General features: G+C 22.9%; 11 protein-coding genes and 1 pseudogene across 11 annotated transcripts in view, besides 1 other annotated feature; 9 read left to right on the forward strand and 3 right to left on the reverse strand.

Moving 5' to 3' along the window:
• The window catches only part of PmUG01_08053100 (conserved Plasmodium protein, unknown function), a gene marked incomplete at both ends in the record, with an annotated part of 3,952 nt that extends 1,109 nt beyond the window's left edge, over positions 1-2,843 (forward strand). Inside the window, 2 exon segments of the mRNA XM_029004710.1 lie at positions 1-496; positions 510-2,843. The exon segment at positions 1-496 is cut by the window's left edge and continues 1,109 nt beyond it. Coding sequence (XP_028861372.1) covers positions 1-496; positions 510-2,843 — 2,830 coding nt within the window.
• Positions 2,844-4,658: 1,815 nt separating this feature from the next.
• On the forward strand, positions 4,659-6,977 carry NSF (N-ethylmaleimide-sensitive fusion protein putative; the record flags this gene model as incomplete). The annotated part of the gene is made up of 1 exon (XM_029004712.1): positions 4,659-6,977. The coding sequence occupies one exon, from the start codon at positions 4,659-4,661 to the stop codon at positions 6,975-6,977; it is 2,319 nt and encodes a 772-aa protein (XP_028861373.1).
• A 3,729-nt stretch (positions 6,978-10,706) lies between these two features.
• PmUG01_08053300 (exportin-1, putative) lies at positions 10,707-14,756 on the forward strand (the record flags this gene model as incomplete). The annotated part of the gene is made up of 3 exons (XM_029004713.1): positions 10,707-14,255; positions 14,411-14,503; positions 14,679-14,756. 3 exons carry the CDS (start codon positions 10,707-10,709, stop codon positions 14,754-14,756), a joined length of 3,720 nt encoding a protein of 1,239 aa, XP_028861374.1.
• A 3,456-nt stretch (positions 14,757-18,212) lies between these two features.
• On the forward strand, positions 18,213-20,151 carry PmUG01_08053400 (conserved Plasmodium protein, unknown function; the record flags this gene model as incomplete). The annotated part of the gene is made up of 2 exons (XM_029004714.1): positions 18,213-19,801; positions 20,079-20,151. The coding sequence occupies 2 exons, from the start codon at positions 18,213-18,215 to the stop codon at positions 20,149-20,151; spliced, it is 1,662 nt and encodes a 553-aa protein (XP_028861375.1).
• Positions 20,152-21,845: 1,694 nt separating this feature from the next.
• On the forward strand, positions 21,846-22,627 carry PmUG01_08053500 (CDGSH iron-sulfur domain-containing protein, putative; the record flags this gene model as incomplete). Its single annotated transcript, XM_029004715.1, has 3 exons — positions 21,846-21,914; positions 22,062-22,163; positions 22,340-22,627. The coding sequence occupies 3 exons, from the start codon at positions 21,846-21,848 to the stop codon at positions 22,625-22,627; spliced, it is 459 nt and encodes a 152-aa protein (XP_028861376.1).
• Positions 22,628-23,754: 1,127 nt separating this feature from the next.
• On the reverse strand, positions 23,755-27,642 carry ABCB4 (ABC transporter B family member 4, putative; the record flags this gene model as incomplete). The annotated part of the gene is made up of 1 exon (XM_029004716.1): positions 23,755-27,642. The coding sequence occupies one exon, from the start codon at positions 27,640-27,642 to the stop codon at positions 23,755-23,757; it is 3,888 nt and encodes a 1,295-aa protein (XP_028861377.1).
• A 1,742-nt stretch (positions 27,643-29,384) lies between these two features.
• On the reverse strand, positions 29,385-34,933 carry PmUG01_08053700 (cytoadherence linked asexual protein, putative; the record flags this gene model as incomplete). Its single annotated transcript, XM_029004717.1, has 9 exons — positions 29,385-30,638; positions 30,994-31,760; positions 31,965-32,123; positions 32,353-32,538; positions 32,724-32,855; positions 32,988-33,050; positions 33,151-33,204; positions 33,340-33,915; positions 34,138-34,933. The coding sequence occupies 9 exons, from the start codon at positions 34,931-34,933 to the stop codon at positions 29,385-29,387; spliced, it is 3,987 nt and encodes a 1,328-aa protein (XP_028861378.1).
• A 6,600-nt stretch (positions 34,934-41,533) lies between these two features.
• SRPK1 (serine/threonine protein kinase, putative) lies at positions 41,534-45,553 on the reverse strand (the record flags this gene model as incomplete). Its single annotated transcript, XM_029004718.1, has 1 exon — positions 41,534-45,553. The coding sequence occupies one exon, from the start codon at positions 45,551-45,553 to the stop codon at positions 41,534-41,536; it is 4,020 nt and encodes a 1,339-aa protein (XP_028861379.1).
• A 4,132-nt stretch (positions 45,554-49,685) lies between these two features.
• PRP46 (pre-mRNA-splicing factor PRP46, putative) lies at positions 49,686-51,687 on the forward strand (the record flags this gene model as incomplete). The annotated part of the gene is made up of 2 exons (XM_029004719.1): positions 49,686-51,383; positions 51,610-51,687. 2 exons carry the CDS (start codon positions 49,686-49,688, stop codon positions 51,685-51,687), a joined length of 1,776 nt encoding a protein of 591 aa, XP_028861380.1.
• Positions 51,688-52,825: 1,138 nt separating this feature from the next.
• Positions 52,826-53,944, forward strand: PmUG01_08054000 (conserved Plasmodium protein, unknown function; the record flags this gene model as incomplete). The annotated part of the gene is made up of 1 exon (XM_029004720.1): positions 52,826-53,944. The coding sequence occupies one exon, from the start codon at positions 52,826-52,828 to the stop codon at positions 53,942-53,944; it is 1,119 nt and encodes a 372-aa protein (XP_028861381.1).
• A 4,924-nt stretch (positions 53,945-58,868) lies between these two features.
• PmUG01_08054100 (Plasmodium exported protein, unknown function) lies at positions 58,869-59,858 on the forward strand (the record flags this gene model as incomplete). Its single annotated transcript, XM_029004721.1, has 2 exons — positions 58,869-59,006; positions 59,199-59,858. 2 exons carry the CDS (start codon positions 58,869-58,871, stop codon positions 59,856-59,858), a joined length of 798 nt encoding a protein of 265 aa, XP_028861382.1.
• An 8,957-nt stretch (positions 59,859-68,815) lies between these two features.
• On the forward strand, positions 68,816-70,456 carry PmUG01_08054200 (annotated as a pseudogene).
• Positions 68,816-70,456: a sequence feature (PIR protein, pseudogene).
• Positions 70,457-72,089: the final 1,633 nt, after the last annotated feature.

Below are 72,089 nucleotides of genomic sequence, written 5' to 3' on the forward strand. Positions count from 1 at the left end.
GGGGAAATGTAGAGCTTATATATTTAGTAGTAGCTGTGAGAAGGAAGAGACAAATTCAAGAAAAAGAGAATTCTGGGAAATTTTCAAAAAAACCATGATAAACAAAACAATTTATGAAGATGAATTTAGTAATGATGGAAAGTGTCCAGAATATTCAGATATATTTAGTATAACTATAATGGGAGATAAAGGTAAGGGAAAAAGTTTTTTGGTTATTAATTTTATAAATAATTTATTAAATTATTACAACAGTGTTTTTTTGCTAGATATTGATATTGGACAGCCGATCATAGGGGTAAGCGGCTTTTTATCCATATATAAAATAAAATATTCGTTACACAGTTATAATTTTTTTGAAAAGAAACCAAAATGTATTAAGAAAATATTTTTTGGAGGTTGCTCTATCAATGAAAATATAAATTATTTTATTAAATGTTTGGAATATCTATATAATTTCTTATTCTCTGTGTATTTGAAAAAAAAAGAGGAGAATAGAAAAAAAAAAAAAAAAAAACAATAATTATTGCTGTTATCCAATAGTTATTAACACTTTTGGGTGGGTAAAAGATATTGGTTTATTTTTGTTAAATTTAAATATTTTGTTAAGCAAATGTAATTTTATTGTTCAAATCGATTCTCTTAAAATTAATGAAAATGTTAAAAAAAATTTAAGTAAAGAAGAATTTCATTCATATGTGTTTAATGATTTTCTCCTGATAAAGCAAGGTGAAAAAGATAAAAAAAGCAAGTTTACCATTTTGAATTTGAACAATAAAAACGTTTCTATAACTGCTAAGGGACATTCAATTTTTAATATTATAAGTGAGTATAGTAACCTAAATGAGAGTAATTTTTTTTTCTACGATTTTTCCATGTCCTTTCGAAAGAATGACAAAAAAGAAAAGGAAAAGGGAGGAAAGAGTAAACAATATTCTGCCCTGAACATGTCAGGTAATTTTTTAAGAAATGACACAACTGAAAAATATTTGGGAGAATTCAAAAAATCGGACGACGGTAGGGGCAAATTAAGAAACAGCGATTTTAATGGATATGGTGACAATTACTGCAGTTATGGTGATACATATAACTATAGGAACTGTAATAGTTATAATAATTATGGGAGTTATGACCGTTACGACCATTATAACGATCGTAATAAATACGGAAGCTTCAATAATTACACGGATCATAGTAATTATAGCATTCACAATAGCTATGACAACCACGGTAATTATACCAAGCACAATAGTGCCCCTTACATATACCATTTAAATGATAGGAGAAATTTTAGCTTTTTCAGTAATAATCTTAACGACATGAACAGTAGTATTTATCGTTTAAACAACAATGTACATAAAATAAAATACCTAAATTTTAACTGGGACACGCTGTATTATATTACAAATAATAGAGACAGGTGTAATAATAACAAAGGAGATTTTATGGAAAATAATTTTTATCGTGAAAGAGGAAAAGCCTCTGAACCCAAAAATGATTATGATGTAGAAACAAATAAAAATAACTTGAAGAATGGGAATGAGTCTGAAATGAAAGGCATTGAAAATTACGATATTTTTAAAAAGAAGATGGATAATTTTTTTGAAAGGAACTGTATGAGGATAATAAATTTTGTGAGTTATAAAAAAATTTTATCCTATGAAAATGTGAATAAAAATACTAACATGAATAATAGTAAGACTAAAATTTTCTCCTTATTACCAAAAAATTTAAGATCATATAGATTTTTTTGTCATTTTTTTTCTAAATTTAAGAAAATAATTTTTTATATTCACAGTTATTCATTTTATGATGGTCTAAATGACTTTTTTTTAAAACATGAAAATTGTATGAACAGGCAGAGAATGCTGGTATGTAACGAATGGAACAATTGGCATTATAGTAATAACTTATATGAAGAAAATAATATGAATAACATAGAAGGGATACAATTTAATGGAAATAAATTAGAAGAAAGATACAAGAAAAAGGAATATGATGTTTTATGTATACGTGACGATATATATAAGGATACAGAAGAGAGTATTGTTGATTTAAGACGAAATAAAAATGGCGTAACTAATGATGATATTAAAAAATTAACTACAAATTGTAATCTACAAGTTAGAAATATTTTAAGTACAGATAAAAGCGAAGAGACAAAAGAGGAAGTGCCTGAGCGTTCAGATAAAATTTACAAACGTTTATGTAACAGCCTTTTATTTACATGTGCGATATTTTATTTAAGAAATGTTAAACTGAGCAATATTCAATTTAAGAATAATAATCCTGAAATTTATAAGAATGATGATTTTTTTGCATATAAATACTTCTTTAACAATATTATATGCTTATGTAATGATAATACATTACCAATATGTGATGAAAAAAAAGGAGCTAATAATAATGATGACGGTTATAGTGATGATAATAATGATGGTTATCGGGATAATGATAAAGAGGTTAAGTATTACATTGACCATTTCCAAATAGACGCCTATTTTGAGAGCGTAAACTGCATTATTAAAAAGGAAGATTTAAAAAAGAATAATGTAGAATTAGTTCCAATATGCGAATATTTTACTCATATATTAACAGCCTATGTAAAACTTATTGATGATATGAAACTTATAATATATTTACCGTACTGGTTTAATAATTTCGATTTACTTAATAATGTGAACACTTTTGTGTCTGGAACGAATCTCATACCTCATAACATAAATGATATGATCAAAAACTATTCCTTCTACCAAGATATTGTATGTACCAACGATGTAAAAACGATTAAGTTCCTAAAAAGGAGCAAGTCATTTGTAGATAAAGACTTAAATATACCAAAATAAAAATGAAAAGGGCAGAAAGGTCATTATACTTAAAAAAGTACAGCTAAATTAAGGGAAGGATTTACATGAGTGGGGGTGGGGGTATAATTAACTAACACTTGTATTCCTACACACCCGTTTGTTTTGAGTATGCTTATATGTGCGCATATAAATATACATATTTATGATTATATATATATTTATGCACATTGTTCAGCAATACTTTATTTACTGCTTTACATAATGGTAGTCGTATGTTGAGGAACTTTTTGAGTAACGAGTAATTAAAAAATATGCACATATTTGCTCATATTATATATATATATATATATATATATATATATATGTGCATAATGAATGATTATAAAAGCTATACATGTAAAAAGTAAAAAAAAAAAAAAAATGGTATACCACACGTTTGATAGAACTGACTCAGAAGGAAAACAAGAATGACTGATTTAGCTCGTTGTTATATAACCACATATTATTGTACAAATTTGTATATAAAAAAAAGTGTGCTATGTTTTTTTTTTTATTTGATGTTCCGTTATTTTAAATATTTTTACGTTTTTTTTTTGTATACTTATTTTGAAGAAAAAAAAAGAATAAAAAAATATATATACATAAAAGTGTATATATAAATATATATTTATACATACAATAAAACAAAATAAAATATTTAGAGTACATAAAAATTAATTTTTTTAAAGAGGTCTTTCCTATATCTTTTTTATTATAATATTCATATTTTAAAAAACTGTTTATTCTCGGGCGTACACATAAAAAGCATGTTATTTATGGTAGACTTACTGTGTTTTTTTTTTTGTATCTACGTAATAAATACATTTAAAAGTACAAAAAAGGAAAATTAAAATTAAGTATGTTATACTACTTGCGTTTATACAGGTAAAATGTACAAATAAAGCTGATACCAAAATTAGCAAAAAAAAAAAAAAAAAATATATATATATATATGTAATATATATGTGTGTATCACAAACATATTTCTTATACAAACGTTTTAACTGCGCGAATGCTGCTAATCAACGATAAATATTCATTTTTAAATTGCTGTGCTCCAAAATAAAATAAGAGCAAGAGGTGCAAAGTAAACAAATAAATGTAAAAAATAAAGGAAATTAATACATGTACAACTTTATATATGTTGGTACGTAGCATAACAGTACGAAGAAAAAAAAAAGATTTACATGCATATATATATATATATATAAGTATATATCACATAATAATGGAAAAGTGCTCAATTAAGATTAATGTGGCACACAAGTATATAACAAATTATAAGTAATATTATGTTCTAAAAGATAAATTTTAAAGAGAGAAAAAGATAATAAAAAATTCAAACTATTTTAAATACATAATTGGTTATAGATATACATGCTATCATCATTGTTTTCAAAATAAATGACATGATCGTAATAGCAAACGGGATGAAATAATTTTTTTTTTGTGGCTAATATTTTCATACTGTAGATATATATACGTACATGTGTATGCATGTGTAAGCTTGTAAGTCAGACAGGCTTCCACTATTTCTTAGCGCTATTTTACCAATTAAGCGCATATAATTATTGATTTTTTTAATAAGAAGCAATTCAGGAGGATTATAGTAAAAGAAAGAAAAGTCTGCAAAGAGGTCAAGGGTGATATTTATACAATTTGTATATATATGTGTTACGCATGTATGTATGAACAGATACATATGCAAATGCAGAGGAAGTATTACGCAGGTAGGAAAAATACAGAACATATGACAATTGACCAATAGGGAAACCAAAGCAGGGTAATGCATATATTCAACAAGAGACAAAAAAGATGATAACAACTAAACTACACTGCTGTAAACTACAATCCCAAGAATTAGCGTTGACAAACTTTGGTTTCATTAATAATGGTTTGTATACTAATTTAAAAAAGAACACAAAAGGTAGTGAATTATATGGAGAAATTTCGAACTTAGTTTTAATATTAAAAGGTGATGGGAACATAGGAAAAGATGAAATTGCTCTAAATACATGTCAGAGAGAATTTTCAAGAATACAGTTAAAAGAAGAAATTCAAATAAATATACTTGAAAAGGAAAATAAACGAGATATCTTGCACTTTATTCCTATTGATAGTATAGAAATAGAGGTAAATTTATTTGTTAAACCTGATCGATTAATTGAAATGGGTGATGAAATGTTAGAGGAATTTTTTAAAAAGTATTTTCTTAATCATATATTAACGAAAGGACAAATATTGGCACTAAAGTGTAATGATGTTTTATTTAAGTGTATTGTAAAGAATTTGAAAACAGCCGAATTTGACGAAATTAAAAGATTAAATAGAAATCGTTCTAATTTGAGCTCTTATTTTAAAATGAATGATAATGAAATGAATAATAAGTATAATAAAAATAGTATGGACGAAAGAGGTATTTTGTTTGAAAATACAGAATGTGTATTTACAAGTATAAGTGATGGCAAATTATTTATAGAATCCAAAAAAGTATTAAAAAAAAATATTATAAAAAATAATTTTAATTTTGAAGAATTAGGTATAGGTGCATTAGATGAAGAATTTAAGATAATCTTTAGAAGAACCTTTGCAAGTAGAATATATCCAAATTATATTATAAAACAATTAGGTATAAAACATGTGAAGGGAATTATATTATATGGACCACCAGGTACTGGAAAAACTTTGATTGCTAGACAGATAGGAAAAACGTTAAATGCTCGAGAACCTAAAATTATTAATGGTCCAGAAATATTAAATAAATATGTAGGACAATCTGAAGAAAATATTCGAAATTTATTTAAAGATGCTGAATTAGAATATAAACAAAGTGGAGAAAATTCGTTGTTACATATAATAATATTAGATGAAATAGATGCAATATGTAAACAAAGGGGGAATGCTTTTTCAAGTGGTACAGGAGTCAATGATAGTATAGTTAATCAGTTATTATCTAAAATTGATGGTGTAAATAGTTTAAATAATATTTTATTAATTGGGATGACAAATAGAATTGATTTAATTGATGAAGCTTTATTAAGACCAGGTAGGTTTGAATTACATATAGAAATATCTCTACCTAATAAGGAAGGTAGGGTTCAAATATTGAATATTCATACAAAAAATATGAGAAACAGTAATAAATTAAGTCCCGATGTTAATATAGAAGAATTAGCCGAGAAAACCCCTAATTTTTCAGGAGCAGAAATTGAAGGATTAGTACGAAATACCGTATCTTATGCTTTTGAAAGACACATAAATTTTAATGACTTAACAAAACCAATTAATGCAGATGATATTATGATAACTAAGAATGATTTTTTAAAAGCATTAAAGGAAACGAAACCTGCTTTTGGCGCAGAAGAAGATATTATCGAAAATTTACTGTCTAATGGTATCATTAATTATGGAAAGGAATATGAAAATATTGAAAATACTTGTAAATTACTAATCAAACAGATAGTAGAAAATTCTAATACTAATTTAATGAGTGTTTTATTATATGGAGAAAATGGTACAGGTAAAACAACTATTGCAGCATATTTAGCTAAATGTGCAAATTTTCATTTTACGAAATTTATAACACCTGAAAATTTAATTGGTTATTCTGAAATTAGTAAGATAAATTATATAAACAAAATTTTTGAGGATGCATATAAAACGCCACTTTCTTTAGTTATTTTAGATAATATTGAAAGGTTAATTGATTACACACGTATAGGACCCAGATTTAGTAATTCTATTTTACAAGCTATTATGGTTTTAATAAAAAAAAAACCGAAAAAAGAAAATCAAAAAATTTTAATTATTTGTACTACATCCGAATATCAATTTATGAGGGATGTAGGGTTGATTAAAAATTTTTATGTTAATATTGAAGTACCATTATTAAATTGTTCTACTTCAATTAAGAACGTTTTACATAATAGAAATGAAATTTATCATGATTTCCCAGAGAAAGAAATAGAGCAGGTTATTTCATCCAATGTAATAAAAAGCATCGCAATTAAAAATTTACTTATGGTTATTGATATGGCATCAGAAGCGTCAAACGATAGGATAATTACCAGCGAAATTTTTTTAAAAGCATTTAATGACTGCGGTATTTTTTTTGATGATGAATCGTATGAATGAGGGACGCTCCGTTTGTAGTGGATATAATTTAGCAGCTTTATTGTAGCAGTTTGAATATAGCAGCGTTAATGGAGGTGGGGGATGTAGGGATATTTCAGCAGAATAAATATCATTCGTGTTTGTGCGGCTTCTACATGAAAGCAGGAAAACGCACGAGCGTTATATATATATATATATATATATATATATACATACATATATGCGGGGGTAATTTGCGGTGCACCTTTTTGTCACCGTGCTCGATGTTCTCAAAAAGGGATATAAGTGGACGTCTTAAAAGTTTAGGTTTCCACGTTTAATAGTGCATCAAGTTCGCGAGCATTTAGAGAAGCGATATATATATATATATATATATATATATGTATATTTACGTAAAAACATACATACGTATATATATATATATACGCTCATGTGCACACATGTTTGGCCGTTTCACTGTGCATTTATGCATGACGTTGGTATATTTTTCCCCATTTTCTATTTAAGCATGCGCTTTTTCTTTATTAAAGTATTTATTTCCCCCTCTGTGCTGATTATACAGGTATGTATAAAAAATGTGAAAAAAGAAATTTCAGTCATTTTCCCTTTTGTCTTTATATATGTGTATGTACTCATATTTATATGTTGCTATTCTAAGAACAATATAATCATAAATTAAAAGCCAAAAAAATTATTTCGCAAAATAATTAAAATAGAACAGTTAATTAAAGATTATATTTTAAAAGTGTCTGTTACCTTGTCGTTCACATTTTGTGGATGAGAGATGGTGGGCGCGACAGTTACGCTAGTTTAAGATACACCAATAAGTGGAAATACTGTTACTGGTAGGTCCACTAATCTCACCACTGGAGGGGAATACTTTTAGAAAGCAAATATAAATAAAAATTACGTATCGTGCTAAATTCGAGAAGGAATTTATAAGAGTGATAAAATAGACTAATCTTACATACTAGCAAAAAATGGTAAACTACTAATAGTATTTAATATAGATAAAAGAGAAAAGTATTTAACGTAATAAAACTGCAAATTACAGAGAATGGTAATGTGTCTTATCAATATATAACACTCTACATCTAAATAATTTATTTTTCATTTAAATTTTACAAGATCATGTAGTTGGGATTTTTGCAATCCTCTTTTATTAGCTGAGATATATCTACGTTAAGAAAAAAAAAAAAAAAAAAAAAAAAAGTTAATTGTATTTAATATATCATAAAATAATCTACATTTTTCTCTATAACACAACTAAAAAAAGTGCATATTCTGGTGAACTTTAAAATTTATGAAACTCCCGTAGGTTTATTTTTGTTAAAAACGGAAATGAAATCAATATTTTTTTTTTTTTTTTTCCTATTATTTTTTATACATTTTGTAAAAAAATTTCGAATTACATATAACTACTCAATATGGTAACTTATGAGTTACCTTTCTTGTGTTGTAAATGTTCAATTGATATTTTGTCATGTAATAAAAAAGCATGGACTTTTTGTGCAAAAGTGCCATTAAGTACGTGTATATTATTATTTAATGTTTGTATAATAATATATTATATATATATATAGATATATATATAGATATATAGATATATATATAGATATATAGATATATATATAGATATATAGATACAAGTATATTTTTTTTTTTTTATCATCTTTAAGAATTTACATGCACATTTTACATTTTTACGCTCTGCTTAACAACGTGAAACACAAAAAACTTTTTTTGGTTCGACAGGACATGGTGTATCAGTGCAAACATGTTCATAGTATGGCGGTTTTTGAAAATGAAAGAATTATAGCAAGTGTACATAGTTACAATAAGCAAAAGCAAAAAAAAAGAAAAATAAAGCAACAAATAAAAAAAAAAGTATAAGAAAATAGTAGCTTAAGAAGAATTGTCGTTGTAATATATCAAATGAAAATTCTGATAAAAAAAAAAAAAAAAATTACTTGAGCGTATCACGTAGCTTTAAAATATACATTAAGTAAAAATACACATATAATACTCTTATAACGTATATGCATATATTTATATAAGCACACAAGTACATATTATATATATAAACATACGCATAAGCGCTTATTAATATAACTTTTTTAAATATTATTTTAATGTGCCTTTACCTTAAATTTTATTCTATGCACTATACACTATTTTCATGTTTTTATTTTATTATATATCCCCTAGAAGCCATTTAAAAAATAATGCTTATTTAGCAAAATATACCATAATAAATATAAGGCCATAACAAGCAATTAAGTGTTAAAAATATAAGCAGTCATAGAATGCAATCACTTCTTAAAATAATGAAACAAACATAAAAGAATGAGTTTCATAAAGTTTATAAAAATTTTATACATTTAGTATATGTACAAATTACATATTTTGAAAAGATGGAATTTACATTTGCATTTATCAGTACTTATTTAAAAAAGGCATTACTACGTTATTAGAATAAATTTCCTTTTTCCTACGTTCACTTTTTTTTTTATTATTGTATATATATATATATATACAAACGTATGTATATTGGTACTGTAAGTATGGATATATATATATTTATGGATGAACATATGTATGTATGGATATAAGTATGAACATATGTATGGATATATGTATGTATGTATTTATGTACAGTACAAAATAATCAATGCACAATATGTTTATGCATGTTTATGCTAATTTCTTGACTTGCAAAAGCAGAATTTAAAAATCGTAAAAAAAAATTTTAAATGATGTTTCATTTTTGCGAGTTATTGTTTTCATTATTATACGTCACATAATGAAATACAATACGAAGTATTTTGTAGCAAATACTTAATATATATATATATATATATACATATATATATATATACGTATTACATATATATAATATATGTATAAATCTGAAATATTTATACGTATATACTCATAAATTGCATGTTTCTTTTCCTTTTTTTTTCTTTTCTTATTTTTTTATAACTGTATAGTTCAAAATTTATACTATATAAAACACATTTGAAGAGTATGAAAATAAATGCCTTAGTTTCTTCATACGTATACATATATAATGTGCCAATGTACAAAATTTAAATGTGCTTAATAATTTTACATTTATGATATGAGTATGAGTTTCGGTAAAAGGAAGCAAAGAGAAATTAAGAGAAAAGATAAACACAGGAGAGAAGTTAAAAACAGGAGAAAAAAAGAAAGAAGTTGAATTACACATATGAGAGTAGTTCAGGGATAATCTTCGCATTTGCACGATATATACGAAATTAAAAGTAAATTAAGAAAAAATAAGGATAAATAAGGATAAATAAGGATAAATAAGGAAAAATAAGGAAAAATAGGAAAAATAAGGAGAAATAAGAAAAATAAGAAAAATAAGAAAAAAACAAAATAAAGAAAAAAAAGAAAAAAAAGGTTTGTTATTCCCATTTTGTATAAACTATAAACGAATTACACTTTTGCGTTGCTGTATTGGTACACTGAACTGCCCATTTTGTACAGATAATAAGGAAAAAATAAATCAAACAAAAATACCGTGCAAAGAGGAAGGGGAAGTAGAATCGATCATATAAGTTATAATTCTGGTAGAAGCAAACGTAAGATATATACATATATATATATATATATATTGAGGTATAATTTTTTCGGGCATTACTGGAAAAGAATCAGACAAAGACGCAGACTCTGACTAAATAAGGGGCAGACGATTTTCCCAAATTTGAAAAGGCTGAACTGATGAAGATGGAAAATGAACCGTTCAACCCTTTATCCTTGTTAGACAAAAACCAACCCTTTGATGCAGAGAAATTAAAGTTGTTAGATAATGTTGTTGAAGCACTCTTAGATACGAAAGATAAGAATAGAAGAGACTTTGCTCAGAATTTGTTGAATCAGTTTAAAATGTTAGATAATTCTTGGAGGTCTGTGTCTATTATATTAGAGCATAGTGAAAATGTGAATACCAAGTTTTATGGGTTACAAATATTAGAAGATTGTATAAACAATAAATGGAACATATTACCAGGTGAAGAAAGAGAAGGAATGAAAAATTTCATAGCTTGTTTTACGATAACGTTATCAACAGAAGGAACAACTGTTGGAGTAGACAGACATTTATTAAATAAATTAGATGAAACATTAATTCAAATTGTGAAAAAAGAATGGCCTGATTCTTGGTCTAGTTTTATACCAGATATAGTAAATTCAGCAAAATTAAATCAAAATGTGTGTGAAAATAATATGAAATTATTGAATATGTTAAGTGAAGAAGTCTTTGAATTTGGTAATGAAACGTTAGTTAAAAAGAAGAAAGAAAAATTAAGAAATGAATATGCTAGTCAATTTCAAGAAGTATATAATTTATGTTTATATATTTTAGAAGCAAATGTATGTAATAAAAGAAGTACAAATACTTCTTTAATTAAACAAACTTTAAATTGTTTGTCCAATTTTTTTAAATGGATCCCTTTAACGTATATATTTGATAAATATAAATTTAATGATAATAATATACAAATAATAGATCTCCTATTTGATCATTTTTGGGATGATATATCTTACAAAATAGAATGTGTTAAGTGTATACAAGAAATAGTTATGTTAAAAATTGATGAAAAGAATATTATATATTTTGATAATGTGTTTATAAATCTATGGTCCAAATTAGTAAGCAAAATTAAATTATTGCCAAATGCTAACGAAATGAAAAATATTCCACCTGAATTGAAAATTTTTTGGGAGCAATATTTTTTACAGTTAAGTATTTGTATTACTAGTTTTTTAAGAAATTATAGAGAGAAAATTGTGGAAAAAAATAATAATACAAATGATGTTAATATTGTTTTTAAATTTTTAAATATGTTAGCTAATAGTAGCATGGAGGAAGTATTTTTAATTATTATAGATTATTATAACATTTTTACAGAACAGTTGATTAGAGAATTAATAGCACGATTAGAACAAGAGCACAATTTGAAAAATAAAAATGGTTCAAACCCTTCTAGTGAGTTAAAAAACTCTTTAGGAATATCATCAATGAATATGTCAATGAATCTAGAAACCTCTTCCTTAAGTAATAGAAAAGCATACAGTTTTGCAACTATGAATAATGATACAAGTGTAAGCGGAAGTAGTAGCGTTAATGCAGTAATTAATATAAACGAGTACTCATCCATTTTAGACAAAATAGATTTGACACCAACAGATATTAAGAAAATGTGCCCTAGGATTAAACTCTACGAATTTATTTTAAACGATATAAGAAAAACAGTTATAGAAAAAATGGCAAAACCCCAGGAGATTTATATTTCGTATGATAACGAAACGGGTGAAGTGGTTAGAGATTTTGAACCGGATACGACAGAAATATCGTTGTATAATACTATGAAAACAACTTTAGTATATTTAACCTACTTAGGTTCGGAAAAAACGATGGAATTAATTGTAGAATTGTTAAATAAAGAATCAGAGAAATCATTAAAAAATACGAACAAAAATGAAGTTTGGAATAGTACAAAAACTAACAGAATCAGTTATGCTGTTGGATCTATATCTATGTGTATGACTCTTAAGAAGGAACAAGATTTCCTAATGTACATTTTAAGAATATATTTACACATGATTGAAGTCAAAAATGGAGAAGAAAATAGAGCTATTTTAGCTTCTTGTGTAATGTATATTGTAAGCCAATATCATAGATTTTTAAAACTTCATTGGAGATTTTTAAAAACAGTTATGAAAAAATTATTTGAATTTGCAGAAAATGAAAAGGTACAGGACATGGCGGCAGAGACCATTTTAAAAATTTGTAAACAATGTAAAAATGTTATAGCTAAAAATAATCATTCTAATGATAATAATGAATCTTTCTTTAGTACGTTTATTAAATTTCATAATAATATAATGCATAAATTACCTGAAAAATTAAATTTGTTATTGTATGAAGCTATTGCTCATGTTATCTCTTGTTTTCCTTATGAAGAAAAGCAGGAGAGTATCAAAATATTGATGAGCAAATTAATGAATTTATGGAATTCCTTAATTTATGCTAATAACGGGATTAAAGATATGAACAATCCAAATGCGTTAAATAATAGCACATCTAATGGTAACACTATGGATGATATGAAAAATTTAGAACATTTATGTACGTATGAAAATTCTAAGTTAATTATTACTTTTGTAAGAGTGAACTGTAGATTGGCTTATGCCTTGTCCTATTTCTACTATGAACAGCTAAATTTAGTATTTTTAGATTTTTTAAAAATCTACCAGTTATATAGCAAGTTTATAAATTTAGAAGTAGAAACAAATGGAACCAAACGAATTAAGCATGCACAATTCAGAAATTTATTTTTAATGAAAAGAGAATTTTTACATTTAATTGAAACAACCATAGAAAGAAGTTGTTATAATATACAAGAATTAGAAGCAGATTTATTAAAAAGAGAACAGAAAAAAATGAGAAACGAAATTGATGAATCAATGGATATTCCTCTTCCAACAGTTGAAGAAGCGAAACAAATTAATTTTCAGATGACAAGCAATATTTTAAATGTTTTATTAGAGACTATATTGGTTGATTATCGAGATAGTAACCCACATATAAAGGATGCAGAAGTATTTTCCTTACTTTCAACAGTATTTAAGAAAATTGAAAATGTTACTTGTCCTATTTTACCTACCGTTTTGAATTACGTGTTATTACCTACTATAGATATGATAAAAAACGACTTTTCATCATACCCGGAACATAGAGAGAAATTTTATAATTTTTTGGATGCATGTGTTAGACACTGTTTTGATTATTTATTTACTCTAGACTCTGAAATATTTAACACCTTCATTCAATCCCTTTTATGGGCTATTAAGCATGAACATCCATCAGTTGCAGATCATGGTTTAAGAATAACTCATCAGTTTCTTCATAATATTATTATAAAAAAAAAGGAATACTTAGAAGAGTTTTGTAAAGCTTTTTATTATATCATACTAAATGAAGTTTTTAAAACATTAACAGACTCTTTTCATAAATCTGGTTTTCACTATCAAACAATTATTCTGATGAACATGCTGAGGCTGCTTGAGTTTGAGGTAGTAAATATTCCACAAGTAGAAATAACAAAACCGCATATAATAAAACACGTGCAAACCTTTTTAACACAGTCCTTTGAAAATTTAAACCAGAAGCAAATTGAAACATTTTCAGTGGACTTATTTAATTTTTGTGTTGAATCTCCTTCAGCCTTTAGGTCATTTGTTAGGGACTTATTAATATCACTTAAGGTTAGAGATCACATATGTGCATTTACTCGGGAGGAGAATTGTATATCTGTATCAGCAATTTTGTGTAGTTTTTAGTGTACTTGATTGAATTTGGTTTTATATGCATTTATTTGTTCAAATTTATATTTTTTTTTTTTTTTTTTTTTTTACCGCAGGAATTTTCCACGAATCAAGACGAACTTTACGAAGCCGATAGGCAGGAAGCATTACAAAGAGCCAAATTAGCAGAAGATAACAAACTCATAAAGGTAAAAAGAGATATATATATTAGTACATATATCTATGTATGAACATCCACTTGCGTAAAAATATATGCGTATATGTATATACATTGCATTCAGTTGCTCATAATTAACGTGTTAAAAAACCATTAATTCATAATTAAATAAAAAAATTTTCACGCATATCTTTTTTTTATATCAGCTCAGAGGATTAATGAAAGAAGATGTACCAAGCTTTTCGGCTATTGACGTTGATGATGAATATATAAATGTAGAATAAATTTAGATGTTTTACTTTATTTTTCCCTATCTGTTTTATTTTCATTGTAATTTCCTTCTCTATTTTTTTTTTTTCCTTATACATTATTTTTTAATCATCGTTCTCGTTACTCCTTTAATCTTTATTTCATTAGCCATCTATTAATATTATATTTTTTTATTAACAAATTAGTATTTTTAGGTGCTTAAAGAAATGCATATAATATATATATATATTTATATGTGCGAAAATATATACATATAAATATTCTCATGTTAACTGTGTTGTGTATGTATAACAAATGATAAATAATTAATCGACTTCATTATTTCGGCAGTTTTATTATTACATAACTTTGCCCATTTGAAGATTTTTATCATAAAATTATTATGTGCATTTGCACACACATTGAACAATACATAGATATACATATATATATTTATATGTATATATATGTATTTACTTACATGTTTCTCCATTTTATACATTATGATCATTATTTTTCATAGTGAAATGCATGGTTTTAAAATTTAGAAAAAATATATACATTTTCTAATTTGAATGGTCAATAATTTTTTAATTATCAACATAATATCAATGCAAAGACTTCTTAATAGTTGCTTTTTCTCTATTTGTTCCTTTTTTTTTTTTTTTTTTTTTTTTTTTATATAATCTTAAAAAGAAACTAGTTGCTTTTTAAAAAGGAAAAAGTGTAATTAAATCTTTTACCAAGGTGTTACTGGTTTTTCATATATTTTGTGAAGTTTTAATTTTTTTAAAGATATTTAAATGTATTTGTATAAATTACGCTTTTAAATCAAACCATGAGCAAATACTATTTTAGAGGAATATTTTTACATTACGTATAGAACTGAACTGAAATACGTACGCAAATATAAGAAAATTAAAAAAAAAAAAAAAAGAGACTCCCTTAAGATTTTAAAAATACACAGAGATATTTTCATATAGCATCTCTAATTTTCAACGAAAAATATAGGAACTTGGAAGGAAATATTTCTTATATGAAGCAAATATAAAAAATTTTCAGCTTTTGAATATTAGGTTCCATTATTTTACGTATGATACCGAACGATGTAGTTCAAGCGTATATAATTACGTAAAGCACATTACGGAACGTAAATGTTTATATATATATATATATATATATATAAGGATATATACTAAAAATACGAGATGTGCATACTCAAGAACATGATGCAGAATTTGGAAAACTTTGTCACTGATCTTAACCGTTAAACTTTGCAAATTCATGGATTATTAAAAGTTTAAAATTGAAAAGTTTATTTTGTTGCTAATTTTTTTATCATTTTGGCAAATTTTTATCTTATGTGCAATTAAAATTAAGAAATGCTGAATAAAAGGGTGCTTAAATACATTTCTAATTAAACATCAATGCTACATATTATATTTACATATATAACATATGAATGTTAGAACAATATGAATTTATGTTTATACTATTTTTTTCTGCAAGCAGAAATTAGTTCCTCCTCGTTTATTCATTTCTATGCATGTAATATATATTTTATGTAACTTTCATATATGATTAAAGGCATTACATTAAAATATTTTTTGCTTGTTCGTAAAAATTTATTTATTTTTACGTTTACATATATATACTCAATATACTTTTTTTTTCTAAATGAATTTATCATTTGTACATTTTTTTTAAATTAACATCTTTATTTCATCTTTTTCTACTTATTTTATTTCATATTATTTTTTTTATTGATTTCATTTTCTTCACTGTTATTTTAATTTTCTTCTCTTTTTTTTTTACTTTTATAACTTACACTTTTTGTTTTTTTTTTTTTTTTTTTTTTTTTTTTATTGCCATTCGTTTGTTTTTTTATTTATTTTCAAGTTCACTTGAATTTTCTCATATGTTTTCTTTTGTTTATATTTTACGTTTGCACATTTACGATTTCTGTAAAAACGCATTTTATCCTTAAAAAAAAATATACGAGTACAAATTACAAATGTAAAAATGTCAATAATTATATGTATATATTATAATATACTATTTTTACATAAAATTAACCATACTATTTTTTTATTTTTTGTTAATTTTTTTGTAAATAGGCACTTTTACCATCTTGCTGCATAACCCTTGGGCCATTTTCAAGTACATATATGTTTTTTTTTTAAAGTCCAAATATTAACAATCTTTTACTTGATAATATTAGTTCTTTGTGCTGTATTATCGCATTATTGGTATATATATAGATAACACGTACGTTTATATATATATGTACATATTTATAAATATATATATGAAGGATAAATGTTAAAAAGTATATTACTATAGCTTTTTCCAAGGTAATAAGAAATATAGTAAATAAAGTAAATTCTATTAAAAAATAGAATACAACATGCACTGCATACAAAAACAATAAAATTATGAAAACTGATACATGTTAGTTCAAAAAATATATAAAATGAAAAAACAAGAAGGATAGTATATTTTTTGCACATGGAAAACACATTATTTTTACCTTTATTATGTAAATTTTTAAATAAATAAAAAAAAAAAAAAAAAAGATAATTTTTGTATCACGTATGAAGTTATCTCTTTTCGTGTGTTATATAAAAAGTTGCATTATTTTCTTAATTTGTTGGAACACAGCGAGCAGAATTTTATATATATATACATGTATGTATGTATCTATGTATGTATGCATTCACCTTTTGGAAAGAATAAGTAGTAGATAAATTAGTGAATCCATTTAATTCGTATTATATATAAACTAAATATTAAAAGAATAAGAAAAATTCCAAAAAATAAGATGTGCTTACTAAAGTATATATATATATATATATATATATATATATATATATATATATATATATGTACATTCACGTAAATATATGTATGTATATATATGAATAAGCAGTTTTTCCAATATATATGTTAAAGGAATATGAAAAATTAAAACACTGAGAAAGCGCATAAAAGGATATACATACATATATATATATATATATTTATGTGTGTTTATGATTATGTGTGTAAAATTTTTGAAAAATTAACGGAGGATTTTTTATAAGTATAGATATAATCAAATGAACAAAAATTGGTAGGTTCAGAATTAAAACGTTCAATTTTTGAATATTACCAGAAATACTCGAAATATATTTACAGTTAACATATTCGAAAAAAGGTGAAAAACATAACCTTTTGAAATATAGCTTAAAACTTATGTTCCATAAATTAAGAAAAAAATTAATTTCTTGTTTATACATTCTGATGAGCAATTGAATATGCCTCTTGGTAGGACAGTATTGCTCGAATTTTTTAATAAATTAAACACGCGCATGAATGATTCTAACTGTAAACATATATATATATAGATAGATAGATAGATAGATAGATAGATATATACAAATACATATGAACATTCATAAGCACGCATATATGTATATATGTAATTATAATAAAAAGACTACTTCTAAAATATGAATATCCACTCTTTTTTAAATCAACAAAAGAATCAGAGAGGTCCAAAAGACCAAAATAGAATGACAACACTAAATAATAACAGTTCAACAACAATTAGAGATATTAGTTATTACAGGAATAATGAAAATAGTAATGCAGGAAAAATGAATATGAATAATAACGTCCTAAATAATAATACAGTTAATAATAATAAAGTAATTAATAATACAGTGAACAATAATACAGTGAACAATAATACAGTGAACAATAATACAATAAACAGTAATACAATAAACAGTAATACAATGAATAATAATACAATAAACAGTAATGCAATGATTAATAATATGTATAATAACTCCAATAATATGAACAATAATAATTATTCATTAGGTTTATATATTGATAATCCTCAAAATGCATTTGTATTTGATGAAAATGATTTAAAAACTTTATTTTCTCATTATAAAGGGGCAAAAAATATAAGAATTTTAAAGGACAAAGCAGCTGCTCAAATAACTTTTAATGATCAGAATATGATACAACAAGTCAAAAAAGATATCAACGGATTAACAATTAACGACATTGGTACTATTAGATGTATTATACTAAATGAAGGAAAGGTAATCGAACAGTTTCTTCCCTTTTCAGCTAATGATCCTTCTGCAATTCAACAAAATTCGAGTACCAAACAAAATAGTGAAAATACAGTTAACATGCTAAAAAAATTGGCCAGCTTATTACAGCCGCAGAATAGTGCTAACAATAGTGGTATGAGCAGCATGAGTAATATGAGCAATATAAACAATATGAGCCATATGAATAGTATTAGCAGTAACAATGTTAACAGTGGTAGTAACGGTAACGGTAACAACGGTAACAATATTGCGAAAAAAAAAAATGACAATATGAATGTAATATTAGGAAAAAATCAAATGAAGAACAAAATTATGAATCATTCGAATTATAACAATAATAACAATAATAACAATAGTTTCAACGGTGCTCATAATAGTAAAAGTGATCAAAATGAGAATCCATATGCTACTAAAAGATTAAGTAGAATAGAATTAATTGATATATTTGGTTTTCCTACCGAATTTGATATAATGAAAAAAATTTTAGGTAAAAATAATTCTAATATAGTTTATATAAATGAACAAACAAATAACAGTGTATCTATTGAAATAAAAGGAAAGCCACTAAATGAAGCTCCAGTTGTTGAACGAATGCATATATCCATATCATCAGACGATATAGCATCTTATAAAAAAGCAATTGAATTAATTGTAAAATTATTAAATTCTATTTATGAAGAATTTTGTGATTTCTGTTATAATAATAATTATCAAGTACCAGAAAATTTATCTTTTAAAAGACATGAATATATGTATAATTCTGATGGCAGTACGAAATACGTAGGCTTTAAGGATAAATGGCATATAATGAAAGAAAATTATAAAAATGATTATACTTTTAAAAAAAATAAAATTGTACAAAAGAATGATAAGGAAAAAAGAATTAATAACAACGGATTTAATGCACATTCCAACTCGAACATTACATATAACAACCAAAATGCTTTCATGGGGGATTTCAAGGAAATGTAAGAAAAAATTGGAAAATAAAAGAAAAATGGAAAATATAAGAAAAATGGAAAGTATAAGAAAAATGGAAAATATAAGAAAAATGGAAAGTATAAGAAAAATGGAAAGTATAAGAAAAATAGAAATAACAAATGGAAAATATATCAAAAGTGGAAGATATAAGAATAGAATAAAGGAAAAATAGAAAACATAAAAGAAAAAAAAAAGGACTGAGTTACACCTAACATTTACTTTCCTTTTTTCATCTGTTTCATTTTTACATACTTTCTTTCGTAGGAATTACAGTGAACCCAACCATGGAAATTTTCGCAATATTAAATTAAATAGGACAAGAGATCAAATGTTATGAAAACATCTCATTAAAACTTTGTACCTTGGGAAGTAGCAACCTGATTTAAATTTTGTTTACAGAAAAAGATATTACGATATTTTAACTTTAACTTATTATATTATCAGATATGCATTATCAGAAAAAGTTTCTCCTCTTTTAGGTAAAAGTAAAATGTGTATATTTTTGTTTTTTCTTTTTTTTTATTTGTATATAATATAATTACATTTTCAAGTTTAATTATTTTATTTATATAAACACATATTTGTACACCGTCATAAATTTTTTTAGTAAAATAATTGATTTTACGGCTTTTTTATTGGACGTATAAGTATAGTTCGAAATAATATTTAAAAGTATTAACCTTATATTTGCAATGGGATATATTTTGGAAGCACTTTTCTGTTTTTTTAACTGACTGAATATTTTTATGTAGCATAAATGTAGCTGTGTAAGTACTGTCACAATATAAGGAATGTTTGTATTGAGTTTTATATTTCTTTTCATTTTTTTGCATTACTTTAATGGAAAAACAAAGTTTTATGATTTATTCGTATTTATGATATTTTTCAGTCCATTTTGTTGTACACACCTATTAGTGTTGTAATAATTTAACTAAAGGTAAATAAAATTTTTATATTGGTACACGGGGGATTATTTTTTTTACTGATATGTTTGGCCGTTTTTATTAGTATGTATTTTGGAATGACAAATCGGAGTGTTCTTTTTCAAAGTAGTTTACTTACGCAAGCTTAAATATGCATATATATATACGTAAGTATGTAGATATGTATTGGTATATGCATGAGTGTGTCTTCGTATTCATGCACCTTTTCACACAGTTTAAGGTCGTATCAGATGAAAATATTGTACCTTTTGTTCATTTATTATTTTAAAAACCTGCTTCCATTTTCTCTCTTTTTTTTCCTTTAAAAATAATATGAAAAGATAACTTTATATTATTGTTTTAAAGATATTAGATGTTTTGGGAAAAAATGAATCCATATAATTGCTCTGTTTAATTTGTTTAATTTTTACTTTTTCTAAAATGTTAAATTATTTCATATAAACAAAAAAAAAAAAAATTAGTTTGCTAAAAGCATTCCTTTAACCTTACAATTTGATTGAACAGCTTTAAAATAAAATATCTAGGGCAAAATGTACAAAAGAAAAAAGGTTCACATTTTTACAGTATATTCATGAATTTAAGATGTTTTACAAAAAGAATAAAGTATGATATTTTTTCATTTAAAGTAAGACGAAATAAAATGAATTTGCCTTAATAAAATACATATTTATGAGAAGGAAAATTTAAACATATTTTATGATCAGGAGTAAAAATTAAAACTTTACATATATTTTTGAACATAAAGTAATACCAAAATTTTAGTGTATATATTTTTAATAAACAAAATATATATATATTTGTTTATTCCATATCCCTTTTTTTTTTTTTTTTTGTCATCATAGTCATATGCTTTTACATACATTTTCAGCTTTTTAATTTCCACTCTGTCACTTTTTTCTTTTCTTTTTTTTCCATCCTTTTTAAGGATATATATTGATTTATAAGCTACGAAATAATGTAAGAAATTATAACATTTTAAAAATCAAAAAATAAATATAAAGAAGATAAGAGAAAAAAGGATAACTTACCCCTTTTATTTTATTATTATTATTATTTTTTTTTTATAAATTTCAAAAAGAAGGAAAATATGAAAGATCCTTGTGAATATCTTGATAAAATAAACTTCAACACGAAAAGATTTCCCCAATATACTCATGTACTCAATTATAACAAGTTCGACAAATATTTTATAAAACGTCCATTTGAAATGTTATATCTGCATTTTTATTTTATTATATTTTTATTTTTATTTTTATTTAATTATATATATATTTTTTTTTTGCATGTATATAATAAAATTTAGTTGATAGAAAGCTGTCCTTCTGAGAATGAAAATGAAAAGATTGTAAGAATTTGTCGATGTTGGCAATCATCGAAATTCCCTTACTGTGATGACACACATAAGGTTAAATAGGAAGCCATAAATGCATGAGCATACAGATACGTGAATATATACAAATATATATATATTTATATTATACATGAATGCTGATGTATATATTTTTATGTCCATACATAAGTGTATAGCGGTTTGTAAACATCAGCATTTATATACATATTCTATTTTTACCCCTTTCATAGATTTTCATTGAGAATGGAGACAGTGTTGGCCCTTATGTAGCAAAGTTAGTTAGCTATAAATTATCAGATGAAGAAAAATTGAAAAAGCAAAAATATAATGAAAAATATATAAAAATAAATAACAAATTGTCTTCTGATAAATCTTCTGTATTAAATGTGAGTGTCAACTGTAAACCGTACATAAATTATAAATTAAAGAAATCTGTTCTTCTTTCATTTGTTGTCCTGACATCAGCGTTACTGTATGGTAAAAAAGAAAAATTAATTAACATATATTCAACTAATTAAAACAGGGAAAGTGAATATTAAAAACGAAAATTTTTAATTATAACAAATATAATTTTCACATGATGCAATTATTTAGTGCAATATTAAGTATTAATTGGTATTTATTGCATACATTTTTGGTGTTATCGGATGGATGTAGATAATTGCATTTATAAATTTTTTTTTTTTTTGCAACATTTGTCTATATGCATAAGTATGTGTGTGGATAAATATATATATATATATATGTGTGTACACATATATTTTTGCATAACGATTGAAGAGTTTTCTCATGAAATTTGAATTAAAGAAATAACAGTCATGTAAATAAATAACATTACATATAGGAGGAAAGTAGATATATCCCATTAACATATACGGAATGGCACAAATTAAATTTTGTCAATTTTTTAAGTTTTTTGAAGTTGAATGATTAAAGAAAAACACATATAGTTATGTATATATATTTGTATGAATTCAAATATATATGCACTGAAAATAGTTAAAATATATAACAATTACATTTTGGAGGAAGTGTTAAATATAAAACAATTTAATTATTTACATGGGTATTAAAAAATGAATAAAAAAAAAAAAAAATCATCAGTTTAACTTCTCAAAATTAGTGAAAAACAAAAAAAGCCAAATAACACAGAAATTAAAGAATAATTTTTATGTTAAATAGAAACAAATAATATATATACGAATTACAATTATATAAATGTTTTATTGAAAAAGGACACATTAGTTTGGTAAATTTTTTATTTTTTTATTTTTTACCAAAAAATTAGAACATTTTTTGTAATGTTATAATTCATATTTATAAAGAAAATTAATATGAAAGTAGGATATGAATTATAACATATGAAATTCGAATCTTTGTATGGCATTTATTCGAATTTTAGTGACTGTGCCTTTTACCATAGAACTGCAAATAGAGCATGTGATCGATGATTTGCCGGATTTTACATACCAAGGATTTCATTTTTGTTTTAAGCATATCGGATGTACACTGTACATATGTAGATTATTAAGCCCATACAAATGGTCTATCACAATGTACATACAAACATAAAAATATATATATAAACAACTGCCCATACCAACAATTACGTACCCACCTACAAATTTAACTATTTACTTTCATGCTAAATTTCATTAAGCTTCTTGGCATACACACTGTTCCTGTTCTGTTCCAATTTCACTCTTAAACCTTGTTCTATAATTTTTCCATCCTTTAAAACATAAATATAGTCACATCGATTAATTGTCGTAATTTTATGAGAAAGATTTATTATAGTACAATTAGGTAAGTAGTTTTTAATACTTGAAAAAATTTTTAGCTCATTTACTGAATCCAAAGCATTAAATGCTTCATCTAATATTAGAATGTTCGGTTTTTTTATAATAGCTCTAGCTAAGGATATTTTTTGCTTCTGCCCGCCTGACAAAATTTTTTCATTAATATTATGAAAGAATTTGTTTTTGTATGAATTTATTAAATCATTTATACGAACAATTTTAGACACTTTTATTATTTCTTTATATAGTTTTTTTATGAAGTGCACTTTATATTTGTTATAACTTTTTTTTTTTCTCTGCTCTTCTAGTAACTTTGTATTTATTTCTTTTCCACACATTAGGCATTTTTTGAAATGTGAAAAATTGTTTTGCTCATTCATCTCGTTATTCGTAGAAATCTGTTCATTTATCTCGTTGGTACTAATAATTTGTTTGTTTAAACTTTGAGCATTCTTTATTTTTTTGTTTTCTTCATCATTTTCATTTGTAGTATTATCATTATCAGAAGAAAATAAGTGTACACAACTGTTTATATTAATTTTATTAAATTTGAAATTGTATTTTAAATAGGATAAATTCTTACTAGATTTTAATCTACAGTTATAGGAATAAAGTATGTTGTATATTATGCTATCACTAAATAAATATGTTTCTTCCTCTACGACTGATATTTTTTTTGTTAAAATATATTTTGATATATTCTCAATATTTTCATTATCCAATAATATATTTCCATAAGTCTTATTATATAATCTAGCACATAATTTCGATAGATCATTTTTCCCCGAATCATTGTAACATAAAATTCCATATGTATATTTATTCGAAAAGCGTAAATTAATGTTTGATAAAATTTTATTCTTCGGATATTTTGCAAAATAGAAATCCACATTTTCAAAAACTAATGTGCTTCCTTTTTTAGCATCTTTTATATTATCTAATATTAAATTTTCGTTTATGTTTTTATAATTTTCATCAATAAATTTTAAAATCTCTAATTCTTTGATAGCATTTTGGATTATATATGGCAATGCACTATTCAAATTTTTTGTTTTTTTGTTTTTTTTGTTTTTAGTTTTTTTCATTATTTCTTCCTCACTCATGCATGCATGTGCCGATGAGGATAAAGTTGTTTTTTCTCTCTTCTGTTCTTCCTGTTCATTCTGCAATTGAAATTCACTAATTTTATGTGTATCTCCGATACATATTCCAGTGTTATCATTTTTTCTCATATTACTATAAATGCTGCTGGAGCTATTACTTGTGCTATTACTACTATCTACAGTAGCATTTTCGTTTTTATCAAGACTTGTGGTCAAATCTATTATAGCAGTATCATTTAAAATGTCATTCATACTAATGTCATCTATAGTTGTATAATCCGCTTCACTCGTATTATTTCTGCTAGAGGTATTACTATTTCCAGATATGTTATTATCGGATATAATGACACCTGCAGTTTTCGACTTTTTTTCTACAATGTTTATAGGAGTTTTTTTTTCCTTCTTATAATAAAATTTGGAATAATTATAAAATAAGAAAGTTAGTAGAATAATATATAACGTGTCATTTGTTATGTTACTCAACTTTAGGATACTTTTTTTGTCTTGAATAGATAATTTTTTGAAAGAGCTAATGTTATCAAACATAAACAGAAATTCTTCACTTATGTAATTATATCTTTCTTCATATAATTTTAATATTAACAATATGATATTTTTTTTATATTTGGTTCTTAAAAAATTTATAAATTTTTTATCTAGCTTATATTTGATTATAAGTTCATGTTCATTTTTAATGAAATTATATATTTCTTGAATATTTATATCAGGTTTATTTTTTTTTAATATATTTGATATTTTTTCATTTTTATTATAGGAATTATCTACCGCTACATTTTTCATATGAGTTTGTGGTAAGTTACTAAATTGAACTTCCTCCTTCAAAGTTTGAGAAAAATCAACTATCGTTTTTTTTTCATCTAATGGAATTGTAAATTTTCCATTCGTTGAAATATTGTTCGTATTACTTTCTGTTTGGTGATAAATTCCCTCCTCTTTAATGTTTGTCTGTGTATTGTTAAGAGAATTTCCGTTTATATTTTTTTTGAATTGCCTGTCTTCAATAAATGCAAGGGAAATAATATTATCCTCTTTCAAACTTTTTCTGTCACTTATGAACAATTTGCATAAATTATTATAATTTCTTTCAAATAGTTTCAAATAATTAGGTTTAATAATATTGGCAACATATTCAGCATTTTTTTGAATGGCTTGAAATTTTTTTATAAGGGGGTATTTAAGTATTACATTTTTTATATCAACAAAATTGTAAAGATTTGTAAAATGATATTTATTAGAACTCAATTTATTCTGACTGTTACTCATAGATTCCTTTTCAATTAATTTTATGATATCCTCTGCATTACCTATAAGTTCTTGGACTCTTGAATATTGTTGTTCAATAGTGCATGACTGGGATATAATATTTTGCATGTATATAACTGAAGAAATAACAGTTCTAGAATCTGAATAAATATTATTTTTTAAGGTTCTTTTACTTAAAATTAGGGTTACTATAAGGGTTAACATATCAATCAAACGTATTAAAAGCTTTTCTATACTATATAATAAACCTAATTTCATTCTACACATATAAATATTATCTAAAGATTTTGTGAATTTTTCTATTTCTTTATTATGTGTATTGAAGGTGTTTATAAGAGAAAAATTATTGATGGATTCTTCTACAATATTATTTGAATATGCAACATCATTACTCTCTTCTTTTGCCAATTTACGAAAAATATTTGAAAAAAATATAGAAATATTCGAAATAGTTATAACGATAAGGAAGGAAACTATAAATAGGTGTACATTTATTTTATACAGAAAATAAAAAGACAATACCATTTTTATAATATTTCTTAACAGTACAATAATGTTAGTGGTAAATATATCAATTAATTCAGAAGAATCTAAGTTTAATCTACTTATCAATTCTCCTCTACCTTTTTTCTTAAAGTAGTTTATATGTTTATACAGCAATACTCTAAATAGATGATTCTGCAATTTGTTTGTACTTAAATATGCACATACATTAAATATATATGACCGAAAGGATGACAATAATATGCCTAATAGGGAAATTAATACATACTTATAAATAGGATTATTAAATTTAAAATAATTTATCAATGATATCATACATGGCGAATTGTTCTTTTGGACAATTGTTGAACTCCTATCCATTACATAAGAGAGCGTTTTTGATAAAAAGATAGGAATAAAAGAATCAACAACTGAAGATATGATGGTTAATAAAAATCCCACGAGAAACATGTATTTACTTTCTCGTATTATTTTAAATAGTCTTGCTACATCATTTAACAAGCTATTTTTGTATTTACCCTTTTCCAACATTTTCGAATATATACTTGCGAAAATATTTTTTTCGTCAGATATTTCATCCTCTTTTCTATTATGTAGGGAGAGAAAAAAAACATTATTTCTTTTGACATAATTTAATTTTTTTTTTTGGTTCCATTGTTTAATTCTTTTTCTTCCATTTAACAAATAATTTATTTTGTTAAAATGTAACTTACAATTTTTCTTTCTTTCTAGAACACATTTTCTATTTACGAAACTATAGAAATGATTTTTGTTTTGCTTTTTATTTTTACATTTTATACAACACTCGATGGAACAAACATTTTTTAGCTTATTCTGTTTCATACAGTATTCGTTTTTGTGTAACACATTTTTAGATAAACAACATTCGTAGGTTAAGATATAAACAAATAAAAAATTGTGTAAAAATTTCATGTTTTTTTATATTTTTTTTTTTTATGAACTACATATTGTCCTTTATATGTCCTGAAAATAGTTAATAAGTTTTTTATGTGTACATAAAAGCTTCTTTTATTCCTATATATTTTTTAACTGTATGCGTTTATCTTAGCTTGTTTACGTTTGCTTTACATTTAGATCCTTTTCTTCTTTTCTCATATCTCCTTATTTCGCCCATCTATAATTATTTTGTTATATGCATTTATTCTTTTTATTTTCTTTCCTCTGCTAACCTATTGTTTATAATGTGATTAATACTTTCTTATTTGCCACTTCTTGTATTTCCGGCTGCCGTTTGGACCTTCTTAAGCTGTTACAATTAATGTATAGTATGTGAAATAATCCTTCTTATTTTACTCATTTTTTTTCATTACTGTTGACAAGAAAAATAGCCTTTTTAGTACATTAATATTGACAGTGTTATTATTGACAAATCGTATGTGTTTAATATTCCGTAAGGTACCTTTTTTATTCTTATTTTTACACAATGATATGCAGTATATACAGCAAGCGAATGCTTACATGCATAGGTACGTACATCAGTACGTATATATATATATATATATATATATATATGTGTATAGATACATATATTTTGTGCTGGTTTTTTCTTTTCGTCGCTTCCTCTTCAAGAATTATGAAATGAAATTTTTTTGCGTAAAAAGAAATACATGGCAAAAAATACATTTACACTATATCTCAAGTATCTACATAAAATAAATGACTTTCCTTCTTTAATATTATAAAGCATCATTTATTTTATTTTTTTCTTTCCTTTTAGAAGAAGTTAAGCATTCAATAATATTATGTTTCAATAACAAGTTGTGATTTAAAAAAAAAAAAAAAAATGCGTACATTAAAAGATATTGACAGAAATTCGTGATTTTCGCAAAGAAGCAAAAAGTGCTATCTATAAGATATTCTTAGCGTTTAAATAAAAAATTTTTAGATGTATTTATTTGTTAGATTTTGAAATAAGATGTTTTAAAAAGAAAAAATTGTAATTAAAAAAATATTAGAAAAATATTAGAAAAATATTAGAAAAATATTAGAAAAATATTAAAAAAATAATAAAAAAATTATTAAAAAAAATATTAAAAAAATCAAAATAAACATCAAAAAAATAAAAAAAACATCAAAAAAAACATCAAAAAAAACAAAACAATTATCAAAATAATTATAAACAAAAACAAAAAATAAGTTTTAAGGGGAGACATATAAAACAAAAATGCATTTATTAATCATATTTTAAATATTAATTTAATATATATGAATTAAAAAGTTTTAATTTAAAAATTGACAATAAAAAAAAAAAAGTTATTAAAAAGTTAAATCTTACAATGTGCAATATGCAGTAGGTAATATTACTTGTATAGAACTACACTAATCAAGTTAATTTCACGGCACTTTCTGTTTTGCTGTACATTGTTATTTATTCTATTTTGTTATATGTTTACATATATGTATTTCATAATATAAGTATCATGAAATGTTGTGGGAGTTTTTTGTTTCTTTCTTCATTTCTTAATTTCTCTTTTCTTTTTTTTTTTTTTTATTTCATTTAACGTTTTTATGCCGTTTTTCCTCTTTATGTCGTAAGACTCAATATTTCTTAAAGATGATCTAAATTAGAGTTCTTCAGAATAATTAAAAGATATAGAATTTTTATCATTCAAAAATTTTTCATCTTCATCTAAACCATCGAAAAAAGAATTATCATCTACATATACTAAGTATGCATCTTTAAGCAAAGCGTCAGTTACTTGTGGAGATAACATAGATATATTTCCTTTAAAATTTTGTAATAAAGGATTATCACTATCATTTTTAGCTTGCAGTCTAGCTTTGATTGATTCCTCCATGTAACCAGTTCTTTCAATATTGATTAATTTTTTACGTACAAATTTTAAAACTTTATCGGTAGTAAATCTTCTAAATTGTGTCCTAACAAGGTTAGTGACATAATATTCGAATACACGGTAAAATCTGTGTAGAACACGAATATTATTTACAAATATATAAACGAAAGTTTGATATATAGCATATAATCGCATAAAATTAAAAAAAAATACTGTTCCTAATAAACCATTAATTACTCGTTTAATAGTATCAAATATTAGAGCATGAACAACTGGTTTTTTTTTTATAATTTTATATAAGTCATAATTTACAGATAAGCTCTTATTTGTTTGGTTACGCAAATTCGCGAGAAAAGATTCTGGGAATACAGTACCAGTTTGAATGAATAAATTGGACATAACATATGCTGTTATGAGACCCATAGGTTTGCCGACATCTGGCCATTGAAGTTTATTATATATAAAATTAAGTTCATTTGGATTACTATGAACATCCTGAATTCTCAATACGAAAAATGTTAAATTAAGACCTATATATTTTCTATTAATATACTGAATGATCTTTTCTGAAGAATAATAATTAGGACTTGCTATAGCCTGGTTTTCACATAAAATACTTAAATTATTTAATTTCAACAATGAATATATTTTTGAACATAATAGAAACAAATTTGCGAAAATAAATGTTCTTCCATATTTTATTTGAGTTATTATCTTTTTGGCATATGGGGGTAAAAAGCTATTTTTTATCTTATCCAATATACTACCATAATATGCGTATGCGGCATTAAAGAAGGCTTTTTCTTGTAATGTCATGGATAGCATTGTTGTTGTACCATATTTTTTATCAAGCATGTTTGCATTGTTACTTAACATAATGGAAAAAATTATCTGGAACATGGTAAAAAATGTTTTTGCGAAAAATTTGGATGTCATAGAATTGTTGATCTCTTCTTCCCTCTCTTCTCTGCTCATTTTTGAGTAATTGTTTGAAACATTAAAGAGAAATATATTTCCTAACCCCTGCGATGGTAAAATAAAAGGCAATATAATTTGTGATCTATTATGACAAAGATAAAGGTAAAAAATGGGGAAATTGTGCATCATGCAAAATGTGAAGAACTATTAGAGGTGTGAAAGTACGAGAAAAATATAATGAGTTGTGGAAAATATGAATAAATGTTTAACGTGTGAATAGGTGTTGAAAATGTGAAGAGATATAAAAGAGTGTGAAAGAGGGACATACCACATTAGAATAACAAAAGAGTTATATAAATAGATTATACAACCCTGGCGAATTTTATCTCTCTACACATATATGTATTTGTATGTATGTATGTATGTATATGTATTCCGTTATCACATAAATGCACCATACCATTTTATCATTTGTCCTTTGCACGTGAAAGCTATCTTCAATTTTTCTACATAGCAAATAAACTGCTTGCAAAAAGGAGATATCTGAAAAAATATTTTTGTTAGTTTTGTATATTCCAAACAGTTCATCCGCGACATCCTTAAAATGTTTTTCATTCATAGTGAATCCATATATAATACCATATCTGTAAAAACCTACCGAATTTCCAGCAATAGAGTGCATATAATATAGTGTTCTATCTATTATAAATTTTGACTTTGGTGTAGATGATATGTATTTTCTTATATTGAATATATCAGCAAGGAAGATTATATCTTTGTAATTCTTTGAATATAATTCATAAGAATCTTTCATTAACATTATTCTATTATTTATATTATAATTATTATGATATCTAAATAATTGTTTTACGTGCTTTTGATTAAAATATGATTCATATGATTTCATAATATATTTTTTCATAAGAAAATTCCATTTCTCCAATTTAGGTGCCAAAAATTTTTGAGACCTTAAACCATCTGTCATTCGTTTTCGCACATATTCATTATTGTAATTTAAAAAAAAGTAACCAATCTCAGAATTATCATACCACTCCTTAAATTTATTCTCAATCAATATAGATAGCGCATAAGGTCGTAATTCTCCAATTGGTGGTTCATTTAGGTAACTAAAAAAATCTAACTGTAAAAAGGAATTCACATGCACCAGAAATTTGATGCTCTTTTTTATCTTCTCTATAGTTTGGCTTTTTAGCATACTCTCTAACTCTGAATGGGGGAAAATATTAGCACAGGTATGGAAATTGCTTTGAAATTTATACTTATGCATTATATAGGTGTATATATATATATATATATATATATAAGTATATGTACATCAAAATGTGAATAAAGAGGGTAAAAAAGAAACATTTAGAAATGAAATTATGGAAAAGTTAAGTAAAGATATAAAAAGTTCATTTTCTGTCATACTTTCTATTAAGCTCATAGGCAAGTTCCTTCTAACATATAATGTGTATGATTTTTTGACTGCAGAAGGAAACCAATAGCTTGTAGTAATTTTCCTATGAAAGGTATCCTCTTCTTTTAAACTTAAATACATAGCTTCTGCTATATTTTTATGAGCAATATCTACGAAAACAGTAGTATGCATTAGTACTATGTACATTCGTGCGTGCAAACACAGTTAAAAGTGAATTCATTGATTTTTTTATTTTTAATTTTAAAAAGGAATAAATATTATTACTAGTCCTTTTAAGAGGTTCTGTTACTATTATTATTATTACTATTTATTTTATTTTATATTTTATTATTTTTTTTTATTATTTTTTTTTATTATTTTCTTTTTTTCTACAGTTACCCTCATAAGTTGTAAGTCTAAATAGTAATAAAAATGTATACCAATTTATATCATTTGCTAAAAAATTATCATAATCCTCATAAAAGTTTACATTTCTTATTAATGTACTTATATCATTTAATTTAATAACATTCGTAACATAGTTATAATATTTTTGTAACATGGATAGGCATCCTTCTTGTTTTTCTAGGATTAGAATAAAAACAAAAAAATATGCATCATAAGTTACACCACAGACGTAGAAAAGTATAAGGATAAATTATTTATATTTGTTTCTGTTTCTGTTTTTGTTACTGTTTTTGTTACTGTTTTTGTTACTGTTTTTGTTTTTGTTTTCGTTTATGTTTTTTTTTTTTTTTTTTTAATATTACTGTTGATGTACTTAAATATTCCCTTGCACATGTTACATTTTGTTGAATCAAATTGTTTATGATCTGAGTGTTTAATATCTTTATCTTGTAATCCCTTATGCTCTTTATGTGACAAAACACATGTTTGAACACCTGTAATTTGTAAAAATTTTTATTTATTATTTTGGACATAAAAAGTATTTACTATAATTTAAATAATGTTACAAATTCGATTTTTCTTATTATAAGTATTAATGTTATTTCTCTTAAATTTTAAAAAATTACATTCTATTAAATGACAAAGTAGATCTGTAATGTTAGATTTCTGATCATAAGATAAATGTATAGCTAAAGGGGAATTAAGAATTATGATTATTTGTTGAATGGATCTCTTTTTTCTTTTTATTTTATTTTATTTCTTTTTCTTTTTCTTTTTTTTTTTTTTTACCATTGTTATATCCTGGTAAGTAAAGAGAACTTGCATAAGCCATGGCTTTATTATCTGATAATATTAAAAAGGTATGTATATATACGTATATATATATATACATGCAGTTACAGAAAACAGTGTTAAATATGTAGAAGAATGCGTGAAATATATGTTAAGATATGATGAAAAAAAAATTTTTTAAACTACTTAAAAGTCCAGTCAGATTTAAAAAGTGCATATATATAATTTTTTTTGGACTAAAGTAATTATACTGTTTAGTAAAAATAAAAAAGTTTGTTTCTAAGTTGAATGGGTTTATACTGCTAGAATAAGAACTTCTACTTTCTACAGGGATTACATTAATACCTTCAGTTAAAAAATTATTACTACTGTACATATTACAACTATCTATATCATTACACATGAATTTGAGGAAATCCTCCTTTATATGATTGTGCTCTAATAATACCTGCGTGTTAAAATCCTCTTGATATATATTTGTAATTAACTCCATTTGATATTTATTGAAATGATGAATCAAAAACTCTAATATATTACATTCATCGCATGATGAGTTTTTATTATTTTTTAAATAACTTTTTCTTCGTTTTTTCTTTGAATAATTTATGCCATCGGCATCACACATTATATCAAGTAATCTAAACCTATCTGATATATTGTGCTGCAAGATTTTTTGCCAACTAAAAAATGTTAATTCTCCTTGCATAAAATAGTTCTCAAAATTTTTAAGGGCCAATTTTAAGATTAGGAAATGTCCTAATGCTGTAGTGGTAATAATTGAAAAAAAAAAAAGTTATAAAATGAACGGAAACAATAAAAAGAAAATATAAACCGTAAAAATAAACAGTAAAAATAAACAGTAAAAAATGAATAAAAAAAAATGAATAGAAAAAAATGAATAGAAAAAAATGAATAGAAAATATAAAAGGGGAAAGCGGAAAAAGACCTTATTTTTAACATTTACGAATAAGAAAAAAACAGCACCTATGAGATGAGAGCCAACTAAAGTATACATTGCTATACCATAATGACTAGATATCTTGTCTAAGTTCCTCAGAAGGTTAATATTATCATTCGTTGTGAAAAACATATCATTAGAATTGCTTACATCTAAATTGGTATTTCCTAATATTACAGATAAATACGCATTTTCCTTAGGTCCTTTTTTTTTTATTTCATTAATGTAGTTTAAAGTATTTTCAAAATATTCTTCAAAATTTTGTTGAGAGTTATCTATTTTATAATCTTCATCATCGTACAAGAATAATTCATTTAATTCTATTAGCGATTTTTTTAAATCTTTTGTATTTTTATATGAATCCATGGGTATTAACATAATTTTTATTATTTTTAAAGCTCTTAATATTATAATTTTTTTCTTAATTGAATCTGAAATTTCAAAATTATAAGACTGTATAAGTTGTTCTTTTGCAATATGCTCATATTTTATTATATCATGCACACTCGCTGCAGTGTTAGGTATGAAATATTCATTTATATCTCCATTTTGGGTGTTTACTTTAATTATTTTAAAATTTGACATATCGTTGAGATATTCCTTATTTTCTGGTTTTACTATTGGAACTTTTAATTCATCTGTATGTAATGATTTAATTATTAATTTTTCTAATGCTTTTAAATTAATAAACAATTCCTTGTTGTCAATCATATATTTTAATTCATCGATATTACGATTTTTATGAAAGATGCATTTTACATTATCTTGCAGAGATAAAAATATAAAAAGAATTGAAATTGGTGCAGTAAGTACTGATATCATTTTTTCTCACTCCTCTTTTTACACGTAAATTGACTACAAATATGTTATATATATATATATTTCCTACTAATTTTGACTTAGAATTTGTCGTATAATAGGGAGTAGCCATAAACAAATAATAAAATATATAATATGTATTATAATTATAAAAAAAAAAATAATAATAATAAACATATTAAAAAAGACTAAATAATTATAATATTATATATTTTTTAATCTTTATAATTCAATGTTTATAATATTTTTAGTAATTTAAAAATTTGTAATCGGTTACAATTATATTAAAATAACAAAAAATTAAAAAAAAAAAAGAAAAAATTTTTTATCTAAATATTAAGAAAAAAATTCTCATAATTTCTTTATTTCAAATCATATTTATTATATTTTTTTTATTTTAAATACATTTAAACTTAATAATTTATTTTCATTATTTTTTGTTTAGGCTATCAATATTATTAAGAAAAATGAGAAAATATATATTGTAATATATTGATGGAAATAAGTAAAATTATATAATAATCTATTAATTTTAATATATTAATAATGTAAATAAATATTTAGTATATATGGAGAGCCCAATACATACAAGGCTTAAACATCTGTTTAACATTTGTTTTTTTGTTTTTATTTTTTAAAACTCTCATTAATTTGAAGTATTTTTTTTTTTTTTATATATTATAAAATACTGAAAAACGCGTAAGTTTATGTACATATATATATATTATTGTTAATGATATGGTTACTTCAGAATTTACATTATATACTAACTGCTAAGAAGAAGTGCTTTTTAAATAGGTATTTACTATTATTTTTTTTTCAAACTAAGAAAAAAAAAATATATAAATATATATGTACACATGTGTGCATATATGTACGTGTACATGCCGGTTTTACAGTTGAGCAAGCACCTTTAATAGCTGTTAACACACCCAACAATTTAAAATAAACTCGGAAAATACATATATATATGAGCTTTAATATAAAAATACTGTAGTTATTTTTGAGCATTTATTTTAACAGTATTAATATTCCTATGTGTGTATAACTAGTATATATATATATATATATATAAATATATATATATTATCACGATAATATAGGAAAATCATATGAATAATGTATAAATCTAGTAATTATTATTCTGAAATATCCTTTGTATACTCATATAAGAATTGTATAAGAATAGTAATGACTAATATTTTGTAGGTGTATTCTCATTAAATCTACATTTTTTTTTTTTTTTTTTGGAATTTATTTTTGTAAAAAGACAAAAAGTTATTTTTTATTTATAATGAAAGTATCTACATTTAATGACTATTTCTTCTTTTTCGTTTTCTGCTATTTAGCTCATCTTAATTCATGGTCGTTTTATTCTTGCCTTTATGTATATCTTATTTTACCCTGTTGGGCTATATTTAGAAATATACATAAAATTTTCACTTTTTTAATACTACGAAATATATCTTGTACTCATTAAATTATTTTTATCTTCCTTTACTTTAGTATGTTCATATCCTTTCAGTTTTGTTTTATGTTATGTTAAATTGTTTCTTATTCGTTTAATTTTGTGTTTTTTGTGATTTTCCATAAGGTTTATTTTTTTATATATACTTACTAAGTAAAATTTTATATTATTTTTCGTATTTTATTATATTTTTTTCTCATAGGTGTTTTTACATATAATTTCATATCATGAAATTGGTTACATATTATATTTTCACTATAAGAACAATTATTAACATAATGATCATTATCATATATACAATAATCATTATTTCTTTTTTTGCACGCTGATTATTATTATGATAATTTATATTTTTTGTTAAATTTTACTTTTTCATAGACATATTGGATTAACATTTTCATCCTTATATATGATACTATATTTTGCATCCTCGTATTCGATACTAGCTTTTTCATCCTCGTATTCGATACTAGCTTTTTCATCCTCGTATTCGATACTAGCTTTTTCATCCTCGTATTCGATACTAGCTTTTTCATCCTCGTATTCGATACTAGCTTTTTCATCCTCATATTCGATACTATCTGTTCTCTCGATAATTAAGATACTTTCTTCCTCCTCCATCCTATCTTCTCCATGTTGTGTTATTACAATATATTTTTTATAATCATGTTCATTTGCATGATCATAACATATTTTAAAATTTTATCTTCTTCATAATATATGGTCTCATCTATCTATTTTTGATTTTATTTAATCACTATTATTTTGAATATGATCATACTGTGGAATACTTTTTATAAATTGTTTTATATGTTTAATGTGTTTCGAGTTATTGAAAATATATCCTTCATTTGAATATATAGTAGAATTATTAATTAAAGAGTATTATATGTTAGCATAATTTTTATTTTTATTTTTATTTCTGTTCTAAATCTTTATTTGTATTTATATTTATTTTTCTAATTATATTGTAATAACTCATTTTAGAGGCTGTTTACACATTTTTATTATAGAAATATTTATTTTCATGCATGGATAGGTATTTGCATTCAATAACATAATATTTTTAGCTCTCATAAATGTTTAAGGTTAAACTATTCACTAATATATTAGTTTTAAGTTTTTTATAATTTTCATGCATGTTATATTTATTTGTAGAATTTTTGTTTTTATTGGAATGCAATAAAAATACTACAATTTTTTCTTTTTTTTTAATCTGACATTATTAATTGGAGGGGGATATATAAACTTTTTAAATATATTTTTTATTCTTTAATTCAACATTGTTAATTCAAGTACATCACAATACTGTGTATTCTAATGATATTGTTTGTGAATGCAAAGCAAATAAGGGATATAAAAAAATAAATAAAAGTACTTATTTTTTTCTCTATGATACTATGTTTCAGTTTTTTACATTTTACATAAATTATATATATATACGTTTAAATATATATATATCTATTAAAAATTTAATAATATAAAAAAAAAAAAAAAAAAAATTGAAACAATCAAATATTTCGATATATTCCCTACAATTTCAATTATATAGAGTAAATGTTCTTAGTTTTTATCAAATGTATACATTTTTTTTTGTATATTGAGAAAACAGCAGATATGCTTAAGCGATTCAGATATAATACATGATATAAGGACTATATATATTCCATATTTTTAATGTAACTTTTTTTATTATAACTTTTATGGTTCTCTGTTATCCTGTTTAAAACCTTTTACACTATTATTCATTCAAAAAAAGAATAATTTTCAAAAACTGAAGAATGTATAACTACAATTCTTGCTTAATCAAAAAAATATTGATCAATGAGACCTAACGGAACACTCTACGTTGTTGATTTTTAAATATATTACTTTTTGTTTATTTTTTAATTCTATCTATTATTATTCATTTGAAGATTTTAATGTATTATTTCATTTTATCTTGTTTATATGTTTTCCCTCCATTTAATGTTTAAGAAACTCTTCATTTTCTCTATTTAAGAAGTCGTGATATAATACTTTTGCACAAAATTATCATAATTTTTTTTTCGTTTATTTTCACAATTTTTAAAATTTTTCATATATAGAGACATCAATGGCTTTATTTCTGGAGAAACAGTTATACTGTTATTATAAAATGTTTTTTACAGAGCACTTAATGTAGTTTTGAATAAAAATCGTATAAATAAATACATGGTTATATTGCTACTGTAATTTTGAGTTTTTTTTTTTTTCCCCACCTCTCTTATATATTTAATTGGGTGATCATATTAATATTTTTATCATCAGCTCTTTTAATATTAACCATAGTTGTTGTAATTATTAACCTTATAATAATTTTTTTTTTTTTTTTATATATATATGTTTTACCAATGTAATTTCTTTTGCTGAAGAGTATAGCGGTTTCTTTATATTTCTTAGTACCTTCATCTAAATGATTTTCTATTAAGATTTGTTTAATTTTTTTACATATTTAACATTTTATAATGCTGTTAATTATATATGAATTTTATAATATTTATAATGAATACATATATGTTTTATTAAAGTCATTATATATTATTATATTCCATAATATTTACTATTAATAAGAATTCACTGTCATAAAAAAAAAAAATATACTTAAGTTTATTATATATATATATATATATATATATATATATATATATATATGTATACATATACATACTATTAATACTTTAATTATAATACAAAACAGTAGCTACCTTAGAAATGTTATTGTTATATAGAATTTTAAATTATTTATTAGGACAACATTTTTAATATATTTATTTTTACTTTGATATTAAAAAACTGCATGCTACACCTTTTTATGTCAGATGGCAGCGTTATATGTGCATACTAAAAATTTTAAATATATTTTTTTTTAATCCAAAAATATTCTTTTATTTAAATTGTATCATTAAAATTTTTATTTTAATTGTTATTTTTAATCGTATTCACTTTTTAAGAGATTAAAATTTTATTTTACTTTTGAAAAATGGTTTACAAAAAAGATCTAAATAATTGTTATTAGAAATATAAAACTCTGAATTTCTTTTTTTTTTTTTTTTTTTTGACATTTATTAATTTTTCCTAGCTTAAATTAAATTATAATCATTATAATATTCATAATTCTACAAATAATATTTACCAAATGTGTATTTTAAGTATAATTTCGTTTTTTTTAAAATGTACCCAAATTAGCTATTTTTACTTATGAATAAAAAGAAAAGATGCTTTAATAATGTATTTTTATATACCAACAAGATAGAAAATAGAGATGGGGGAAAAAGAGAAAAAGGATAAGATTATATGAAATAAAATGTATTATAATGTGTACAAAAAAAATATGAACTCTTATGCTTGTATTATATAAACATATAGATGTTATATCAGAAATAGGAACAATAACCAAATAAAATAGTGAAAAATAATACAAAATACACTTTTGGTATTTGTGTTAAGCTTTTTGTATTTACTTTTAGCATATACATAATGAAAAATATCTAATTGTAAGAATTAATATACTTATAAAATAATTTTTGTATTATCATGTCATTCCGTATCTTATGGATATATTTAATATTATTACACTAAAATTAAAATACATATAATTATGTATATGTATTACTTATTTTAATTATATGTATACAATTCATAATTCTTCTATTAATAAATATTGTGCGAGTAACAAAATAAATTCAAAAACTAAAAATTTATTAATTGGGCGTGGAAAATTTTTTATATTAAAGAATTTATACAATATATATCTTGTATATGAATGGGTGCGAAATGCATATATAATTATTTATGAATAAATCATATCAAAAAAAAAAAAAAAAAAAATAGTAAGCATAAAAAATTTTGAGTTAAAAGGGATTGACTGATTATATAATTATAACAAATGAAGCAAAGCACTCTAAATTATATGTAATGGGGTAAAAATAGATTTTTCCGGATAAAAAGAAAATTTTAATAATATGTGATACCTTTCCAAAATTTGTAAATTTATATATAAATTGAATCGGGAAAGAAGAAAATATAATGATATTATTACAATCATGTTCAGACTGGATCAATTATTATTAAAAAAAAAAATGTTCAATTTCTTCGCTTAAGAATTGTACATTTATATGATATATTATTTGAAGACTTTTAATGAAATTCCTTTTATTTAGTTCTTCACATATTCCATAATTACATCATGGAATAGAGCTATGCTGAACAATATATATATGTGTTCTAGAGAAAGCACAGTTTTAAGGAAAAAATATATATAACAAAATTTTTCTTTTTTCCTAAGTGCATTAAAATAAAAAAGAAATAAATATTTTTAGGTTCACATGCAAAATAATTATATAAACAATAAATTATTTTAATTCTTAAATACTTAATTTATAGAGTGAAATAAATGTAAATGCAATGCAGTTCAAATAATAAAATGCACATACTTTTGCTTATCATTTAAAAAAAAAAAAAAAAAAATGTATATATAATATATATTTGATAGTCCTCAAACAAAAATTTTCGTTTTCTTTTTTTTTCTGTTTATATAATGAACCATTCAAAAAACAATTATATTCATACTTATATTATTATTGTTGAAATAAGATACTTCAGTTTTTACATTGTTTGTTTATTGCAAACAAGGGTTATTATATAATATGTATTTTACATTTTTCTATTTTAAAATATAGAAAAAAAAAAAAAAATATATATAAATGCATACATATGTACATTTTTAAGTGTATTTATAGTTGTGCGCTAATTTTGATCACGTAAGCTTAATATCGATTTTTAGCTTATCAAATGGTATAATATGAACTGAGTTAAATAAAATATAGGAAATTTGAAAAAATAAAAACTAAAACTTATAAGGGATGCCCATTTTAACATTAAAAAAATATGCGTGCTGAATACATATACGTCTTGATACAAAAATTATGAAAAATAATACAAAATATTTATATAATATAAATATATTATATTTATTACTAACATTTTTAAATACATATGTGTCATTTATTTATTCATGGGTTTTATAATATGCATGATGAATTAATAAATATTTTATAGTCATAAAATTTATATAAGCTTTTGTTTATTTTTCTTCTGAAAATTTTCTTTTCTTTTTATGAAAAAGCACAAAAAGTTTTTTTATTAACGACTTTACAATTTACTTTATTTGACTTATCTTCATCTTGGTTTTCAAATATTTCATTTTCTTTGCATAATAATTGTTCTTGTTGTTTAACATCTATCTGAGTTTTTTCTATTTGTTCAAATTTATCAAAATTTTTGTTATTAGTACAATCCAATAAAATATTGTTCATATTTTTTGAACAAGTGTTACCTCCCTCTAATTCAGTCAATTCGTTCTTTTCCATATCATTAATTTTTATGATACCTTTCATCGATTCTTCCTGATCTATTAGTTTTGCATTTTCTTTTGCTTTTTTTTTTTTGATGTCTCCGCTTTTCACAATACTACTCATTTCATCAATTTTCACTCCTTTTTCCAATTTTTTTTTTTGATTCCTCCTATTATCAAGTACTTCTACATCATCTTCCTGTTTATATACTATATTTTCATCATCCGTACATCTGTTATCATCGCTATCATTTTCGTAACTGTTATCTTTACCATTCCTATTTTCGTATTTTTTATTACGCTTATCATTTTCGTTGTCAAACTGATTTTTGCCACATTCATTATCTTTACTCTGATATTTAATTTCATCTTCTTCATCATCTTCGTCTTCATCTTCTTCTTCATCTTCTTCTTCTTCTTCTTCTTCATCTTCGTCTTCATCTTCATCTTCATCTTCATCTTCTTCATCTTCTTCAGTTTCTTCATCAGTTTCACCTTCTTCCTCCTCTTCATACTTTTCGTATTTATATTCCTCTGGTTGATCATAATACTGATCGGAATTTCCATCTTTATCTGAATGTATGGCTTCATTGTATACACTGCTCATTTTTTTATAATTCTTTACCTTCCCACTTTCATAATGTTGAATACCTTTTAGAAACTGATGATTACTGCAAGTGTCGTTAATCAGTTTTTTCGGTACATTTTTTGCGTTGAATATATAATCTTCTGCGTTAATTAAGCAATCTTGCATATTTGAATCATTTTGTTTTATGTTCTTTGTTTTTTGTTCAAATTTATTGATTACATTTTTTTTTACGTTTTTTTGGTACATATTGGCACAGTTAACATGGGACATTTTATCCTCGGTATTCCTATATTTATATATATTTTCGTACATAAAATCGTATTCGCATTCACTATCATAATTTCCTTCCAATTCCTCTTCATATTCTTCCTCTTCCCCACTTTTGCACGATTCTTTTAGTTGTTGTATCAAAGTACTGGTATGAAGATTTTTGTAATTTATGTGCATATTTTTCTTATTAGAAGAACTTTTACTTTTGCTAGAATTTTGATAAACATGATCATAATTCATATTATTTTTTAAACTTGTACTGTTAATGGAGTAGGACTTATTTTGCATATAAACATCTTCATCCTCTAATTCCACCATGTTAAGCCATGGATGTTGAAGCATGGTATATGCTGATGGTCTCGTTCGAGGATCTATTGAAAGCATTGGTAATAAAAAGCTACATAACGGATTAATTTCTTTTTCTGGAATATTATACTTATATTTCAATATTTTATGTAATCCGTATCTTTTGATATTTCTAATATTTTTAAGTTTACATGTATCTTTATTAAAATACTTATGAGAATTAAATCCTGACTCGATCATATATTTTGGTATATTTCCTAAAACTTCAATCATAAAGCTTAAATGTTCTTCATTTTTATCATATCTATCCGATTTTTGCGGGTTGAATAGAAAATCTCCTGTTACCAATTCGAATATCATACAAGCAAATGACCATATATCTGCAGTTTCGTTAAAACCACTTTTTAATATTACTTCTGGAGCTCTATATTGTCTTGTTTGTATTTCGGCATATCTGGATTCGTCAATCCATAAACTATTTCCTAAATCGCAAATTTTATAGCATGATTTTTCATGATAATAAACAGCAGGATCATAAGGTCTAATGCAGTAATCCCCTTCTTCTGTTTTTATATAAACAACTTTACGTGTATTTTGATTATTTTCCTGAGAATCTTTTGGTACTTTCAAATTATTATTATTATTTTCCTTCTTGTACAATTCATGCAATTTCATAGCCTCAGGATGAACTAAATGATTAAACATATCACAATAAATGGGGAATTTGTTCATATCCTTTTCTACAAATTTCTCAGATTTCTCGTAATCGCTACACTCGCTATTCACTGAATTCTCTGTACGATCTTTATTATCTTCTACTGGATTTTTTTTCAAGTAATCATTTGGTAACCTATGCAAATATAGAGGAAATTTATCATCTCCATACTTCTCTGGGTTATTTAAAAAATAACTGTTATAATGATAAGGCTTTTTTGTTAGTGCTTCTTGCAAGGCGTGTATATTATAATATGTAGTAAGCAAGGAAGGGTCCGAATTCGATGGTTTAAGTCTATGTTTAACATATGGAGGTTCATTTATTTTTTTTATTTTTTTTAAATTTTGTTCTTTTTTATATGGTGCATTTTCTTTTTTATAATCAGAAACTTGCACATTTTCTGTACTATATAAAGTGTTTTCATCTACCATCGTATTAATAGTATTTCCACAGTAATTCATTTCTTCTTTTTCAGTTTTTTTTGTTTTTTCATTTAAAACGATGTTAATATTATTATTATTATTATTACTATTATTATTATTATTACTATTATTATTACTATTACTCTCAATGTTGTTCTTATTATCTGACAACAACGCACTAATGTTATTATTTAACACTTCTTTCGTAACTGCAGATTCAATAAAATTATCATTTTCCCCACAATTAGTAATACAATTTGTATTAACAATATTGTAACTAACTACATCCTCGCTGTAATTTTCTAAGGTCTTTTTTGATACACTGTCCTGACGTAATTGGGTGGTAACATTGATATTTTCATTATCTTCTTTTTTAAATTCATTATTATCATTTTGAGATGAATTACGTTGAGTTACAATATTTTGTTTGTTAATATATATATTTTCTGTGATAGGTTTATCTCCTTCTTTGTCCTTTTTTTCCTTTTCCATTTTTAATCTTTCTCTTTTTAAAATTTTTTTTTTTTTTTTTTTTAATTTTTTTTTCTCATTTTTACTTAGTTTACTCCACTCTATGTTATCCAACTCAATTTGATCTTTTCCATCATTTATGTATGATTCGTCATCTTCTACTTCTTCATTCGGGTAGGATTGCACTTGCATTTCATGTTTTTGTTGTTCATTAGAGGATGCACAATTCTGCATATTTTTCTTTGTAGTAAAATAATTTTTATCCATTTCTTTATTTGCAATATGATTGCTTTCATTTTCTTTTTCATTGTCATTTATTAATTTTTCCTTACTATAATCTTTCGGTTTGGGAATGTTCGTTAGAGCAGATACTAAAACATTTTCTGGTTTTATATCGCTATGTATAATTTTACAGACATCGTGTAAATACTGTAATCCTATCAAAACATGTGTAGCAATTTTTCTAACTAAATTTAATGGAATACCTTTGTAATCATAATATTTTATTAAGGACAATAAATTAGGCCCCATAAATTCAAATACCATACAAACATGTGTACCATTGGGACCATTATGCTCAAAACTATCAATAAAGGAAACAACACCTTTAGTCATATTGTAATGAAAAAGTCTTTCTCTTTGTTGTTCTTTTAATTCTACCCACGAAGCGTCAAAGGAATTCACTTTAACTGTTTTTAAATAATTTATCTCACATTTTGCTGATTCTGTGTATGATTCTGATCCCTTCTGAATTTTTATAGCAACAAATTTTAATGGTTTGCTTTTTAAATCTGTTGCAACCCAAACGGTAGAAAAATGACCCCATCCTAATTTTCCTTCTATTCTGTATCTTTCGTTATATATTTCATTTATCTTAACAGGATGGTAACCACCATTGCAATATTCATCACTTCCTTCATCATCACTTTCTGTGTACTGTAACTTTCCAGATGTGGCATCTTGACTAGTGCTATTATTTGACGCGGACCTTGAATCAGTATAACTCATTGTTTCTTTCTTTTTCTTTTTTGTTTTTTTTATTTTAATTTTTTTTGTGGATAAATTTTGTATTTTAAAATTCCTTAGATTTACAGATACATTCATCTAAATACATACATATAAATATACATATATATTTACAAGCATATGCCTCTTTAAATACATTTCCTTATATCAGTTTTATGTTCACATAATATTTCAATTTTGTAAATACATTCTAAACGTTTTTCAAGCAATTTTTATTATCTGAATTGTTATTCTATAATAAAAAAAGAATGTGACATCTGGGGTTCCACTTTAAATTTTGTGTTAAAGGGATATGTCTAATTAACAATATAAAAAATGAACTGCTTAAACGATAGTACATGTTTCTATCTATATACATACTTATATATACATTTGCATTATATGGAACTGGGAAAATTCTTAAAATATAAGAAAAGTTCCATTGTCGTGAATATGGAAATTATGCACTAATACGCGAATATAAAAAAAAAAAAAAAAAAATAGAAGAATATATAGAATGTTACTTATATCATTTTTTAATGAATATCTTTAATAATTTACAGGGTATATTATATTTTTAATTTTCCCCTTTATTTCACTTTGTATATAACTGTAAGTAGTCCACCACTAAATTTTGAATATAATAAAAATATATATATGCTACTTCATGCATAAATATAAATGAATTTATATATTATTATAAAAATAAAATAAAATAATATGATGATTATAACAAGGAAAACATATGTGAAAATGAATAAAATAATAAATGTAAAAAAAAAAAAAAAAGATAATAAAAATGTTATGAAATTTTTCTCTACATGTCGATGTTAAAAAAATATAAAATGTAAATTATAAATTAAATATTATGTACTTAATCGTTCTTATGGTAAATTAAAATTTATTACAATATACATGGTTATACAAAATGATGCAAATAAAAATGTTTCATCAAAATAAATTTAAAAATGAAGTAAATTGGATAAGCACAATGGTACGTAAATATATATATGAATATATATTATATAATACAAAAATATAGTTTTATTTTTTCAGAAAACACGAATAGTCGATCAGATATTCATATACTTTATATTGTGATTTCTCATATAAACAACTAAGTTAAGCAAGAAATTGTTTGTCTTCTTTATAGCACCCCAGTATCATTCAACATTCAGCACAAAACTAAATATTCATGATTGTTTTTATTTATAAATTAACATATAATAAATAATAAAAGTTTTGATTTCACCCATTATAAGATTTTATCTAATTTTTTCATTTTTTTGTTCTGATGAATATAAAATACATATATATTATTATATGTATACATATATATTTTTTTTTCCTTTGCGAATAAGTTCACTATATTTATAGGTTCCATGCCTCAAATAAATAAAATTTTGCATTTATTTTATTAAACATAATTTAAAATTGCATTTTTCAAATTTCTGCAAATTATGTCAGTTCTGTCAATTATTTTAATGTTATGTAACAATGATAAAAATATTATATATTATATATTATGTACTCATTAACAAATGTTCATTTTTATTGCTTTATATTTATATTTCGTGGTTCATATATATAAATAATGCCTCTTCAGCAGCTAAATAGGTGTGGTTTCTCATTTATGAGTTTTTTTTTTTTTTTTTCAGTTTAATCGTTTATATAAAACAGTCATAAAATAAAATAAAGATCATCAAAAATTTTATTTTACATGCTTTAATAATTATCAAAGATAATATGAAAATTTGAAAAATATCATTCATATAAAAATGCAAATCCAAAAAATAAAAAATAATATTTTTGCGATTTAAAACAAAAATTTAAAAAGGTAAAAAAATAAATATAAAAATGAAAAGACGAAAAAAATGAATATAAAAACGAAAAAATATATATTTAAATTAAATTAAAAAAAAAGCGAATTTATGTGAACAAGTTATGGATTTCTTTTTATTTTTTCAAAAAAATATTTTTTAAAAAGAGGACATAATTTTATGTATATTGTAAAAAAAAAAAATGCTCATACAAAATAGTAATTATTTTTGCACATAAGAAAATTTTATTTTTTACATAGGAAAATTTGTTTTTATTATGCTCTCCATTTTTTTATTTTAACTATCAGTAATAATACGCCAAATAATTCGGGACATATTATAAATCAATTTTTTCTACACTTATTTATCGTCATCATATATATATATATGTAAATTTTCCTTTTAAAGTATATTTAAATTTTTTTTTTTTCTGTAAATGTGATATATTTTAATAGGAAGAAAAATATTGAAGGTAGTACATGGTAATTTATTAGTAATTTAAATTATTTCTTGTGTCGCTTGGTTTAACAGGTTCTTACAATAGAACATGTGCATAGATTTATTTTATTTTATTTTGCAGAAGAGTTTCACATACGTAGTAAACTAATACATCATGGATTGATGTGTAAAGTAATTATAAAACTGTTTCCACAGATAATGTATTATGGAAAAAAAAATTTGCATACAAGAATGTACATAAAAGTATGTATGTACATTCGTAGATAAATTTTTATCTATAATATTAACTCATTTAATATAACACAATAAAATATATCTTAATTATGACTTTTCCTTATTAAATTGTTCCCTTTGCTTTGGATTATTTTTTAAAAAATTTGAATACCTTAGTTTAATATTAATGGAAACCAGGAAAAAAGGAAAAAAACTAAATTTTTTGGAAAATCGTATGTATTTATTTTACGGTTTTTCATTCTTTCATTTTATGTAATATAAATATGATATGAATTAGACAACATTATATGTTAAATTATACATACGCGAATATTTATGATTTATGAGACTTATCCTATTTTGGTTGCAAATTGCTTTCGCGGATTAAAAGGCTTACTAGAGGAGATGTCCCTTTTTGTATAAGTATTTAAATTAAATATTTTCGGACTTCCTGTTTTTTTTTTTATTTGTTAATTTGAGATATTTATGAAGCAATATTTTCTAGATACCTAGGAAACAAATAAAATTATTATTTTTAAAATTATGATACGAATTTTTACATGGTTATTCCTTATATATGGTAGTAACATAATATTGACTCATTTCATAAATGTTAACAAAGGACTTAAAGGAAACTTTCTAACAAGAAAAAATTGTATAATTGCCATTTTGTATACCTTACAGTCAATTTAATTATAGTTTTTACAATTTTCCCATTATCTTGTACCGTTTCAGTGGAATAATTTTTGGAATTAAATTTACCATTTTTGTATATGTTTAAAAATATTTAATAAAATGTAATACATTTTTTTGTATTTCCCCTTTTTTCTTTATTTAAAAACTAAATGATGTCATTATAAAAATGATGGCATTGTATTTTCTTTACACATTATTTTATAAAACGAATGGTGCTTAGTTTGAAGGTGTATAATTACCCTGTACATTTATTAAAAAGGACTTTTTGTTGGTAATTTTTTATAAATATTTGCCCTTCTAATATTCGAATATAATTTAATTGTTATATGTGTTATCTTAGATTAATTTTTAAACCCATTAAAAAAGTTACAAATTACTTTTTATAGATCTTCCTTTTTTTTTTGTTTTGTTACTAAGATATTTTCGTTTATTAGGGGTTTTTTCATTTGTATACACCTCTAGTTTAAATTTTGCATTACTTCAACTTTTTATCTATACAAATATAAAACAACCCATATATCTATTTTTTTTATTTTGTTTTTTTTTTGTATATAATTAATGTAAATTTAATTAAAAAAATTTGTTTCTATTAATTCAAGTATTTTTTTATATACATACATATATATGATTATGCCATATGAAGTTCCCTTTTTTTTTTTTTTTTTTTGTTAAAATGAAATCAATCTTTTAAAGTATCCCCTATTTGTATGTAATGATATTGAAATACAAAATTTTATAATTTTTATGTTTTATTTTTTCATATAAATAATATTATATAGCCAATTTATTCTCATAGTAATAAATAATATTTGTTCGCGTTATATCATTTTATTTTGTGAACAAAACATTATTTTATTATATGTATTCATAATACTAGCTTAATTTGCAGTCTTTTTATTTTAAAGAAGGATAATTAAAGGATAAAAATTACTTTGAAAAGCATAGAAATGAAAAATGTTTTGGCAGAAAAACTTTGCAATGATAATTTTAACAAAATTGAAGAAAATGAAAAAGAAGAAAATATATTAAAAAGAAGCTTGTGCTTATCAAAAAATATGTTTATAGGAAATGATATATTAACACCATATAATTATAATTTACTTGCTTATGATCCAAACGTAAATAACAGAATAAGTAAAGTAGAACAAGATGATGATAATAATGAGCTAAATGATTTAAAAGAAATTTCCACATTAGCTATTTCAGATGGAAATAATATAAAAAATTATGAAGAAATGTATAAAGAAAATGAACTCAACGCTAGAAGAAAAAATATGAGAGAAAATGTTATGAAAAAATTAACCTCTATAAAGGTAAATATTAATATGAGAGAATTAGATGAATATTCCCCTGTAAAAAAATTATATGTAAAAAAAGTTGAAAAGGATGATATACAAAAGGGAAGAGAAAAAAACAAAAAACTAAAAACAAAAAAAAAGAAAAAAATATCCATTTTAAATAGTATTATAAATGATGACGAAATGACAAATGATGTTATTGAACAAGACTTTAATAATATTACGAATACAAACGTAATACCGTATGATATGTGTGAGAGTGAAAGAAATGATAATGAAAAGAACAGTAGGAGTATTTTACCCTTTATAAATACAGTACAAAGTGATACAAATAGTGGACCGATTATAAATAAGTTAGACGACAGCGTACTAAGTAGTGATGTATTAAAGAATATTAAAACGTTAGATATTTATAAAAAAATTAAAAAACCGAAATGGCATTTCCCTTATAAATTATATAGAGTAATTTTGGGACATTCTGGATGGGTTAATTGTGTTGATGTTGATATAAGTAACGAATGGTTTGCAACTGGTGCAAATGACAGATTAATTAAAATTTGGGATTTAGCTACCTGTAAATTAAAATTAACCTTAACAGGTCATATAAATAGTATTAGAGACATAAAAATTTCAAAAAAAAATCCATATCTTTTTAGTTGTGGTGAAGATAATAGAGTCAAGTGTTGGGATTTAGAATATAATAAAGTAATAAGAGATTACCATGGACATTTATCAGGTGTTTATTGTTTATCTTTACATCCTTCATTAGATGTATTAATGAGTGGAGGAAGGGATGCAGTTGTAAGAGTATGGGATATTAGAACAAAGAGTTCCATTTTTGTATTGTCAGGACATACAGGCACTATTATGTCATTATGTTCTCAATCTGTTGAACCCCAAATTGTTTCAGGATCTCAAGACAAAATGATAAGACTATGGGACTTAAATAATGGAAAATGTAGAATAGCATTAACTCATCACAAAAAAAGTATTAGATCATTATCAATTCATCCGTTCGAATATAGTTTTTGTAGTTGTGCAACGGATAATGTTAAAGTATGGTATGGAGCAGATGCTGAATTTGACAGGAATATTACAGGGTTTAATTCTATTATTAACTGTAGTTTAATTAAACAAGATTCTTATTTTAACGATTCCTCTATATTAATATTAGGTAGTAATAATGGTCAGTTGCATTTTTATGATTGGTCAAGCGGTTATAAATATGATACATTATCAAACAAAGTAGTTCCTGGAACTGTGGAGTGTGAAAATTCTACACTTTCTATGACTTTTGATAAAAGTGAAAGTAGATTAATAACAACACATGGGGATAAGTCCATTAAAGTAATAGAAAACAGAAGGGAATTATATTCTTAACATGCACGCACACATATCTATATATAAACATATATTTGTTATGCGTGTTATATATATATGTGTACATATATATATGTGTATATATATATATGTGTATATATATGTTTTCCTCAAAAATTGTACTCGCTTCTTATATATATCCGCTTTTAAATCATATTTTTTTACGTTTTTAATTCTTTCGTTTTATTTTTAGATTTGGAAGGAAAATGAAGACGCAACACCGGAAAATTTTCCTATAAAATGGAATCCTTATGAACATTTTAAATTCTAATTCAACTCCTTTTGAATAATTATTAATATGAACAAATTCAACGTTTTATATATATTTGTGTATATATATACATATGTATATGTGAAAATAAACATATGTGTATATTTTTTTTTTTTGTTATGCTTAAAAAAATTTGCATTTTTTTCATTTTTTAAATCTCTCCATTCTTTAAGATACTTTAATTTTTTTATGAAAAAAATTTAGGATATTATTGTAATAAAAATATAAGAATAATTATACATGTAATAAGAGATATATTTGAGATTTTTAAATGAATCAACATTCGGTACATGTTACTACAATTTTACTTAAACGTAGGTGTATGCTGAAGCTTGAAGTATATTTTGTTAAAAAAAAAAAAAAAAATGGTATAAAGGCGACATAGTAGCTTTGATATAAATATTTGGCTGAATAAAATTTTATTTGACTAACCAAAAAGAAAATATACATTTAAAACATCTCATATATATTATAATTAACTTTTTATTATAAGAAATATTTTTTTACATGTGATAGAGGAAGTATAAATATTTTTAACATGAAGAAAAATAAATTTTAAATTGAATATAGAGAGCGTAAAACGTATTTTTTAATAAAATTTTTTAATTTTTACACCTGTTCATTTACATTGCATGAGTAACAAATTTAACAATATGTAAAAAAAAATGCTAAAGCTTATATGAAAAAATATACACATGTTCTATATATGCTTTGCTTTTAAATGAGGCTTGTTCTTCTATTACAGCTTCATTCGAGCTTCACTTTACTTCGCTTACTTCTTTTTTTTTTCTCCTGTTTAAATATCCTATGCGTGAAGAATTATAATTTCTTTTTGAAGATAAGAAAAGTGGAATAACAGGGAAAATAAAATAATGAAAGATATTAACATAAATTTAGTGAAAAAAAGAGTTTTAGAATAGAAAACGTAAACAAGGAGCAAAGAACAATGATTTTATAAAAGCTATTTACAAGTTATTATATATCCTTGTACTAATAGTGTACTCATTTTAACGAAAATTTTAAAGAAAAAGATAAATGTTCTTGATGCTGTTTATAAACATGATAAGGTAAAAGATCATGATTTTGAAGCCAATAAAAAAAATTTGTTTTATAAGGCACAGGGAAGTGCAACTGTAAAATGATAAAAATTGTGAAGAGGCAAATATATTATTCCTGTGAAAAAAAAAAATACTATACAAACAGATTATATAAAAAAGTGTGTAGCAATTGTTTAAGTTTAAATATAAATAACATAAATAGATGTGTATATTGCGATAGTACATTAAATGATAATGATATTAGATTAATAAAAAATAATATTTTTACAGATATCATAAATGTAAGAAAGGAATGGAAATATTTGGATGGAAAAGGCGTTAAAAATTATTTTTATACACCTTTATTAAATAATGTAGAAATTGATGATAAATATGTTCATCTTAAAAATGGGTTAATAAACAACTGCGATAAATTATATATTTATTACAATTGTTATGACTATATTATATTAAATAACCCATATAGCAACTCATGCATTAACCTTATTATTTTATTTAAGGGAATTATGTATGATGTTAAAAATTTAAAAAGAAAAAACATAAATTGCTTGTTGCATATGTATAATTATGTTTATTTTATAATAGATGTGTTCCTATATTTTCTTGTAATTAGCAAAGGAAAATATGTTCATTATAAATATATGTACAGCAAGTCAGCATGTGTTGATACAGATTATAATGAAGAAGTTGTAGAAATTTTGTTTGAATTGAATAAAATTATTAAGCAGAAGAAAAAGAATATAATTACACGTAGTGTTAATAATGAAAAAAAACAATTAGAAAATGTAAATGAAAAAAATATTATAGAAAGATTAAATGAAAATTATGAGAATATATATAAAGATTTAATGAGAAATACCGACAACAAATCTGTATTAAATAAATTTTTCAAAAAGTTAGAAGATGTAAATATTAAAAATAAAATAAAAGTTCTGAAAAAATATTTTTATGTTGGTTGTTATTATCCTTCTCCTATAAATCATTTCTCTCTTCAAGTATTATTTCCTCCATTTTCGAATTATAATTTTTTTGCCTTTCCTTTTTATTTTCCCATACAAAAAATTTTGCATGATTTGTATGTATATGGTCATGTCAAAAATTATAACCATTCAGAAATAATTAGGAACATTTACGACAACAAGTTGATTAAGGATATAAAGGAAAGTGACTCTTGTTGCAAAAGAATCCTTCAATTTTGATTAACCATACACTATATGGTTTCGAGCAAAGAGTAACATAATATACCGTTTAATATAATTAAATAAATGATAATAATAATTTTGCCAAATATATTTTTAATTTAAAAAAATGAAGTTATATAGATTACTGCCATGCGTTAAGAAGACAGTTCGACACATAAAACATTCGTTAGTTAGTTCTGACTTGAGAACCTTTGTAATAGTTGCAACCGAAAAGATGCATAGATTAATATAAAACAGCAATATTAAATGCATATCTTACTATTGGCTAACACATTTTATAGCATTTTTTTTTTTTTTTTTTTTTTTTTTTTGTTTATATAGTATAATTATAAATAATATTTTATGTGTATAAATTGGAAGCAATAATATCTTCATTTAATTGCATTTTCATTTAATGTATAATGAATTTTTTTTATATATAGAATTATTCTAATTTTGTTGAAAGGATTTAGAAGTTTTAAAATTCGGGAATATTTTTCTTAAAATAAAAATGAAAAATGACAAATGTATGCAATTTTTTTTTGTAATAAATATAATCATTACATACATAAAAAAGTAATCAAAAATAAAGCTAAAACTGCGTATTAAGGTTACCAACAGATTCTAAAAGAAATGTTATATTAAGGGAATAAGCACGATATATTAGAAACTTAACACATCATGGCAAATGTGAGGAGTAAAAATTCTATATTAAAATTATGTGAACATAAGGACATAAAATGGGGGGATGAGCAATATAGTTTTTTAGTAATATTTAACATAAGTAATACGCATATATATACATATATATATAGTTAGTTATTTACTTGGTTATTTTTATTTTTTTACATTTTTTATTTTATGTATGCGTTGTTTTTTAATCATTTCTCCTTGGGAATTTTATAATATTTTTTATTCTTTTAATAATAGAACCCTTTTTTTTTTCTTATATAAATGAAACATATATGTAACTCATTAAAGACATTAATAAATTTGCAATTTTTTAAACTGTGGATGATTTTCCATATATTAAAAGATGAATTGAGATTGAAACAACTAAAGTATATAATCTAAAATATGGATATTTGAATCTTAAAAGCTATTTAAAGTTAAGAAAAATTTATTAATATTCACGTTGAAAATAATTATGTTGTCAATGTATGTGTATATACATATGAGTTAAAAAAAAAAAAAGTAACCAAACACTTCAATTAAAAGATGAACAAATTAGAACTTATCTTAATTAAATGTATTAGGGAAAAGTAATGCCCACGCTTTTTTGATTGTTAGTATGAAATATTTAGTAGAAGAGAAAAATTGAGAGCACCTATTTGATGTATATTCATAGTGTAATTTTGCATGTGCCAATAAATGAAATTATCATCACTTATTTAGAGAATTAAATTATTTTTTACAAAGTAATTAAGGTTTTGTTTTTAAATATTTCATTGAAGAATCAATAAAAAGAGTAAAAATAAATGCTGCTGAAGCAAAATTGTCGAATTTAGGTTATATTTTCTACTTTAAAAGAAAAGGTGCTGTAAATGCAACTATAATGTACTTAAGTTTTTGAAGGATTTTTCTTCATTCCTTTAATTGATACTGTGGAAGCTTACAAAAGTGAAGAAAGAATATTTTTCGAAATACAGTAATAGTATATCGTAATTAAATGTGCATAAATAATTTAGATATAATGTAGCAGAATTAACACGTAAAAAATAGAAAGTTAACTATAATTATTTATTAAAGGAACAAATGACATTTTTAAGAGAAATTGACATAATTCAAATCAAAAATAATGCAGTATAATTTGCTAATTTTGATTTTTTAAAATCTTCAGATGTTTCATTCACACCTAAAGATACATCTTTTAAAAAAAGAAAAAAGGAAAGGAAAATGCATAATATATATTTCATTTAAAAACAAATAATGTATACACAAATAGAATACGCATAATTATTAATTTATGCAATTTCTTCTTTTTATCAAGTATTCTATTTTATAATAAGGTCAAAAAATGTTATATATTTGTCAATTAATGGATAACATTTGGTGGGGTGAAGGAGCATTAAAAAATATGTGATATATTCTTTTAATGAAGAGGATGTTGCAAATTTAATGGGAAAATGCTTAAGGGTACTGATTTTGTGACTGCATTATTCCCCATGTATTTATATATTTATATTGCATAGTTAATGCTCTAAAAAGTTATCAACATTTTCAAAAGTGGCATTTTGTAATATATAATGTCTTTAGTTTTGTCATTTTGTTTTACTTAATTTTATGGTTGGATATTAACTTTAATGGTCAAGTGACCATAACATGTTTATGTAATCTCAAATCTTTACGCTGATTAACTATTTGCCAAAACGTAACATTTTTCTCTAATATATTTAACGCATATGATATTTTTTTCTTTTGTAATATTTACAATACATATCCAAATATGTTATATGTAAACATCCCAATTTTCAAGTAAATTGTTGAATACTCAATATTTTAATTTTATTATCAAACCCTCTAGAATTGTGTTATCCTTTTTATCCATAATATAATAATTTATATCAAACTTTTAACACAGAGGATAGCAACTACTAAATCTTATTTGCATAAACGGATGCTTTGATCATAATCAGAGATGATATTACTAAATACCGCATAAGAGCTTACATCATTAATTTAGTTTCTGTTCAGCTATATGATACGAATAGCTCTTCATCTTTTGTTAAAATCACATCCACTTATTTAGAATAGTATAAAAGGCATTTTGGTTTAATAGGGTTGTAACATTCTCTCCCTAAGTGTTTTTATCCCCATGCAAACTTAATGTTAAAAGTTTTACATATATTATTTAATAGTACATGGAAAACTGGCATTACCATATTTCTCACTTAAATCACATAAAAATTTATAAAGTATTTTTTAATAAAAAGTTTATTACCCCCATTATATTTTTTTACAGAACACAAACAAAAAGGAACCAGATAAAATTATTTTAATATACATGTAATATGTACAAATAATTATATATCTATATTTTTGTGAAAAAAAATTTATTTTAAGAAATGCGAGCACAGTATCAACACAGTTTGTACGCCTTTTACTTTTTAACAATATTTTTTAAGATTTTCCTTTTTTAATTTTGTATAAAAAACAATGTATTATTATCCACTTTTTGTTAAATAAAAGTAATTTAATTTTTTTATTTTTACACAATTATTAGCTGCCATAAAAAATTATATTTTTTCCTTCTTGTACGCTAGAAGTGCGAAAAAAAAAAAAAAAAAGGAATATAAACGAAATTATAAGTTTATATTTTATAGAATATTTTAATAAACTTCCTTTTACAATAAGACACATCATTTTTAATATACACTGATTTGTGTTCTGTTAAAATGTACGTATATATAGAAGTTATTCAAATACTAAATAATTAATATAAACTAATAATTATTAATATGTACATAATTTTAATAAATTTCACAACTGTATTTCTTCCTATTAATTAAATAACAGAGCGCAGGGGTGGGGATAAAACTGTTCGAAATTTTGTTTTTAGCTTTGTAGAACAACATCATAAATAATATATAAAATAGTAAAAGTTATCAGAATTTCCCCCTATTAAATCTCTAAAAAATATATACGTCATTTTATATATTTTTTTAAAAAATAAACTTTCTTTTTAAATCCTCATTTCGAATATTTCTCTTTTTACTATATTTTTTTTAAAAATAAATATTTCTGAATGATGCATAATTATATTATGTTTTATATTTAAAAATAACCTTTGTTTCCTTAGCATTTTAAAAAAAATAAATTCTAACGCACATATTTTTTTAGCAATTTTAATATAATCATATTATATATATATTTGATGGTATATTTGAAATGTTCTCTCAAGATTAAATTTATATATATGCCTCATAAAATAATTTATGATAAAAAATAAATTTTTAATTAATTATAATTATAAAATTAATTAAAAGGAAAATCCATAATTCAAGGAATAATAATAAATATTTAATAATTTTGGCCTTTAAATTAATTTTTTTAAAAAAAAAATACTATGTTTTATAAAATTTTTATTAAAATATTTTCTTTTATAATTTCGTATTATGGATCTAATTTTATCGGTTCACAATAAAAAAAAAATATATAAATTATGTATGTTATTTTATTTTATTTTATTTTTTTTGTATGTAATTATCTTATATTTTTTTTTGCTTTAGATCTTTTTATTATTAAGAATGTGATATAACAGTTTATCTATGTTTGCATTATTGGGAATAATTGTTATATAGAAGGATTATTAAATATATTATTTACTAAAAGAAAACAAAAAACTATTAAAAATAATAGCATATAATATATTTATAACTAATAAAGAACAATTGATACTATGTAATTACATGTTTGCGTAAATTTCTTTTTATTATTATGTAATAATAAATAATTTATTGTGAATTTTTGCATATTTTTTTTAAATTAAAGGCAATATTACTATATTTTTATTAATGTTTTGTTAATATAATAAAACATACTATAAATAAATATAAATATTTATATGAATTATTATTTTGTTTAATTTAATTTCTATAGAAAATAATATAGTGATAATATATTTCTTATGTAATATTTATGTAATTTTTATTTCTTGTACGAGGAAAACGTATATAATTACAAAATAGTGTTTTTATGATTAGTATGATTATTTGTTTAAAGATAAAATATAATTAAAGTAATATTTTGAAAAACGTAATATTTTTGCTTTTATTATATAATGAGTTAACCTGTTAGCAGTAGTATATTTTATCGTATGTAGGTATCATTTAAAAAGTTTTAATTTTTATATAAAAAGGTAAAGTAATATAATTAAACTTTAAAGATAAATAATACTATATGAAATAGTACTATATGTGATTATAAGAAGAGGCGCAGCAAAATGAAAAGTTCTTCTGTTTCCAGTTTGGGAACTTCAGATAAATACCCGCGTAGGGGAAAAATATATAGATTATTATTTTTTATTAATTTCTTCGTATGTACCTTTTTAATTTGGATATTACAATGTTTTAATAATAATGTAAGAATTATAATAATATATATGTACATATATGTACATATTTATACATAAAATGATACATTAGTAAAAGCTACCTTTTTTATTCTTTTTTAATTTTTTTATATGTATCATGGTGAAATTGAATTCATATAATTAATATAAGAAAAAAAAGGTGTATTTTTAATTATTTTTTTTTAATTCTTGAATTTTTAGTTTACCTTTAACAATTCCTATGATAATAATATAAATAATTACATTGAAGTATGTGTATCAAATAGAAGAACGAACAGTAGATGTTTATCACAACAGGGTCGATTTTTTGGCCCAGAAATAGACATGTTAAAGGACGCAGTTTCGGGTTATTTCTTTCGTGGCCATAACAATAATAATAATGATAGAGGAGATAAGAATCCTGAAGTTGTAGAACCTGTATATGGGTCTGTTCCTCCTAGGAATTATCGTGATCATCGTTACTACCATAATAATGAAGATATTAGAACACATGATAATTATGATATAAGTGATAATTGTGGCGGTCCTAGATATGGAATGCATAATCCTAATGTATCAGAAGTAGTAACATATTACAAATCAGGAGATCCCATGAATAATTCTGTAATGAGACATCCAGTATATTATGAAACGAAACAAGTGGATAATGCACTTATACCGAAGTCGTCTATGTTAGGTTATTTAAAACATTTTCTTTTAGATCAACAATTATTTGCATCACCTGTATTAAATAGAATGGCTCCACTTATATTTTTAATGTTTGTATATTACGTAATATCTGCTTTAATAAGTAATTTTCGCCATGTACTAGCACTATATTTTTTAGCGAGAATAGTAAAGTTACATTATAATAATAATTAATAAAAAGAAGAAAATAAAGTCAGAATGAGTTTTAGGGGAGATTAATAAAATGTTCATTATAATAATGTATTAAATAAGATATCGATTGCTTATGTTAAAACTTTTAATATTAGTATATATAATAATTGAATTATATTCTAAATGTTTTGGTACTGAAGTTATAAAATACAATAATAATAATATAAATGCTTTATTGTAAATTTCTATTTTTAACCTTTCATATGTTTCATTAAAATATAGTTTCTTCATTACGAGGAATATTCATTCTGAAGTATATGCATTTTATATATGTGTATAAAGATTTTTTTTTTTTTTTTTTATTCTTATGTTATATTTTTCTATACTTTAAACAAACCATTCATAATTATTAATAAAGATGTACCTTTATAAGAAGATTATTTTTTATTTATAAGTTATAATTACAAGAAAAATGGGAACATATATATATATATATATATATATATATATATATATATTATGTATATATATTTTATATGATTCATTCATGATGTGAGTTATAAATTTACATTGCATTATACACAGAATCAACGAATTAATATATATATTCATATTTCAATATGAGCAAAATTTCTTATATATTATAGTTAATTAACCTTATGTTTTAACTTCAAATTTTAGACATTTATTATTTAAATTAGTAATTAACATTTATAATGAACGGTATATACATATAAGAAGGCTGATTCCAAATGTGACTTTTTTGTATATTTTTTAAAGAAACATAATAAACTCAAATTGTACATATTCAAAAATTATAATAAATTTAATTGTCACAATAAATATTCGTAAGTTATTTTCAACTTTTTACAGTTCTTAAAAATCTTTAAAATCGTAGATTTATGCTTAAATGATATATATAGAGAGAGTATTTTTTTTTTCTGTTGATAATTAAATGTTTGTAGCAATTTAATTAAGTTGTGAATATTTATGTTCTACAAACAAATCTAAAAGGTTAAATTTTATTAATTATCCGTTATAGTGCATGCATAAACAATAAATTCAAGCGATCAAACAAATAAAAAATATTTGAATGACTATACTTATTTTTGCTATGAAATGGCAAAAAAAAAAATTAAAAATTATTAAAATAAAAAACACGTTAAAAGAAAAAATACAATATTTTTTCTTTCATTTTCGAAATAAACAAAAATTTACAATAATGAATTATTATGTATAATAAACGGAGCTTAATAAAATAAAGAAACAAAAATTTAATGGGGTATATTTTGGTTATTTATATATTTAACTCTTTTAAATGATGTGGATACGTATATATATATATATATATTTACGTATTTATTATTAACATCTGAAAAAGGCAGATGAGAATGTAATAATTCTTTTATTAGACTTTTTTGTGGTGTATCCTGCGTATAGGAACTGTCGAAAGTTTTTCTTCAATATTACATATATTTGCACCTATATTTATATATATATATACCTGTAGATTATCCCTCTATCATATTTTTCAACGATAGGAATCTTGTAATATTACTTGAGGTTCTTTAAATGTAACTATAATATCTAGAACAAATAAAAATAACATTAATTTGTCCTTTACTATATAGGGTAGACAATTGTGTTACATTATTTGGAAGGCGTACATTTGAAATAAATTCTACATGTACTATTAATTCAATTCATCAAGATGTATTTTCCATCATTTATGCCATGAGGTTTTTTAACTTTAATTCAGTTCCATCATATATCTATTAAAAAAAACTTAGAGTATTTCTCTAAGTAGTGTAAGTAATATAATTTTTTTTATTCATTTAATGTTTTAATTTTAGCTATTTTTTTTTTACTTAAGACAATTATGGTTAACCTATTGAGTATATTAAACCATTAAGTCCTGAAAATTATATTATGGCAAAATGCAAATATATGTAGTAGAATAGATAGATTCGAGTATTTTTATAATATTATAACTATTTATCTATAATTTATTAGAGAAATTTAGAATATTTCATAGCAAATAAAGAAAAAAGAAGAATTTTTTTTACATATATTCTTATCCCTGTCAATATTTTTTTTAAGAAAAAAAGATTTCAGGTACATTTTTGGTTAGACCTAAGTAATCATGTGGTTGCAAAGTAAAGAACTTACTGTAGTAAAAAAGGTATTTTATTATTTAAAAAATATAAATTAGAAATATTGTATAAAGTTTAATACGTTTATGTTATGGAAATTATTTAAGGGTAATTAAAAAAGCTGGTGTGCGAAAAAATAAAAATTATTATTACAGTTGTCAATATAATAGGAACAATTAAAATACAGAAATTTTTAATAAAAAGAATAATGACATATGTAATTGATTTTATTATATTATCAGATTTTAAATATGAAGTAATATACATGTTTTTCTAAATTGTCATAATTACAAAAAATTGGAACTACATTTATGTAAATAATATAAATGAAAATTAGTTTTAATTTATTCTCTATTGCAATTTGAATCTTCCTTTTTTAGTATTTTCACATATTCCCTTGTAATTGAATTCATAATTAAAGAAGAATATTAATTACACAACATTGAGGAACAGTAAAAAAGATAAAAAATTAATTTTTTTATTATAAAATGGGAAAATGGTTTAAACACATCTGAATTATGGATATATCTTTGATATTAACTGTTCTGGTAGTAAATTATATATAAACATTAATGGAGAAAGTAGTATCATTACAATTTTCGTTTATTATTATTTTTTTTTATTTGAAATTAGCTATAAAGGTATATATGAAAAAAATCTCTTAAAGTTAAAAATACAATTTAAAGAATGTTCTTATTAAATATTTATATAATTTGGAGTATTTCCATAAAAATAAAAAATAAATAAAACATTTGTTGCTATTATTTAGTAAAACAATTTTAAAAATTGTCTTTTTTCTCATGAAAAAATAAAATTGGTTCAGGTTTTAAAGTTATACTCTAAGCTTTTTATATATCATTTGTTTTAATCTCTGTAAATTCATCCTTTTTTTTTATTTTTTTTTATTATAAATTGTACTGTTATACTTTTTAATTTGTTTTATTGTATATATTTCCTTTTTATTATAAAATTTCAGTTCATTTGTAAAGGAATTTAGCAATTTTTAAATGTGTATTTAAGCAAATATTTATATTAATTTTTGAAATTATGTAAATACAGAAATATATTTATATATATCTTTTTCATTTTTTTTTTAAAATATATAACTTTAAATTAATTTTGTGTTTTGTGAGTTACTGATAAAATCGAATGTTCCAAATATGTATTATCTTCTTTTAAAATGTTATTATTTTGTTTTCTCAGAAATTTATAACGAATGCTTATATAATAGTATCCTAGCTAAGAATATTTTAAGTTTAAAAGTTTTTATTAAAATTAATGTTTTTTCATCAGCATTCAAAAAATTTATTTTTCTATTTTGAGTATTGTATTTTTTGCAAAAAATTGTCGAAGGAAACAATTTTTTAAACATGTGTACGTTATTAATTTTGTTTTTCTGTCGTTACACTGATTTGTTAAAAAGTATTGGGATGATAAATCCCACACAGTATTAATAAAATATTCGAATTAAAACTTTTTTAAAAAGTTCTTTTCGTTAACGTTAAGTTACTCTTTTATTATTGTACAATTTCCTCTTATGTCCACTGTGTTATTTTTAAATTATGTTAAAAGTACTTCTAGTTCTATTTTATTTTAATATTATTTAAAATGTCTATAATTATTTGTAATTTTTATTTAAAAATATTAAATATTTTTTTTTATTAATGTAAATCTCAATATTATCCATATCTTTTAATATCATAAATTTTAGAAAAAAACTATAATTAATGAATTAGACAGACTCTTTATTGACTTTTTTTATTATAATGATATACATTATTTGAAAATACAATTTTCTGTAATTCGTTTTTCGATATCATATTTTTTTTCTTTTAATGCTTTTATGTAATAAGTGGGCTTGTTCTAAATGTTAGATAGAACTGATAAGGACCATAAATAATATATATGGAAAAAATTTTATTTTCAAAATATTCTTTGTAATATGCATTTACATGAATTCATTAAAAAGTTAAGTATTTTATTTCCATAAGATTTTTCTTTTTATTTATTATTTTACACTTTTACTACAACAATTAATATTTAATATTATATATAATTTTTTTTTTTTTTTTTTGAATATACATTTATTAAAAATAATTCATTCTATAGTTTCTTTAATCATTAAGAAAACATACTTGCTGGTATCAACGTTAAAAATGTAAGTTATATTATAATGAAAGAAATAACTATGGAACATAAGAATATTTTAAATTGTCTATTACGTTAAAAAAAGGAAAGGTGAACAGAAAGAAGTATTTTACAGTTACATGATGTAAACAAATTTTTGTATAATATGGTAAATTATAATTAAAAAAAAAAAATTTTAGTAGTTAACGTTAATAATTTAACAAAAGACATTCATTTTTAAAATTTTTTGTGTATTCTTATGTGATATATTTTTTTTCACATAGAAAAATTCATTATTTTGCAACATTAGTTCATTTTATTATGATATTAAGTTGACCATATTATAGCTTATAAAATAATTTATGTATATAATTATAACGTTATAAATTTAAACATAAGAAACAAATAATTTTTTGTAGTATAAAATTTTTTGTTATATATTACGATTTTCCTATAAATATTTTAATAAAACAAAAAGGATAAATAATTATATTAAAAAGAGTTATAATTTAGAATTCCTTGTATTAAGAAACACAATTGTTCCGTTGTCATAACATGTAAATAGAACTATTCATTATGTTTACAATAAAAAATTGTACATATTAATATGTTACTGTATTATATTACATTTTACACGTAATATATTGTAGTTAAATTTTTCATTATATTTTTTTGCAATATAAAATATGTATATTGTGTAATAATAATAGTTCTACTATAACTCAAACATAAAACATAATTAACGAACACTTTTTACTTAGAATTATTTATTTAAAATTAGTAATAATTAATACATACTATATTAATAGATTATGTAGGTTTATCTTACATATATAGACACTAACACATGTATAAAAATGTTTATACCTGTTCATTAGCATGAGTAAAGATCTAGAGAATAATATTTTTGAATTATTGAAGAAGAATGTATATTTTATTTTTTACTAAATTAACTGTTTATAGAGTTTCATTTGAATATTTATTACTACTTAGACATAATAAAACTCATTTTGAAAAGTTATCTATACATTTTGATTCTTCTGTTTATCAGTAGATTTATCATACAGTAAACCAAGTATTATATTAGTTCTATTAACATTTAAATCGTTGAATGTCCATTGAAGGTCATATACTTAATGTGTGTAATATGAATCTACAAGGCATCGTTAGAACCATAATTTTTCTGTTAGTCATACAAGAATAAAATATGGTTCGAATATCATTTGGGGTAAATTTTCTAAATATAGTTTTATAAGTTACAGAACTATTAGTGATAATTTAAAATATAGGCTATATGATGAAGTAAGAGAACATAATTAAAATGTAGATATTTCTTTATTTTATAATTAATGGGAAGAGCTTATGAATGGAGATTATTCTTTCCAAAAAAAAAAAAAAAAAAGCATTATAAATGCTATGAAAAACATGAAAAACTTGAAAAACGTGATATATTCAGATGTTAAAAAATAAGAAAGAGCTGTATCATTTTGTACAATATTATGGTATTAGATAAAAAATATTTTTAAGCGATTAATATGAACATGTGTATGCATACTGCAAATATATATGGTATGTTTCTGAGTTATACGAAAATTTGGAAAACAAAACGTTACACACGTAATGTTGAAGATATAAAGGAATTTAGAGAAATGTTTTAAAATAGAAGTTAGATAATGTAATTTAATTATAAATTCCATAAAAACTGCATGAATTCAGTATTTTACAATACATGTAAAACATTATATCCTTTAAATCAAAAAAATTTATAGATCCTTTGTAAGGAACACTTGACTCATATAAGTTTCGAACAGCCCGTTCTGATAATTAAAATGCTGGTAAAACAGAAAAAAAAGTGCTCTATATTTTTTTATTAAAATCCTTTTCATAATTATTTATTTGTACATACCATAATATTTAAAACAGAATAAAAAATTCTTTCTCTATAAAATTTATTTATGCATTTATACGTTTTATTTCTTCTTATAATGTTTTGAGATGACACGTTGGATGGATCATCACGATATATATTTTATGAAAAATTAAATGAATATTATAATGGTTGACATACTAATCATTGAAAATTTTTAAAAGGTATATTTGTCAAAAAGCAAAATAAAAGAAAAAGAATTATATGCTCAATCTTTAAGAAAGTACTAAAAAAAATATTAAATGTTTGGAGAATTACATAGGGGAATTATGAAGGACCTAATTTTAATAAATACTGTTACTATATAAACCGCTGGTTTAATGGTAAACTGAAAGTATACTACTTCCTACATAGTGAAATAAATTTACTTTATAATGAATAGAAGAAACTTGTTTTTAATGAAAGTGTGAAATATATACATAGTAAAAAATATGAAAGGTTAACTTTTGAAAAAATATAGAAAAAAAAAGAAAAATTATGTGACTTTTTAGAATGTTTTGATAATATAAAATGGAAATTAGATGATGGAAAACTTGAAAAGGAGAAACGCTTTTATTATATAAAGATTCTATTTCAATTATTCCTTGAAGTGAAACATAAAAATAATTTAAGATGGTATTGTGCACATATAAATAAATTTCCAAAAAATTATTTAAGTAATGAGTTATATTGTTTAGAAGAATGTTATCTCAGTATATGTTTTAAATTAATATCCAACGAAGAATATTAATTCTCATGTGCATTAGAACTAGAAAGGACTAGAAAATATGGCGAGAAACCACTAGAATTATGTAAAAATAGAAAAACTAATATTATTCAAGGATCCAGTTGTAGAGAACATGAAAAACATATATACATATATATATATATATATATTTTTTAATAATTTTTATAACTCTAATATATATACATATGTTCTGTAGTTTAATAAATTAAATAAAAACTTTCTTGTTTGAAAGAAATATTTTCATACGTATAAAATTAAATATTTCTTATTTTTTTTTTCGGAGAATATTTTTAATCTGTTCCCATCATAAACTTATATAATTGTTTGAATAAAGATGTCATTACCAATAATAATTATGGTATTTGTTCAAAATTGTAAGGGTTAATGTGAATAACTTTAAGTTCTCTGAATTTTGCATTATGCTTACAAGGAATTTAAAAGATTTCCATAAATTAAATAATAAAGAGTATAAAACCACTGTGAATAATACTAGTCATATGATATTTGATGAAATAGGTATAATTATTAATAATAGTTAAAATTATATACATGATATATTTGTATTTAATGAAATTCTTAATTTAGGTTATTCTTTTTTTAATAAATTAGATATTTATGATAGTTACTATGTCATAATTAACATTAATTTTGATGACTATTAAGAAAAATAAAATATGTATGATTAGTTAAAGAATTTTAATAATATTTTTGAGGACATGTCGATTATGGGCGAAAACGGATTATAGAAAATCGGGTAGCTATTAGTGTATGTACTGAATATGGGTTATTGCATACAATATTTTATATTAATAAAAAGTATTAAAAATAAGAGAAACTCATTGTAAAAAGACAAAAGTAATGATAATTATTACCAACGTATTATTTTAATTTAAGAAGAGCAAATAATTTTATCAATAAAATATTATGTGCACGGAACCAAAGAACAAAAAATAGAAAGAAAACTTAGATAAAAATACACTAAAAAAAATATATTTATAAAAAAATATAAAAAGCATTAAAATATTCTTATAATATCTATTATTCGTTATTATATAGCTATTCGATAATTATATGTGTGTGATATATCAAAATAATATATTACTTGTTTAGGATAATAATCCGTTAAGCATTTTATGAAATCTTTATCTTATGACAAATAACAATGTTGACTAATAACTATACCGGTTATAATTAAAAATAAAATATAATATTAATATCATAATTAATATTGAATTAATTGTAAATATATTTTTGTTTCAAAAATTTATGTCAAAAATTATATACAAGTAATACTGCATATCACAGTTTAACTGATAAAAAAGAAATACAATATTAACACAGTTATAAGAAGAATTATATTTAAAATATATATGCTAAAAAAATAACAGAAAAGTAGGAATTTTCATTTTTATAATACGTAACTCAAAAATAAGATAGGAAAGGGAAAATTGTTCCTTATTATATTAATAATTAGAATAATTCATTTCAAAAGAATTAACAGTATTAAGTTAATCTTTAAGAAAGCCAAGATAATTAATATATGGTAGATCATCCATATGTTTATACATAATATATATTCAGAATTATATAATAAATTTGAATTGCAGTAATATATCAACGGAAAAATATGAAAATTATTTTTATTAATTTTGTTATTTTTTTTTAAATAAAATATTATTAGGATTGTTAATATTTTAAAGAAAAGGAATATATTTGTTATATGTATATATGTGTAATTGAAAAATGTACTATAAGTAAATATTTTAAAATTATGTTATCTACCAAATATAAGGAGAATTCTATAAATTTTTTTCATAATATAATATATATTTTTTTGATAATAATGAAAGGGCTTTTAATTATATTGGAAACAGTTTTTTTTATTATGTGAAAATGAATTTTACACCTCTCTTTTTTAACTTTTTAACACATTTTATATTTACTTTTTTTGAAGCTTGTCTTATTGGATATAATAATTATTTTTATTCATTTTTGGGAAATATTTTTTTAAGGATTTATCTGAATATATATAATATCAGAAATTTGATGAAAAAAAAAAATAATTATGATAATAAGGGTTATTGCAACAATATATGTACCCGTGGTGCAAACAAGGAAGAGATGGTTAAAATTTTTAAACATATAACAAAACAATTTAATAAGTTTATCTTATAAACTTGGTATGGAAAACAATAATTCTGATGGTTGTTTATATTTTATTCATTGCCCATATGAATAAATAAGGAAATTTTTTGGTATGGGTTCGAATAATAAAAATAGTAATTAGAATTTCTTTATTCCTGAACTTATCAGCTTGATACGTCAACTTAACTTGGATGAAATACAACTAACACCTTATGAATTATTGTTTGAGGGTGAATTTTCTGAATGGATAAAGTATAAAGTGTTGTATGTTTATTTTAAAAATTACAAGTATATCATAAGTAATAGCTATAATGAAGTTAATGCTGATATATGTAAAAATTATCTTCAGTATATCCATGATCTCTATAAAACTGAGGAGAGTGATTGTTACTGGTATGGATCATCCATATGCAAAAATTATTTTTTGAAATGTTGTGATAAATTTAATCCAAGTAAACTATATCTACATTCGATTTTGAATATTATGAAGATTGTGATAACTTAAAAAAATTTGCGGAAACTAGAATTACTGACAAAAAATCAAACAATAAGAATTTAGCAAGAGAATTTTTTAATTAATATAATTTTACTAGTTTTCCTGGTTTGTTTAATGAAAAGCCTTCAGTTAATAGCAGATCCTTATGAAATGATATCAAACAATTTCCATGCAGTTTAGTTCAAGAACATGTCAATCCAAAGGATATTTTAACTGAAAATGGAAGTACACAGAAAGAGAATGATAGAATTTCTGTTTTAGAAGATAAGAAGCTTAAATCCAATGACAATTGAGCAAATGTTCCATCTGAATAGAATAGGAACCAAGTGAGTGCTAGTAGTTCAGAAGAACAAAATGAAATGTCTTATACTGATAAACATACACGTGTTGAATTTAAACGGACATATGACAATATGGGATGCATATGTTATCCATATAAGAAAGAAGGGGATGTCACATCAAGAATTTGCATATATATGAAAAAATTAGTTGAAGTTGGTATTTCTAGAAAAACAAAATATACTGAGCTTTACGGAGTATCTAGTGGACACATATTGTCCGAAGAAGAATTAAAAGAATTATTTGAAAAACAAGGAAAAAAAAGTATCAGAGGAAGATAGATCATCAGAACTTAAAGATGAAAGACGTTTTAATGTTGCAAAGAATAAAAAAACACTGTTTACTGATGTTAACAGTTCTAATGGAAAAACACTTCCTGGAACAGATGAAGAATGTAATATATTAAAGAACACTTTTTTCTGTATTATCATAGTAGTTGCTATAGTAATGGAAATTATTTTTGTTTTTTCTGTTTTTTTTTTTTTTAGAGTATATAGAAAAATCCATTTTGTACTATAAATACATTATAAGTTACCATTTATAATACATTTTGCTTGAAATGTTCTAATAGCAAAATATTCATATTATATTTTATTTTACTTCTTTCATTTGTATATTGATTTATTTTTTTAGGATCATGCATATGTAAAATTAAAAAAAAGAAAAAAACCTTATAAAAGCAATTTTCTTGAATTAAGAACATTAAGCATATTGGATGCTCCTTAAGACCTATTTATATGGATTTGGATAAGAGGTGATTTATCTTATTATATAAATTAGTATAAGTTTTATTTCTTTTATGTTTTACAGAATATCAACTTATTTAGATAAAGCATATTAAGATAAGTACTAAATTTGGTTAAATGAACATTTATATTCAATAGACATGATGAAAAAACAACAAAAAAAAGTGATAAAATTAAAATGTGTACTATTTTTTTCTGAATTTTTTATATTTATTTGATTGTTTCATATATATATATATATATATATATATATATATATATATATATTTTGTAATTTTGGAATATTTTCATTTTAATTTTTCTTGTAATACTTTTTTTATTATTTAATTTTACTTTTCTTTAAGTGACTATAGTAATAACATACACTAATATAATAACTTAAATGTAAAAAAATAAGTCTTATTTTAAGTTTTAGTGATAATTTATGTTTCTTATATATTCAGAATAGTAAAAATATATTGGAAACATATTTATATTTTTATATTTTTTTTTTGAATATATTTATGAAATAGTGTAATTAGGTCATTTATGCTTCGTAAAAGGCTCTACGTAAGAGATATCTTATAGTTATATTTATTATAGACATAAGTCTAAATTTTTGAATTTATTAAACTCATTTAAAACGGGCAAACTGGAATATAAATTAGAAAGCCTGTGCACAAGTAAAATTATAATCTTGGTACATCTTATAAAGTAAAAACTCTTAGATTAATACTATTTTATAAAAAAATAAAAATATTAAGTTATGATTAAAAGTTTTATTATCATTAATAAAAAAAGCTTTTCTGGAGTTTCCAATAAAATTTATACGTTCTTATTTTGCATTATTTTTTTTAGATAAAATAATATTTCGTTTGGAGAACTATCCTTTTATGTATATAAAACAGAGTTTTTGGTTATTGTAAATACTTTATCACATAAAACAAGTATTGAAAACATAACGCATCTTTTAAGTTACACTTGATATAGGAATATTTTATTACTATAATGTATATGTATTATTAGTGTAATATCTTATACTTATAAGGGATAAAATCAATTAAAAAGAGTTTAACTATATACTTAATACCGTTTTTTGTATCAAGCAATAATCAACAGGGAAAAATAAATATGATACATAAAGATTAAACCCATTGTCGTTAAATATATATTACTTTTGTGCGTTGAGATAATTATAAATATAAAACTTTAATTGAAGTTCCATCAGAAATTATTATATAAAAATCATTTTATTATTTACGTATTCAATATTAAATAAAAAAAAATTCAAGTCTTATAGTTACAGAAAAATAAATATAAAATCAAAAAAAAAAAAAAAAATTCTTACGAATAAAAATAAAATGAACCTTTAAAAGATACTGTAAAGAGATAATTAAGTATCAAAAAGTAGTGGCAAATAAAATTATGCTTTTCAGTGATATATATAAAAACTTTTATAAATATAATTAACTGATATAGAAAAGTAATTTTACTTATCTAACTTATATATTACACATTTTCTTTATGTGTACTTTAAATGTAGTAACTAAATTCTATTACTTTATTTTATTTACCAATTTTTTTACATTTTTTTTTTCTTTTATTATCTTTCATTAAATAATATATTATGTTTT

The sequence above is a fragment of the Plasmodium malariae genome (assembly GCF_900090045.1).
Source record: "Plasmodium malariae genome assembly, chromosome: 8".
Taxonomy (NCBI): domain Eukaryota; phylum Apicomplexa; class Aconoidasida; order Haemosporida; family Plasmodiidae; genus Plasmodium; species Plasmodium malariae.